The 72,089-nt window shown below is 32.9% G+C and overlaps 3 protein-coding genes across 4 annotated transcripts; 1 reads left to right on the top strand and 2 right to left on the bottom strand.

The window, feature by feature from the left end:
* Positions 1 to 32,666: 32,666 nt before the first annotated feature.
* On the bottom strand, positions 32,667 to 37,020 carry LOC126883343 (uncharacterized). 2 transcript variants are annotated; one of them, XM_050648788.1, is made up of 2 exons: positions 36,914 to 37,020; positions 32,667 to 32,941 (listed from the first exon to the last, which is right to left on the bottom strand). In XM_050648788.1, the coding sequence occupies exons 1-2, from the start codon at positions 36,968 to 36,970 to the stop codon at positions 32,684 to 32,686; spliced, it is 315 nt and encodes a 104-aa protein (XP_050504745.1). In that variant the 5' UTR covers positions 36,971 to 37,020; the 3' UTR covers positions 32,667 to 32,683. The 2 variants fall into 2 exon arrangements, with proteins under 2 accessions (XP_050504745.1, XP_050504746.1); XM_050648789.1 differs by lacking the exon at positions 36,914 to 37,020 and adding an exon at positions 32,997 to 33,842.
* Positions 37,021 to 37,088: 68 nt separating this feature from the next.
* LOC126883342 (uncharacterized) lies at positions 37,089 to 38,207 on the top strand. Its single transcript, XM_050648787.1, has 2 exons — positions 37,089 to 37,467; positions 37,669 to 38,207. The coding sequence occupies exons 1-2, from the start codon at positions 37,373 to 37,375 to the stop codon at positions 38,153 to 38,155; spliced, it is 582 nt and encodes a 193-aa protein (XP_050504744.1). The 5' UTR covers positions 37,089 to 37,372; the 3' UTR covers positions 38,156 to 38,207.
* A 4,564-nt stretch (positions 38,208 to 42,771) lies between these two features.
* Positions 42,772 to 43,380, bottom strand: LOC126883823 (uncharacterized). Its single transcript, XM_050649494.1, has one exon. The coding sequence runs from the start codon at positions 43,378 to 43,380 to the stop codon at positions 42,772 to 42,774; it is 609 nt and encodes a 202-aa protein (XP_050505451.1).
* Positions 43,381 to 72,089: the final 28,709 nt, after the last annotated feature.

Genomic DNA, 72,089 nt, shown 5'->3' with positions numbered 1-72,089 from the left:
CGACACTATTTTCCACCGACAATATGGTGCAAATGAAAGGAATAAATTCGGTATTTCGTAAACCGGCGACTTTAAGGAAAAATCCCGAAACAAATCGATTTTTATTTTTAAGTTATGATATTGTGGCATATATGGTATACTAGTGACGTCATCCATCTGGAAGTGATGACGTAATCGATGATTTTTTTAAATGAGAATAGGGGTCGTGTGCTAGCTCATTTGAAGGATTCTTCAATTCTCTATTCAGTACTATAAACACTTACATAACTATTTATACAGGGTGTCCAAAAATTTTTTGTTAAATTAAATTATTTGACAAAAAAAGAAGTAGAAGGACACCCTGTATAAATAATTATATAAATGTTTACATTACTGAATAGAGAATTAAAAAAACCTTTCAAATGAGCTACCACACGACCCCTATTCTCATTTCAAAAAATCATCGATTACGTCATCACGCCCAGACGGATGACGTCACTAGTATACCATATATGCCACAATATCATAACTTAAAAATAAAAATCGACCTGTTTCAGGATTTTTCCTTAAAGTTGCCGGTTTACGAAATAACGAATGTATTCCTTTCATTTGTACCATACTGTCGTTGGAAAATAGTGTCGCGCACGCTTGATTAACAATTAAAAAACAAAGGAGTTTTGAATATTGTATTGCAAAAAACTCTTCGGGATTTCCTCAATCGATGTTTAAAGAATATGTATCTACCTTGGTAACATTCAAATTTTCAGTTTTTCACATAGTTTTTGAGGGTTAAAAATGGCCTATTTCGCAATTTTTCAATTTATAATCGCTTATATGTCAAAAAATATCATTTTTAGAGAAAAATCACTAAAGACCTTTTCTGTTTGGAATGATCCAAAAAAACCTAAAAAAACTTTTTTCCATGCAAAAAAAAACAATTTTAGGAAAAAAACAAAAAAAACGTTTAAAAAATTTTTGACCAACTTTTGGTCCTGGCAACATGCAAATTTGTTAAAAGGAGTCCTTTTTGAGTAATATTGTGCAAAAAATCCGAATCAGAATATTTTTCCCAGCGGATGCGCAGTGGCTTTCTGGACTATTAGACTGTTGTTATCAAGAGAAATAATGCGTACACATGTACAAAAGTGAAAACATGTTTATGTTAGGCGCATCTGGTTGTTAAGACTACAGAAGCCTTTCCGAACATATTTATGTAGAGCGCTTGGTTTAAACAGGATGCCAGTCATGAACTGAGCTCTACATGTTCATGCACCCCGTTCGATTTTTATCGGTAAAAACGAAATTTCAAAGCAAAAAACCCAAAAAAAAAAACGCGAAGGCTACACCAACTAACTCTTTTGGGAGTAAGCATCAAATGATGCATACTGTAATTATTAATTAGTTGAGATACCTTTTTGTCGGCTACTATTGGGTGTACCAGTAAGTACCAGTTGGTGCATACCGTAAGGTGCTTAAATGGTATATCTTTCAAGTAAACAGTACATAAAAAATATGTTAGTAATATAAAACCCCTGACTCATTCCCTACTTACCGGCTACATTGTACCATTTGTACTGCAAAAGAAACAAAATAACATTAATTTTACTCTATGGGCATTTACTATGTTTTAATATAAAAAATTAAATGTAGAAATGCAGACTTGATGAAAAGACCAAGCAAATTAAATACAAACATGCTTTTGGTCTTCTCCTTCTTCAGTCTTCATTAATCCAACGTTGGACATAGGCCTCCCCCAATTCAATCCACTGTTGTCTATTTTGCGCCATCTGTTTCCAGTTGTGTCCTCCAAACGTCTTTATGTGATCGGTCCATCTCATTTGTGGCCTTCCTCTACTTCTTCTTCCTAACCACGGTCTCCATTGTTGTATTTCGTGATTCCATCTTTTATCCTTCAGTCGGGCATTGTGTCCTGCGAAGCTCCATTTTAATTTGACAGCATGTTCTCCTGCGTCTTTTTTTTGCTTTGGTTTTGCTTCTAATCCATGTGTTTGTTTTTTGTCTATGAGCCTCACCCCAAACATTGATCTTTCCATCGCTCTCTGTGCCTTTACTATTTTATCCATATTGGCCTTGGTGAGTGTCCACGTCTGTGAACCATACGTAAGTATAGGGAGGATACACTGATCGTAAACTCTGGTTCTCAAATATTGTTCTATTTTAGTGTTTTTCAAGATCCAACGCAGTTTTCCAATTCCTGCCCACGCTAACCTTATTCTTCTAGTAATTTCGGCAGTTTGATTTTCTTTGTTAACTTTCATTATCTATCCTAGATAGATGTATTCGCTTACTCTTTCTAAATCTATGCCATTCAACGTTATTTTTGTAATGTTCGGTGTATTCGTCATTACATTTGTTTTTTCCAAGTTCATCTTAAGACCTACTTTTTCCTAAGCTTGAAATAGTTGCGTCATCATGGTCTGTAATCCTTCGAAACTTGTAGCGAATATTACAATGTCGTCAGCATATCTCAAATTACTCAGTTTTCTTCCATTAACATTTATTCCTTTATCTACCCAGTAAATGTCTTTGAACACGTCTTCAAGTCCCAGTGTGAACAGCTTTGGTGAAATAACGTCTCCCTGGCGAACTTCTCTGTTGACTGGTATATCTTTGGTTTTCTCATCTATTTGTATTTTCATTGTAGCTTTCTTATAAATATTATGTATGAGCATCCTTTATGAGCTGTGAACAGCTTTGGTGAAATAACGTCTCCCTGGCGAACTCCTCTGTTGATTGGTATCGCTTTGATTTTCTCATCTATTTGTATTTTTATTGTATCTTTCTTATAAGTATTATGTATGAGCATTCTGTATCGAGAATCTATCCTGCAGTTGTTCATAGCTCTCTCTCTATTGCCCGAAGTTCTATGGAGTCGAATGCCTTTTCATAATCAACGAAGCCAATGTATAAATTCAAGTGATATTCATTGGCTTTCTCTATTAGCTCTGACTGTAAGAAGATGATCCGCTGTACTGTAACCCTTTCGGAATCCTGCCAGCTCTACCGGTTGATAGCTATTAAGCTTCGACGATAGCCTATTAGTTATTATTCTCATAAACAAATCGTACATTTGGGAAAACAGGGAAATTGGCCTATAGTTCTTCAGATCTCCCCTGTCTCCTTTTTTGAAGAGAATTATTGTCAAGCTTTCTTTCCAATCATCTGGGACTTCTCCTTTGTGAAGGCATTCGTTGAAATGATTTTCCAATTCTTCGAGAATAATTTCACTCCCCTCCTTTAACATTTCGACAAGTATTCCATCTGGGCCCGGAGCCTTATTGTTCTTTAGTTGTGCCATAGCTTGTTTTATTTCGAAGGATTATATATTAGGGAGTAATTCTGAGTTGACATTTATTATATTTTTCTTAGGATTTTTCCTTTGCAGTGTTATCTGGGTCTTTGTTTGAGGAATATTAATCACGGTAAAATGTTTTTGTAACTTTTAGGATTCATGTTATAATTGACAGAAGGCATTTTACAAACCTAATAGACGTCAGAAGTTACAGAGGCGCAAATATTGACTCAGACCATTTCATGGTAGGGGCCAAGTTACGACAAAGAATTTCCAATGCCAAGAGAGAAAGGGGCACTAGACAAGTAAAATATAATGTACATATGCTAAAAAATGAAAACATAGAGAAACAGTTCCAGTCACATATAAAAGAAACCCTAGAACACACCTGGGCAGTCGACCAGTCAAGCACGGAAATGTAGAACAACTGCAAGGAGGCTCTGAAATTAGCAGCCGAAAGCACATTAGGGATATCCCGAACCCAAGAAAGAAACGACTGGTTCGACCAAGACTGCAAAAAAATAACAGATGAGAAGAACGAGGCATTTAGGACCATGCAACAACGGAAAACTATGACAACAATAGACAGATACAAAAACTTAAGGAGAGAGGAAAAACGCATACACCGAAAAAAGAAACGAGACTCGGAAAATGACATATTAGAACGGCTCGAAAGCCATATGAGTCACGGAGAAACAAGAAAGTTCTATCATCAAATAAATATTATTAGAAAAGAATTCAAATCGAGAATCAACTATTGTAATGATAAGGAAGGTAACTTACTTACCAACAAAGAGGATATCCTGTTACGATGGGTAGAGCACTTTCAAGAGTTACTGGAAGGGGAACCTACTAACAATATAGAGCTGGAATACCGAAATGAGGAACTCGTGGAACCCCCCTCGGTAGAAGAAGTGAAAATATCTATAGAAAAACTAAGAAACCACAAATCCCCAGGCAGCGATGGCATCCCAGCAGAGTTATTTAAGCACGGTGGAGAGCAGCTCACCAAGGTGATGCGAGAAATTGTTTGTAAAATTTGGTCTGAGGAGCAAATGCCTGAAGAATGGAGCTTAGGCTTAATATGCCCGTTACACAAAAAGGGAAACCAACTGGAATGCAATAATTACCGCGGAATAACTCTCCTAAATACAGCATACAAGATATTGTCAAACATTTTGCACGAGAGATTGAAGCCTTATACCGAAACGTTTCTAGGAGAATATCAGGCAGGATTCAGGCGTGGACGTTCAACCATTAACCAGATCTTTACACTACGACAGATCCTGGAAAAAGCGCAAGAGTTTAACATAGATATGTACCATATTTTTGTCGATTTTAAAGCTGCTTATGACAGTGTATTAAGACCAAGTCTCTACAACGCTATGAATGAGTTAGGAATTCCAAAAAACTCATATGTATGATAAAAGTGACAATGGCGAAGATGATATCAGCAGTAAAAATTCAAAACGACTCGTCAACCCTATTTGAAATACATAGGGGGTTAAGGCAGGGAGATGCGCTGGCGTGTCAACTTTTTAATGTAGCATTAGAAAAAGTCGTACGAGACGCTAATATAGATAGCAGGGGAATAATATTCAATAGATCTGTCCAAATTCTAGCATATGCAGACGACGTGGACATTATAACAAGAACCAGAGCGAGAACTGCGGAAATCCTAACCGAGCTAGTAGCAGCAGCAGAACAAATGGGGTTACATATAAATCGAAATAAAACAAAATTCATGGCGACTAACACAAACACAAGAGCTGGAAATATTGACGCAGATCTAATCATCAATGACCAAAACTTCGAAGCGGTCAAAGAGTTCATATATCTAGGGACATCGGTTAACCCCAATAATAACACATCAGAGGAAATAAAAAGACGAATAATAGTTGCAAACAGGTGTTATCATAGTCTATCAAAGTACTTAGCTAACAAACGTCTGTCTCAAAAAACTCGTATAAGGCTGTATAGAACATTGATAGTCCCCGTTCTCACATATGGATCAGAGGCATGGACGCTAACTAAAACAGATGAATCCGCTCTGTCGATTTTTGAAAGAAAGGTGCTACGTAAGATATTCGGAGCGGTCTGTGAGAACGGAATATGGAGGCGTAGATATAACTTTGAACTGCAGAATATCTACAAGCATACGTTTGGTGGAAAAGATATTATCACTATAATTAAGCGAAACCGCCTGCAGTGGGCAGGACATGTAGCCCGGGCCCCTGAATCGAACATGATAAAAAAGATTTTAACAGCGCAACCCGTGGGAATGAGAAGACGGGGTAGACCAAAGCTGAGGTGGATGGACGGGGTAACACAGGATGCCGAGAAGATCGGAGTCGGCAACTGGAAAATGCAAGCAAGGGACAGAGCAGAATGGCGTAGGAAGCTTGAGAAGGTCGAGGCCCTCTAAGGGCTGTAGCACCAAGATGATGATGATGATGAACTTTTAGGATTTTGTTCTTTTCTCTTGTTTCTTTTCTATCTTTATCTTTTAATGAGATTATTAGAGGCTTTGCTCAGGACGAAAGCCTCATGCTTTTGGTAGTATGTATGTATTATTAGAAATCCATAAATAAAATTGCTAAAAACATAATTAGTAATCAGACGAGAAGAACATGCCATAGTCAGAAAAGTTCTTGGCCAAAAAGGGCCGATAGGACAACCAGCAAGAGGAAGGCCGAGACTTAGGTATCAAGACAACCTAGAAAATGATTTGAAATCTATTGGAATTAGAGCATGGAGAAGAGTTTCCAGAGACAGGGGCGAATGGAGGATTGTTCTGAAGAAGGCTTTGGCTCATAAAGAGCTGTAACGCCACTGATGATGAAACACATAATTTTGCTAATATTATAAACTAATTAACTTTTGCCGTAAAGTTACTTACATAAATGCAGATCGTAGGCGCAACATTTCGGACCAATGCTTTTTAAATGGATTCATTTTTTCGAATTCTGAGAAAACTAATAAATATTTTTGAAAAATTTAAATGCACAATGAAATATTAATCATTACCGAGGTTAGAAAGTCCCTTAGAATAAACAGAAGGTTTCTTTTGAATAAAATATAAGTATCTGAAATCCAAAATCATATGTACTAAATTTCCTCTTCATTTTCACCCCTGTAACTTATTAAAATATTAATAGAAATATAAAAAATGAATACAAAGAATGGTTTGATGAAGAATGTAAAATAGAACTGGATAAACGAAATAAGTTAAGATTTAAAATGATCCAAGTGAAAACACCAGAGATAGAGATAAAATACAACGAACAAAGAAAACTAGCCAAAGGAATCATAACATCAAAGAAAATAAAGTACAACGAAGATAAATTGAAATGCATAGAAGAGAACTATAAAAATGGAGAAATCAGAATTTTATATCAAGGAGTAAAAAGGATACCAAAGAAAACCTGTACACTACAAAAGCAAAAATGGAAGATATTTAGTAAGCGACGAGGAAATACTGGACAGATGGAAAGAATATTCAAAGAGTTTCTAAATGAAATACCCACAACAGAATATGAAGGAGAAGAAGAAGAAGAAAAACCGAATGAAAATACTGATCAAAAAGAAACAGAGAAAAGACTCTAATGAAAAAGAAATAATAGAGAAACTAAAGAAAAACAAGAGCCCAGGAAAGGACGAAATAACAGCTGAAATGTTTAAATGGACCACCAGTACTTATTAAGCATTTGGAAAAGTCGATAAAAGAAATTTGTGAACAAGAACACATACCAAAAGAATGGACTGAAGCCAGAATTACAGGGGAATAGGGTAATAAACGTTGCATATAAATTACTTGCAGTACATATAAAAGACAAGATAAAACACAAAAGATAGGATAATGCCATAGAAGAATATCAATGTGGATTCAGAAGAGTCAAATTATTCTGCTGCATGAAATACAGACGGAAAGCTACGAATACGAGAAACCTACAGTGGCCTTATTCATCGATTTTAAACAAGCTTTTGACATAGTAAAACGAAAAGAAATATACAAGACACTATGCGAAATTAGAATTAGTGAAAAATTAATAAAGATGATAAAAGTTATACTCAGAGAAACAGAGATTAGGGTTAAAATAAATGGAAAGGAGACAGATAAGTTTAAGATCGGTGAATAAGTACGACAAGGAGACCAACTGTCATCATTGTTGTTCAGTATCCTTTTTGAAATAATTGTCATCAGAGAAGCTGAAATTAACAGGACAGGATTTGTATACCAACGATAACACCAATGCTTGGCATTCGCCGATCACATAGTACTGAATAGTACTGATAGCCAGAAGTAAACAAGAATTAAAAGAAATACTAAAAAGGCTAGAGGCGATAGGGAGAAAGAAAGGGACATACATAAACAAAGAAAAGACTAATTATATGGAATGGACAGAACGCGAATACATACAAGGACAATACCTGACAATAAACACAGAAGAAAAAATATATGAATTTGAAGAAGTAGAAAGATTTCAATATCTAGCAGCGATATTCATTAGGAGACCAAATATAAAAGAATAAATCCAAGCAAGAATTATGACAGGTTATCGACAGGTTATTGACAGTGATAAGAACTACGTTATTATATGCCAGTGAAACATGGACGATGAACAAATCTGAGCAAGTCATGCCTAAAGTGTGAGAAAAATATTTGGCGTAAAGATGTAAAATGAAATGTGGATAAGAAGACCAAATATAGAACTGGGGAAGATGTATGAAAAACCGAATATAGTAGGGATTATAAAATCACAAAGGCTGAGATGGTTTGGACATATTCAAAGAAGCATGCCAAGCATGAGACTTCCCAAAACGATACTAATGGGAGAAATAGGAGCAAAGAAGAAGAAAGGTAGATCAAAAACCAAATAGAAGAAAGATGTTGAAAGAGACAGAAGAACTTGAAATCACAAATTAAAAAAATAAAGCAGCAAATAGGAGAAATTGGAAAGAAATAGAAAGTCAAGCTATGGGTCTTCTAGGCCTGACAGCTAAACTAGATAACTTATTGAAATAAACATTAGAAGCTTTCACGAACTTTCGACCTCGGTAATAATGTAATCTCTCATTCTGCATATAAAATGTTAAAAAATACGAAGACACATTGTCGCGAAATTTTGCGCCTACGCCCTTAACCTAGGTAATATAGAAAAGTAAATGTATAAAAATGCAGATATAGATGAAGGTAACAAAACTTGATTGCTAAATACTTACCAATGCGCCTGACAATTATTGTCCAAACTGTAACATAACAACTGTCCAGTTTCCATGGACCTTCGTACACAGGGAAGTCTATGTTTAGCTATCCGATAGTTCACTAACTTTTCTTCGACAAATACCACACGCATATGCACTAATATGTATATTATTACATGTTTAAGCAATAAAAGAAATAATTTATAATTATTTTACGATAAAAAAATTTACTAACTGACTACAAAACATTCGTACATTGTTAGATATTTTCTAAATTAGATAATTTCTTTGAATTGATTAAACTGTTAATACTAGTAGAGAACTGTTTCTAAATATATAATTCATAATATGAATATAAAAACTACAAAAAAACTCCCAACAAAAAACTGTTGTTAAAATACGCACTACCCAAATGACGAAACACCGATACCGACAACGTTCAAAAATGTACTGAAGAAGAATTGAAATCAGATGATACATAAACAGGTACTGTTTATTAAGTTTGACAAATATGTTAAATTACTCATCTGCTTATATTATACACACACTAAAATAATGCAGGAGACACCTATATTTTAACAGCTTTAAATCAATGTTAGCTGCAAATACAAGTGTTTTCTTGTTTTTTCGATTATTGTACCAACTTGGACGGTAATGCTGATAAGAATGGCTATAAAAAATAAAACAAAACTTCAGTATGCGTTTTTGTCTATAAGATAAGAAGTAATCCTCATACAGAAGTAAATCTTATTTTTTTTTTAAAGAAGTAATATTTTTTATTGGTGCTTTATTTTCGATATCTATGTGGATTTTTATTTATTTTTGCAATTGCCAATAATGAAGAGACATCATTTAAATCGCGAAATGCAGTGGCGTTCTATCGGTATGCTTAGACCTTCCAGAAGCCAAAGAGATGTTGACAGTCAAAAAGACGAGAGATGTAAATTAATGTTATTAATTTTTATCCCTTTTTGAATGCATCGATGCACAGATATTATTATCAACTGTTTATTTTGAATTGTTATTCTCTTTGTTTTTATTCATTTATTGCTTTGTGTTTTCCAAACCTAGTTTTTTTTTCTGGCGGAACATGGCCCTGCAAGCTGAGTGAAATAGAAAAATGTAACAGAAAAAGATAACAACTGAAGACGGGATTCAATAAAACGTGAAACATATTCAGCGCAACGTAAAATAGCGCAATGTCTCTCAAAATTTGTGATTACTGTAACAAAGTACTGTAACATTAATAAATACTTACTTTTATGTTAAAATCAGTTGGACCATCATGACCAAAATAACCCTCTTCTTCTTCTTTAAGTGCCGTCTCCAAATAGGATGTTGGATATCATCATCACTATCTTTATCCCATCTATGGTTGCTCTGAAGAGTTCTATAGAACTTCATTTAAACCGGTCTTAAATTCTTTAACCATGACACTCTCCTTCTTCCTATACTTCTTCCTCCTCTTATCTTTCCCTGTATGATCAGTCTTAGCAGTTCATATCGCTGTCCCCTCATTACGTGTCCCCGATATTCTAACTTCCTTATTTTTATTGTGTTTATAATTTCGTATTCTTTGTCCATTTCTCGCAATAATTCCGTGTTAGTTTTTTCTCTGTCCATGCTATTCTAAGCATCCTCCTATAACACCACATTTCAAAGGACTGTAGCGTATTTTTAAGTGTTCTTGCTTCAATGTCCAGCTTTCAAGTCCATATTGCAGCATTGAAAACACGTAGCATATCAAATCTCTTACTCTCAGTTCTAATCTAAGGTCTTTGTTGCAGAGAATTGTTTTCATTTTTACAAATGCATTTCTTGATATTTATTTTTTTCTGTTAAGGCACGTATATAATATACAATACGTATATTGTATACGTATGGCACGTCTTGGCACGTATACGTTATACAATAATGCAACCATGACCGTCCGACTACACAAAGATACCAAATCAATAAAAACCAAAAGAGGAATTAGACAGGGAGACACGTTATCTCCCAAACTCTTTACGGCAGTACTTGAACATGCTTTCAAACAATTGGAGTGGGACGCCAAAGAAATAAATGTCGACGGTGAAAGGCTCTCCCACCTACGATTCGCAGACGCCACAGTTCTTATAACAGACAACTTAAAAGAGATTAGAACTATGCTTACTGAGTTAGATGCCGCCTGTAAAAAAGTAGGTTTAAGGATCCCCCAAACCTACGCGAAAGTTTTGCGACGCGAATTTTCCGTAGCGGAACATTCGCAGGCGGAGCGGTAGCGGACAAGGGTTCCCCATATTGACGCGAAAGCCGACGCGACTATTCGCCATACAAATGTGAACAAATTATATTTTTAAATCGGCCAACAGGTTTAGGAAATACAAGACATCAAAAATGACCAAATTTTTAAGTGGGCGTAATCTCTATGCACGCAAATTAATAATAATATTATAATATATGTACAGGGTGTAACGAAAATACAGGTCATAAGTTAAATCACATATTCTGAGACCAAAAAAAGTTCGAATGAGCCTAATTTACCTTAGTACAAATATGCACATGAAAAAAGTTACAGCCCTTTGAAGTTATAAAATGAAAATCGATTTTTTCCAATATATGGAGAACTATTAGAGATTTTTTATTGAAAATGCACATGTGACATTCTTATGGCAGGAACATCTTAAAAAAGAATTATAGTGAAATTTGTGCACCCCATAAAAATTTTATGGGGGTTTTGTTCCCTTAAACCCACCCAAACTTTTGTGTACGTTATAATTAAATTATTATTGTGGTACCATTAGTTAAACTCAATATTTCTAAAACTTTTTTGCCTCTTATTATTTTTTCGATAAGGCAGTTTTTATCGAGTTGCGGCTTCTTTTTTAATATGTTTACATAAAAATTTTATGGGGGTTTTGTTCCTTTAAACCCCCCAAATGTTTGTGTATGTTCCAATTAAACTTTTACTGCGGTATCATTAGTTAAACACAGTGTTTTTAAAACTTTTTTGCGTCTTTGTATTTTTTCGAGAAGGCACTTTTTATCGAGATATTACTCCTTTTTTAATATGGTTCAAAATATACCTAAAAATGTAAATCATAAATAAATTTTCATATTATTACCAAGTCTCCATAATCGTACTTAGCCATATACAAATATGTGGTGGATTTGACAAATATTCAAAATATCTCGATAAAAACTGACTTTTCGAAAAAGTACTAAGAGGCAAAAAAGTTTTTAAAATATTGTGTTTAAGTAATGGTTTTACAATAATAATTAAATTGGAACGTACACAAAAGTTTGGGGGGTTTACAGGAACAAAACCCCCATAAATTTTTTATGGGGTGTCCAAATTTCACTATAATTTTTTCTTAAGATACTACTACCATAAGAATGCCACATGTCTATTTTCAATAAAAGATCTGTAATAGTTTTCGATATATTGGAAGAAATCGATTTTCATTTTGTATCTTCAAAGGGCTGTAACTTCTTTTATGTGCACATTTGTACTAAGGTAATTTAGGTTCAATCGAACTATTTTTGGTCCCGGAATATGTGATTAAATTTATGACCTGTATTTTTGTTACACCCTGTATAATGAAAACATCATTTTCTCCTAATTCTGACCCTATACTATTCCAGACTTTATCCTTTTTTCTTATATTTTTATAATCTTCGTCCGTTAAATCATATATTATAGGATATTTAACAATTTCAATGAGTTTTTCTGTAACAACCATTTTAAAACACGCGAAACTACAACGGTAGCGGAAAAAACCGTGCATGCAGCGTTTCATGAGAGGAACACTGTTCTGCCGCGACCGTTGCGGATTCCGCGCAAAGTGGTCTGAACACGTTCATAATCCGCCGTGCCTATCGATTCGCCGCGATTCCGCGTAGGTTGCGGTTGCGAAAGTTTCGCGTTGGTTTGGGGGATCCTTTAAACGTAAATTTTGGAAAGACACAATACATGACAAACCTGGTACCAAGCAAAATTCCAAAAGTCGACATCAACGAAATAGCATTAGTCCATAAATATAAATACTTAGGGCATGAATTCCAAAGGACAATCAAACTGCTGAATGACAGAAAAGGATCAGCTTAGCATGGGCCGCATGTGGAGCTCTATCAGAAATCTTCAGGAGCAACTTGCCAAATTATTTGAAAAGGAAGACGTTCAACCAATGTGTGCTTCTAGTCATGACTTACAGCGCCAAAACATTATCGTTAATCCAGGCCACAACAACGAAACTTGAGTGGCCCAAAGAAGAATGGAACGGTCACTACTTGGACTGACTCTCAAAGACAGGGTCAGAAAGGAAGAAATCGGAAAAAGGACAGGCGTTCACAGATGTCATAGAGCGAGTAGCATGGCTGAAGTGGAATTGGGCGGGCCATGTAGCCAGAATGAAGGACGGGAGGTGGACCCAAAATATTACAGTGTGGAGACCAAGAGAAGACAGAAGAAGTAGAGGTAGACCACCTACACGATGGACAGACGACGTCAAAAGTATTGCTGGGAATTGGTTGCAGAAAGCCCAAGATCGACAAAACTGGAAGAAATTAGGGGAGGCCTATGTTTAACTTTGGATACAGCAGGCTGGATGATGATGATGATGATGATAAAGGCACGTACACATTACGTTGGTGTTCCGTGCTACGTGTAACTGCTCCCTGATACGGCATGCGCTCCTCTACATATAAACTGCCCCCAATTGGATCGCCGAGGGTGAGCGCCGAGCGGGAGCACCAACGTATCCACTGTGTGGAGCAGTTACACGGAGCATCATCGTGATAAATACGTGCCTTTACATTTTTCTATTTCGCAAAGCGCGCGTTTGCACGCTCCGTGGGAATTCTTTTATACAAAGCAATATTTTAGGCGTAATTTTTTGGATAGGTGTAATACACACCCCAGACAAAAAAAAATTAATCAAACATTTATTATTGAAGCGAATTGAATTCTTGATGAGACACGTAATTTTTGTTTCGACGCCTCGTGTAATTGGCTGAATTTGTCAGGATGAAAGGAAGCGATCGACTTTTATTAAGATAAAGGATAAACTATTGTAATTGGTTTTTGTCGAAGAGTGAAATACTTCGCACTTTAATATTTTAAATAATATACAGATTTAAATATAGAAATATCCAAAACTTGTACAAAGTATCGCATAAATACCACTTTCCTTCTTCTTCTTTTTATGTAGACATGAGTCTGTCTGTTTTTCAATGTGCCTCTAATACCTAAGTTGTCATTGTACCGTTTTCGTTGTCTTCCCACTGATCGTCTTCCTATTGGGGAATCGTCTCTCGCTGTCCTTACTACTCTATTTGTTGTCATTCGGCTTATGTGGTCGTTCCATTCTATTCTTCTGTTTTTCACCCAGTTATTAGTGTTGTCCACTTTGCATCTGCGTCGTATATCCGCACTTCTAGCTATATCCCATAGTGTCTTACCATTGATTTTTCGAAGTGTTTTCATCTCTGCTGTGTCTACCCTTCTTTTTGTCCTCATCATCAGAGCTTCGTCTTTTTATCATCAGAGCTTCGTCTTATAGATATAAACACCATATTATAGAAGATCAACTGTTGAAAGCCCTTAAAAATGTATAATATCACATCGATGTATTTAAAGACAATATGGCTACCACATTTTAACTTAAACAAGTCAGATTGCATTGAGATTTATCCAACTGCAAAAATTTGGTATTTGAATTAGTTTAGGTATAGTTTGGACTTTGACACTTTTGAACAAACTGCGGAAAAATCCTATTTCTCTTTTACTAATGATTAAGAAAGTCTGTGATTGACTTCTTATTTAGAAAAACAAAGTACAAGATAAATAGATACATTATAAGGTAATACAATAACCCCCTCTGTGACTCAGTGGTAAGAGCGCCTACCTTTTGATCGTAAGGTCTGAATGGTCGTGAGTTCGAATCTCACCATGGCCAGGAATTTTTCGTTTATTATAAATTAATAAATGACGATAGTTTCTGTCCTTGTGGGATCGGTACTCACCGGAGGGACCGCAGACGTTCGGATACAATTAGCGTCTCTTTGCAAAGACAATGACGTCGACTTTGCAAAATAACAAGACACTTACTCAACACACACATTACACATGACACTAAGTACCTCATGTTGTGACTGGCTGAATGACATAAAATCCATGCCATTAAAAAAAGTTACTACCTATTAAGATCTTGTTGTTTAGAGATATAAACGAGAAGTACAGAGAAATAAAAATAAATATCTAGGTACCAAAAAATATTGGTGGGGACCAAGTTTTAAATGTTTTTACATCAGTTTACAAACAATCTGTTCACTTAATAATAATAGTGTAGACAAAACATGGTATATTAATTCAGTACACGTGTTAATTACTTAAAGTTTAATCGAGGTGCTCTTGAAGTCTAGTTAATGTATTAAATCCCAGAACATAGGTAGGGAGAATAGATATCAAACTGTTGTGTTTGCATAAGTTATCCAAGATAATTGTGATAATTTAGTTACTTAAGAGGTAGTTTACTTAATTATAAATTTAAGTTATTAATACGGCGAGTCGGAGAGTGTATTACACATTGATCTACATATTTACATCAAAATGGTCTATAGAGCATTTCACGTTAAGAGAATGTAGCTTAGATAGTCCAATGCACTTTTTATGGACTATAGAAGCGCGCCGATGCCATGCCGTACAGATTAGAATGAATCGTGTATCGGCTGTCGAGTAGCCACCCGCGCTCGAGAGATTTGGCAACACTGATCTCCATAAGCGTAATGTTCCTTCTTTCCCCTTTTTCTTTCCAGGCTTTTCTGTCCTGGGCTATAGTCATCCATTTGGAATCAGCGTGTTTTTTGATGTCGTTAATCTATCTCATTCGAGGTCTTCCTCTTTCTCTTCGGTTTTCCCATGGTCTCCAGTGTAGTATTTGGTTATTCTATCTGCCGTCTTTTGCCTTGCATTGTGCCCAGCGAACTTCCATTTCAGTTCTGCTATTTTTTTAAATTTTTTGAAGATTATCTATTCAACAATACAATTTTTGCTGCAAGTGTAATTAGAATTGGTTGTTATTGTGGTTTTAACTAAGTTCATTTTCAAAGAAATCCCCTTGGTTGTGAAAAACAGTAGGGCGGTTATGACAGCATTTTCAAGAAACTGGTGATGTAAGGGAAAGACACACTGGTCCAACAAAAGCAACACAACCGGTACATAATAGGTTTGTGCAAGTTCAGGCAATAAGTAATCCCAATGTTACGGCTAGCCACGTAAAAATTGAGCTTCAATGGATTCATGGCATTAAAGTCTCTGCTCAAACTGTCAAGAATAGGTTGTATGAGGCTAATATTCACGCTAGACATCAAATTAGAGTTCTAACCCATGGAAATCGCACAAGGAGAATAAAATCGGCTGGAAACCATCAAATTTGGCAAGAACGACAATGGGCAAACATTATTTTCGCCGATAAATCTAGGTGTGGTCTACCCGATTTACAAAGATCCAGGGTGTGGTGGACACCTGGCAACGCATCTCGCTATTGGGACTGGCGCATATTATGATGATTGATATATCATGCCGGATTTATACTCAGCCTTTGCCACTACTGCTGCCGCTGCCGGGAATATTGCCCGAAATACAATATCGACGCGAGTGACGTGTTCACACAGTCCTCCATAATGTCCTCATAACTCATTTACCGAACGACTCTCAAAGATGAAATGTGACGACAGCATCGTCTTGCTCACTTACTCACTTGCCGCTTTGCCGGCGGCAAGTGAGAGGGAGTGGTTGAATGTGAACAAGCACTCGTGCTCGCTCTGCCAGTCCTTTGACTTCCGTTCCGAAAACCGACTTTTTGGGTAGCGCCGTGCAATGGCAGTAGCATGAGAAGCGGCAGCGCGAGTGAGCTATTTACACATTCACGCTGTAACTGTCCCTGTCCAACTGGACTGAGTGTAAATCCGGTATAAGGTACATGCTGAAGACTAGTGATTCGATCGAAAAAGTAGACTCCTATGGAAAATGTCCATTTTGGTCTGCTTTGCGATAGATTCTGCCTGGACTATATATGTTAAAATATTAAGTATATTGAAAAATAAAATATTTATGTAAATGCTAAATATGTACTTTGGCAAACATTTAATTAAATGAAAGAGATGAAAGTTTTGTTATATATTAAGTTTTAAGTATTTCTTTAAACTAATAAAAAGGGCTTATAAATATTTTGAAAATAAGTTCTTTTCTTCTAATACGTTTAAACTGGAAAGAGTACATTATAAAATTGGAAGCTTTTTGAAGTTTATTCAATAAAAATCTATTTTTCTGTTTTGTGTATTCGCTTTTAAAGATATAAACTTATACTCAAAGACTGTGAAACATCAAAAAGTAAAAGTTTTTGTTCAACCAGGCGTGTTATGTGTTGAAATGTCGGCTAAATGACAACTTGCTATGAGAGGCATCACTCTAATGGTTCTGTTTTGTTACTCATACACCGACACAACTTTTTGCCGCATTTCTTGTTAGCATTCTCCTCGGCTCTCGTCATTTATTTTCTTGGCTTTCAGATAAGAACGCGAAAAAACTTTTCGGCTTTTGTTTAGGGAGAAGGAGTTTGCTGCTTACTGTATTTAACTGACGGCGCGGCGTGATAAAAAGGGACACGGGATGTTAAGATATTAAGTAATCATCTTGGTGATGATTTTTAGGGTCATATCCATTACATTAAAAAGAAAAGTTTAAGAAACGCTTTATTAAAAAAAGCCTTTTGACTTTTCACTGTCATAAACTTCAAGAAATATTCCGAATTTATAAAAAAAATTATTTTAAGTACAACAAAAAAGAAGAATCTACTAAAATATTGTATTGAAACAGATTTCTAACAGTAACATTTCAGCTGCACAATTTTAATGTCAGAATGGAGCAATTTAACACTAATCGGTTAAGTGCATTACATTATTACCACAGGACAGACCTTAAAGTCATGTGTCTTCGATAGTCTTAACTAGGTTCTTCCACTTTTTCCGGTCTTTCACTTTTTCTCTCCATTCCCTTAAACATATTTCTTCTATGTTAGTCGGTACGGTAACAAACCACTTCCTTCGTAGTCTTCCTGTTTTTTCCCTTGCCCTCCTACTTTCAAAACGCTTAAAACATTTCTTTCTTGTGGCATTCGTGAAACATGTCTCAACCATCCACCTCTCTGCGCCCTAATTTTCTGCATTCTGCATCTCTGTCTCTTATCCATCTCCATTAGCTCCTGGTTTATTCTTCTGCGCCATTCCCCGTTAGCCTTCTTTATACCACCAAAAACTTTTCTCAAGATTTTGCTTTCTCAAATTTCTAGCTTTTTTTCTTTTCTGATTCATTGTCTAAGTTTCATATGCATACAACACTATTTGAGTTAAGTTAAGTTTAACTTAACTTATTAAATTTCTTAAGGTAGATTATGCAATTTGCAATTTTTTTTTAATTTTGCAATAGATTGTTTCTGTTTTTTTGTTTCTCTTCATTATTTTTATTTATATAGACGATTTATATCATTTTAGTAAATTGTATTTGTTATTTGTTATTGTTCTTATTTATGATTCTTGTAAGCTTTGTCCATAAAATTGTTAAATTTTTCATGACAATAAAGCATATTTCTATTTCTATTTCTATTGGTCTCACTATTAGTTCTAACACTGTGGTTCCTCTATAATTTTCACAGATAGTTTGATCAACTTTCTTGGGAATTGGGCAGATGAATACTGTGTTTCATTGCTCTGGCATTTTTTCGTTTTCCCATATTTTTTTATAAGTCGTGCTATGTATCTTTTGCTGCAGTATATTTCCTCCTACCGTCAATATTTCTGTTGCCAATCTGCTTCCATCTCTACTTTTATTATTGATTAACTCTTTTATTATTGCTATTTTTCCATTTTTGTCTGTTCTTGTGTTTGTTATTGTATTTCTGATTTCTTTTGGCTTTATCGGTTAGTAATTCTTCGAAATACTCTACCCATCTGTTTAATTTTTCTGTCTTATCTAATAGTTTTGGGAATCTTTATTTCTGCAAAACATTGTGCCTTTATTTTGTGTCACTCGTGTCTTTTTTATTTCTTGATTAAAATTTCTAACTTATTTTCCTTTTTGGACTTTCTTTTTGGACATAGTTTTTTTCTATTTCTTCTAGTTGCTTTTCCAGCAATTTTATCTTCTATTGTCTGCATAATCGTTTATCTTCTCTTCTTTCGATTTTATACTCTTTACTTTTTTCTGTGTTGCTTTTAATATTTTACATGTTTGCGTTGTTCCTATGCTCGAGGATTAATTTGCAGTCCTCACCAAACCAGCTTTCTCTCTTTTGTTTTTATGCGTTCCCAATTCTACTTTAGTAGCTTTAGGAGTATTTAGTATTATCAGTCGTTTCATTTTTTTTTGTAGTTTGAGAATTTATTGTTAAGGTTGACGATTGATAATAACGCGAAAAAACTTTTCGGCTTGTGTTTAGGGATGAGTTTAATGCTGCTTATTCTATTTAACTGACGGCGCGGCGTGATAAAAAGGGACACGGGATGTTAAGATATTAAGTAATCATCTTGGCGATGATTTTTAGGGTCATATCCATTACATTAAAAAGTAAAGTTTAAGAAACACTTTATTAAAAAAGCCTTTTGACTTTTCTCTCTCATAAACTTCAAGAAATATTCCGAATTTATAAAAAATATTCTTTAAGTTAAAAAAAGAAGAACTTCAGTGTCAAGATTTTTATATAGGTATGGCATTCGGGGAACTAATCCAATAATTTTCATAAGCAACCAGAACAACCGAAAGGTCCAAACATTCCGCCAGACTCAGACAAATGATCGCTATTAGACCTGGATCTCGCTCACCAAAAAAACGTTGATAAATAGCAAGCTGAAAATTTGTTAATCGCTTAACGGTGTCTAGACGGACAAACTTTGATATATGGGAACACTGGAAAAAGGGGAAGTTTTAATTGTGGAACAGGTTAAAAATTTGAAATGTCAGACTACTAAAACGTTCCATGTATTTTGTCGGACAGAACTTCCAATTGATTTGTTACTATATCGTTAAACTCTCATGCAAAAACCAGGCTTGTATTTATCACCAACTGGGCATTTTAATGAGTCAAACACGAAGAACTTGTCAAATGACGGGAATTATATTGGTGATAAATAGCAGTCTGATTTTTGCATCAGAGCTTAATGAAACGGTAGCAAATAAATTAAAAGTTCTGTCCGACAAAATATATGGGGCGTTTTCGTAATCTGACGTTTCAAATTTTTAAACTGTTCCACAGTTAAAACTTCCCCTGTTTCAGTGTTCCCGTACATCAAAGTTTGTCCGACTAGATACCGTTAAGCTATTAACAAATTTTCAGCTTGCTATTAATCACCTTTTTTTGTTACGTATGATCCAGGCCTATATAATACGTATGTACACATCACTACTTACTTTTCATCTTAGTCTCTTACAGTGCTTATTTTTACGTATGTTTTTAAAAATTAAAACTGCTTAATTAAAACTACTAAAAATTAATAATTAGTAATCCCAGACTCATTTCGTTAATATTGTTATTCGATGTTCTGATACCAACATTGCAGCAATCATTCTGGGCAATATATATAAATTAAAAAATAATGATCCTGACCTGTGTAATTTCATCTCAGAAGACTGTAGCAAAGCTGCAGGTATAGATAGATTAGATGCCGAGTTACTGAAATATCTGGGAGAATTGGGCAAATAGGAACTTTATAAACTGTTAAACCTAACATGGAAAATTAAAAAATACCTAGTGACTGGAACACGCCTATAATACTACCTATACATAAAAAAAGGAGATTCGAGAGGATGTGGAAATTACAGAGGCATATCACTGCTCTGTTTAACAATAAAAGTCTACGAAATTATACTATTAGAACAGAAACTCCGGAATTTAGTCGAGCCTAGATTAGCAGATATTCAAAGTGGTTTTAGGCCAGCATATAGATCACTGAATCGCCGTTCACTCTACAGCAGATCATCGAAAAAGCAATACTAAAAGATGAACCGATATATTTGGGATACCTAGATATAAAAAAATCTTTTGGCATGGTGAGCAGAGAGGCAATATGGCAAAACTTGACAAACAAGGGAGTAGATATGGAAATGATATCCACAATCCAGAGTTTATATTCCAACACCATAAAACAGGTAAGAACAGGCAATTTTATTTCCAGCAATAACGACAGAGTTAGACAAGGAGGGGTATTGACACCACTACTCTTAGTTGATCTGTGTAATTGACAAAGTAATTAAAAAGTGCTGGTCAAAAACATAGAAATATACCATGGGATATAGAATCCTACAAAAAAATATTGAAATCCAAGGCAACAAAATAGAACAGGTAGAGACATTTAGATACCTTGGAATAATTTTAAATAAGAAGGGAACACAACAGAAAACGATAGTAATCAGTAAAGAACCGATCAGATGTAAAATAAATATTGATATGTCCGGTATTGAACAAGTAATATAAATAAAATACCTCTCCAGCTACGGAGACCTGGACAAAGAAGTTAGAAATAAAGTACAAAAAGCAAATAGATTGGCAGGATGCCTTAATTACACTATATGGCGAAGCCGACATATTAACACTGAGATGATGTCAAGAATTTATAAAGACATGTATCAGAATCAAGACCCGATACAGCAACAACATAAAGACTACTGGAAACGACAGAGATGAAAGTACTGAGAAGAATTATTGAAAACAGGCTAAGATCGAAAGAGGAGTGAAGACATTGGAAGAAAATGTAAAGTACAGTGTACGAACGAATGGACACTAAATAAAAAAAATAATGGAATTACCACATAATCAGAATGGGGGAAATACGTTTGGTCAAAATGGCCAAGAGAAATATAATTTATTAATAATACAAGGCAAGATAGATGACCGACGAGATATTCGGCATGATGGACCAACGAAGACAAGCCAAGATCAAAGAAAATCACAGTTACAAAATAATTAACAATGAAGTCAGAAAAAAGATAAGAGAGGCAAAACAAACTTATTATGAGGAAAACTGTAAAGAGATAGAAAATCTTCAGAACAAATATGATCTATTCAACCTGCATAAAAAGGTTAAAGAAATGGCAGGCCTGCAAAAAAGAAACCACAGCACAACTCTTTTAGACAAAAATGAAAACACTATTATAACGACTGACGAAAAGCTAAAACGATGGAAAGAATATATATGAAAGAGCTTTTCGACGACGAAAGAGGAAACCTACAAGACATATCTTTCGAAAACAGAGAAACAAGTGTAGAAATTACAAAGGAAGAAATATTGTATGAATTAAAAAACACCAGTAACGGAAAAAGCCCGGGGCCAGATCAACTGCCTATTGATATCCTTAAAATAATAGAAAATGAGTGTATAGATGTCCTCTTAAAGTTTTTTAATGAAATTTATCAGTCGGGTGACATACCCAATGAATGGTTGACCTCAACATTTATTTGTCTCCTAAAAAAGAAAAATGCTAGAGAATGCACCGACCACCGCACCATAAGGCTGATGTCTCGCATACTTAAAATGTTTTTAAAGATCATTCATAAACGCATTTACCAAACACGATATGGATATTGAAGAAACCCAATTTGGATTCCGTAGAGGCGTAGGTACCCGTGAAGCTCTCTTTACATTCAACGTACTAATCCAGAGATGCCTGGACGTGAACCAGGATATGTACGTCTGTTTCATAGATTATAACAAGGCTTTCGATAAAGTCCGCCACAAACAGCTGATGGACGTCCTCAAAGCTAAACAATTACAATACAATGGCCTTCGAATTATAACAAATCTATATTATAAACAGCAAGCACACATACGCATTTACGAACACACATCAGAAGAGTTCGAAATTAAAAGAGGAGTGCGACAGGGCTGTGTATTATCACCACTACTATTCAATGCATACTCTGAAGAAATTATGAAAAGAGCTCTTGAGGGAGGAACAGCAGGAATAAAGGTAAATGGAACGCCAATTAACATTAGATATACAGACGATACTATGATAATAGCAGACAACCTTAAAGACCTCCAAAAGCTAATGAACAAGATTGTTGTTGTTGAATATGGATTATCAATAAACATCAAGAAAACTAAATTTATGGGGATGTCAAAAACCCAAAATAATGTTGAAAGAATGACAATTAAAGGTAAAACTTTACAACAAGTAGAAAACTGCTTGGCAGAAAACTATCTTGGCACAATAATTAATCACACAAACGATTACTCCAAAGAAATCAAAGTTCGAATAGAGAAAGCAAGAACAAACAATAAAATGAGAAAGGTACTTTGTGCAAGAGAACTGAAATTAGACTTGAGAGGTAGGCTGGCAAGGTGTTATATTCTCTTGACTCTGCTTTACGGGATAGAAGCATGAACACTTAGCGCATCGACTACTAAAAAGTTGGAACCATTTGAACTGTGGGTGTATAGAAGAATCCTGAAGATATCATGGACCTAGCATATAACAAACAACGAAGTCATGAGAAGAGTCAACAAAAGACTGAAAATATTGGAAACCATCAAGACACGAAAGCTGCAGAACCTGGGGCATGTTATACGTAATGAGAAAGACAGCATACATCAGTTGATTATACAGGGGAAATCCAGGGCAAGAGAAGTGTAGGAAGGAGACGAATCTCGTAGTTGCATAACTTGAGGGAATGGTACGGATGCACATCAACCGAACTATTCAGAGCAGCAGCATCTAAGATCAGAATAGCCATGATGATTGCCAACCTCCATCGCGGAGATGACACGTGAAGAAGAAGAAGATAGACGGGGAAGTGGGCCAGGTCGAAGAAAAACGTCAAGGATTACGCACGATAATCTAGCATGACACAGAAAGTAGAAAAAGAACCCCAGAAATAAAAGAATTATATATATATATGACAAAAGCGGAATAAAAATGGATACATCCTTTAAATAAGCCCTTAGCCCGAATACTACTTAAAAAAGCAATAATTATCGCACCGAATATTTTTAAAGATTATCTTTTTAGAATAGAAGAGTTTTAAAATATGTTTATCCCATATGTTCGTTTTTAATAAGATAAGTAATAAGTATCTAAGTAGACCCTGCAACAAGGCTAAAATACTTTGAGCGTTCATTAGCTCGAATGGAGTAACGGGCATTTTTAAACCCCGATCACGTACTTTTATGGAAATTACTATTGTCAGTCTTCTGGAAGAGAAAACTATTCCCTTGTGCATTATCCACGATTCTAATGTAACGTTTGTGAGAATTATGGAAATGTTAGTATAATGACCATATGTTTGAGAGTGTGACGATAGTAATTTGTCATTTAAAGTTTTCATTTGGATTATACGAATCCCCATGCGGAATGCAAACGACATCACTTTGCAATTTATGAATGCGAATGTTTAAACTCTAATTTATAAATATAAATGCTGAAACTTTATGTAAATTATAGAAAATAATAAATGCATGATGCTGCGCTACAACGAGTGGAAAAATATGGTTCTAGTTTTAAACAATGGGACATGGCAAAAAGAATGTAAGTGACAAAATTATTTTTAATGGCCATGTGCTGGAAAGAGTAAAAATTAAATATGGTATTTGTTATGGGTAAATGGTTTTTAGATATAAGTAAAAATTGCGTCCAGTGAAGAAAAAGGCAGAAAAGCCATTGGTTCTGATTATTGACCGTCGTTGTATCGTCAATGGTTAGCTGGAGAATATTTATCAAATGTGATATTCTTCTAGTAGTCTGGGCTGATTATCGGAGAATAGGCCATTTTTGGGAAAAGTTATTTACTAGCAATTTTATTGCTGGAATCGAAGCTTATGATTATACATATTAATAATATACTTATGCAAAGTCCGCAGATAGTGTGCTACTTTTTTTAAAAACAATATGGCGCTCGAAAATCTTGTTTTTTTTTCAATTATTGCTCTATAACTCCGAAGATGTTAGCTTTACAACAAAAACACTTAAATAAAAATTCACCGTAATTAAATTCTGCATAGAAATATTTTTTCCCGATCTGCTCCGATGAAAATTTTCCTCGGAAAATGCGGGTTTTTCCAACAAAATCTTTAATTTTCAAAAAAAGTTTTAGATAAGTAATTATCTACCAATAATTAAATAATTTGGTGACTTAAAAGCCTTCTTGGTTTAGATTATAGTTCAGAAGCTGGTGAAAATTGAACGAGTATTTTAGCAACAATTTAATTGTAAATTAATAATTTACGGTCGCACTAATAACCAAAATAATTATGATACACTGATCAAACTTTGAAATCTTATAAAGATGAGATGCCTATTTAATATTTTGTCGACAAAATATTATTTTTTTATTTTTTTGCATAATCTTTAAATGTTTAAAAAATAGTTAAAAACAAATTAACGTTTCTCAGAAAGTTTTTATTATATTCTAATTTTAAAAAATAGTTAAAATGCGTACTTCACAGATCTTGAAAATGAATGCTTTAAAACTTTTTTGCAACCATTTGCAAAGAAGGTTTTGAAACAGCAAAGTAAACATACGATTACTACGTTGTTTATAATTTGTTTAATTCTTTCAAAGCGTAAAAGTGAGTTTAAAGTACAAGCTAATTATTTACAAAAAATATTGATTATTAGTTTAATGGTTATATTTTAATTAAAGATTATAAATATATTTTTTTGTAATTTTCACGCGCAAAAGTAAATAGACTAATACAGTACTGTAGCTAAAATTTTCACTCGAAGCGACGACCGCCGCGCGACGCGACGTACAGTTAACCCTTAAACGCCCAAGGGTGGGTAAAAAATCTCCACCTAATGCGTATTCCCTTATAACATATTTATTACGTGTTTCAAAATTTTTGAAAAATTATTTATTGTTAAAAAGACAGCCCTTTATCGAATTTTAATTTGGTTCTGCCGATATTTTTGAAAATAAAAGTAGCATCTTGGGTTAAATATGGGTGGGCGTAAAAAGTACTTTGGTAAAACTTGTTCCTAAAGGTTTCTATATAATGTCTCGTTGGTAGGAAGATAATCCATATAATTATCGACGTATAATTACATAATCTACATAATTATCCGCCAATGAGGAGGCTGAAAGGAAGAGTGTGGAGAAAATCGACAAATATGAATTACTGGCTTTTACTGGTATTGTGATGTACAATGTAATTTTGTTGTAAGGTTTGTAAATTGTTTATATTAATATTTTATAAGATGCCGTGTTTATTAAGCATAAGATTCTTAAGGTTAATCCATTTCCAATAACTCTCAATAAATATATTATCTATTTTCGAGGTGGACATTTTTTACCCACCCTTGGTCGTACATGGAACCTAAAAAAGGTTGGGCGTTTAAGGGTTAATAAATAAAATTAAATATTATTATGTATGCTGCGTGTCAGTCGCTTACTTCGCGTACTAGGCGAAAGCCTACTTTCGCGTTAAAAATTACAAAGAAAATATTTTTAATCTTTGATTAAAATATAACCATTGAACTAATATTTGATATTATTTGTGAGTAATTAGATTGTACCACAGACTCACTTTTAAGCTTTAAAACAATTAAAACAAATTATAAACAACGGAGCAATCATATATTTATTTTGCTGTTTCATAACTTTTTTGCAAATGGTTGTAAAAAAGTTTTAAAGCATTCATTTTCAAGACCTTTGAAATACGCATTTTAAGTATTTTGTAAAATTAGAACATAATAAAGAATTTTTGAAAAATGTTAATAACGTGATAAATGTGTAACTATTTTTACATTTAAAGATTATACAAAAAAAGAAAAATTTATATTTGGTCGACAAAATATTAAATAGGCATCTCATCTTTATATTCTTTCTAACTTTGATTAATGTCTCATGATTATTTTGGTTGTTATTGCGACTGTAAATTGTTAATTAACAGACGAAGCAAGTTTTCAATCCTAATAGTAAATTAATAATATTGAAAAATATTAAAAATCACTAAAAGATTTTTAAATTGAAAACTTATTGGTACATTTTCATGGTAACACCTCCAAGACTTCTATAATTTGCAAGTCATATGGATGCTGCAGTGAAGACGAGAGGAAAGGAATTCTAGAATTGTAGAATTCCTTCCCTCTCGTCTTCACTGCAGCATCCATATGACTTGCAAATTATAGAAGTCTTGGAGGTGTTACCATGAAAATGTACCAATAAGTTTTCAATTTAAAAATCTTTTAGTGATTTTTAATATTTTTCAATATTATTAATTTACTATTAGGATTGAAAACTTGCTTCGTCTTTCAATTGCCAGATGGCGCTAGCCACCTATTATCATCCATTTGGTTGCGATGTGTGGGAAAACCTTTCGATGCAATTTAGTTGGAGTATGGAGAACAGTGCCTACGTTTCTTCTGATGAAGCTCCAATAAGAGCAGAAAATCGCGGTTAAAAAAACTGGACTGCACTCCGTATTCTAATTAAAGAGTAAGATTGGTTTGCCTTCGCATCGCAACCGAATAAAAATGGTACACATTTTTATTTTGTTAATTAACAATTGAATTGTTGCTAAAATATTTGTTTAATTTTCATCGGCTTATTCAATTATAATCTATACCAAGAAAGCTTTTATTTCACCAATTTATTTAATTATTGATAAATAATTACTTCACCAAAAAATTAATTTGGAAATTCGAGATTTTTTTGGGAAAACCCACATTTTCCCAGAAAAATTTTCGTCTGAGAAAATGGGGAAAAACTTTCCTCTATGTAGAATTAAATTTCGGTGAATTTTTATTTGGGTGTTTTTGGTGTAAAGTTAAAATCTTCGGAGTTATAGAGCAATAATTAAAAAAAAGAACACGATCTGGGGACGCCATTTTGTTAATAAAAAAAGTAGCACACCATCTGCGGACTTGGCATACCTATATTATTAATATATAGGATCATAATATTCGATTCCAGGAATAAAATTGCTGGTAAATAACCTTTCTTTGTATTTTACTATTTAGACCAACGTATTATAACTATTTTTTTTTTCAAAATTTAAAGATTATGCAAAAAAACGAAAAATTTATATTTTGCGAATAAAATATTAAATAAGCATCTCATCTTTATAATCTTAATAAGTTTGATCAATGTATCATGATTATTTTGGTTATTATTGAGATCGTAATTTGTTAATTAACAATTAAATTGTTGCTAAAATATTCGTTTAATTTTCACCAACTTCTGGAATTACCATCTATACCAGGAAAGCTTTGATGTCACTAAGTTATTTAATTATTAATTAATAATTACTTACCTAAAACTTTATTTGAAAATTAGAGATTTTGTTGGGAAAACCCGCATTTTCCGAGGAAAATTTTCGTCGGAGCAAATCGGGAAAAACATATCTCTATGCAGAATTTAATTGCGGTGAATTTTTATTTGAGTATTTTTGTTATAAAGTTAAAATCTTCGGCGTTATAGAGCAATAACTGAAAAAACACGATTTTAGGGCGCCATTTTGTTTATAAAAAAGTAGCACACTATCTGCGGACTTTGCATATCTATATTATTAGTATATAGGATCTTATAATTCGATTCCAGGAATAAAATTGCTGGTAAATAACTGTTCCATGTATTTTGCTAATCAGCCCAGAGTATAGGTAATTTTAACAGAATATACAAGATGTTGGGGGGAGTTTTTTTAAGTTGTTTGGCCAATTGGTTCTCGTGTTTTAACTAGTTCTAGATTATTGTTGCTTATTAGCTATTATGTATAGCTCTCTTCCTCGGGTCATATCTAGTCTAGAACCCCAACTCAGATGCTTGTCAATATATTCACCGCCACAAATGAATCGGTTGCCTAGTTCATCGAAGAACTTTTTAAAGTCTTCTTTTGTTATTTTACGCTTTCATCATCACGTAGCGTTGCAACCCTGGATGGGTCTTGGCTGATTGTACAACTGTTTTCTAATTTGTTGAGACTTCCATCAACCTAGGCTCAAATGGAATCTTCATTTTCCGTAGATCTGCTTGGATGTTATCTCCCCATCTCATTCTAGGACGTCCGAATGGACTTTTGCCTGTAGGGATCTCCTTCCATACCAGTCTTACACGTTTCTATTTTACGCTTTGGAGGGCAATAAATCGCAGAGAAAGAAATGGGGCCTGTTCAGTCTTCTACAACTATATTTGTGGTTTGTATGTATTCTTTTGCAAGACAAGTTGTGAGATGATGTTAGGGTGTGTTTTTGATAATTACTGCAGTACCACCTTGGGCAGTTCCATCAGGATGCGTGGTATGGTAAACTGTATATTATGGAATTTTTAAGACGTTATTTTTTGTGAAGTGCGTTTCTGATATTAGAATTAGATCAATTTTATAACTTACCAAGTATATAGGGTGAGGCAGATAAAGGGCCTGTTAGAAATATCTCGAGAACTAAAGGTAACTGAATTATGAAAATTGGAAGAGAGGGGTTTTGAAGACTGATCTATTTAATGAAAATATTTTCATCTACTTGATACTTCCGGTTATACCGGAAGTTGCTTATAACTTCGTTTTTTTAAATGGGACACCCTGTAAATTTTGACATTTTTGGATTCTCCTCAATGTCTTCTTTCTTAAAATATAATGTTTTGTAATATTATACAGGGTTGGTTAAGAGATAATTACGTTTTCTTATTAATTTCGTAGCAATATTCACACCCTATAGGATTGTAGTGGTTTGACATAATAAACTCTATTTATGTTCAATTATTAGTATGGCTAAATTTTTAATTTTAGTACACAGGGTGGATCTAAACTCGGAATGAATATTTTCTGAGTTTTCTTAAATGGAACACCCTATATTTTAGTATTGTAATGAAATGATATTTCATGGTACTTTTTTATTTCTTAGCATTCCCTATACCTAACTGCTTTAATTTGTGCTTAATTGTTAATCGCACCAACAACCTTAACTTCGATGGTATTTTGACAGTTCAACCATTATTGGCAATTTTAAGTATCAGTCTAGATTAATATGTATTTATTTCCAAAAAATTATTTGTGATTGAATATTTTCACGGCCAACCTAATACAATTTCACTTATTTTGTGTTGCAATTAATGTTTTGCTTGAATCACCAATAACTCACAAATTAAAGCATTTGGGTATAGGGAGTGCTTAAGTAATTAAAATGTACCATAAAACAACATTTCATTACAATACTAAAATACAGGGTGTTCCATTTAAGAAAACTCAGAAACTACTCATTTCGAGTTTCGACCAACCCTGTATACTAAAACGAAAAATTTAACTATACCAATAATTCCTAACAATAGTAGACTATATTAAAAATCATTTGAACGTAAATAGAGTTTATTATGTTAAACTACTACAAGCATACAGGGTGTGAATATTGCTACGAAATTAATAAGAAAACGTAATTATCTTTTAACCTACCCTGTATAATATTACAACACCTTATATTTAAAGAAAGAAGAAATCGAGGAGAATCCAAAAATGTAAAAATATACAGGGTGTCCCATTTAAAAAAACTAAGTTACAATCAACTTCCGGTATAACCGGAAGTAGCAAAGAGACCAAAATATTTTCATTAAATAGTTCACACCTCAAAACCTCTGTATAACAATTTTCATGATTGTCTTGCCTTTAGTTCTCGAGATATTTCTAATAGGCCCTTTATCTGCCTCACCCTGTATAGTGGGGGAGGAGCAGAGTGGTTTCAGAGCAGGCAGATCGTGTATTGATAACCTGTTTTGTATAAAACAATTAATTGAAAATCATTAGCATATGGGAGTCAGCTACATCTAGTATTTATAGATTTGAGGAAATCCTATGACACTGTGCCGGTAAATATACTTCGGGAAGCTATAACAGAGAACAATGTACACCCACAGTACAATAATGCGGTGAAAAAATTTTTCCAAGGAAACAGCAGTTGTATAAAAACGAGAGATGGACACTCAGAATCCTTTCAGGTTATCAAGGGTCTAAGACAGGGATGCTGCCTGTCCCCTACCCTCTTCAAAATTTATATAAACACGGCTCTGAAGAAATCAGGGTAATCTGACTGCTTTGTTATTTGCTGATGATCAGGTGGTTCTAGCGGAGGATGCAGAGGACGCTGCTTATATGGTTCGAAAACTGGTAGAGGAGTATGAAGATTGGGGTCTGCAAATAAATACAGACAAAACAGAATACATGCCAATAGAATTGCACGGGCGGAGACCTAGACTTATAAGGAAAAATAATAAAGAACACTAAAGAATAAAACTACCTGGGAGTTACATTGACGGAAGATAGAAACGACGAAACAGACATACAACAAAAATTAGGTAGAGGAAGAGCCATCACAAGTCAGATATACTCATTACTATGGAGTAAAGATATACGAGAAAGTACAAAAAACAACTATATAAAATATTTATTGAAAGTACAGTTACACATGGCTCAGAAATCTGGACAATAAATAAGAAAATGCAGAACCGAATAAACGTAGTAGAGAACAATTTTTGGCGAAGATGCTGTAGATTAACATTACACGATAATGTAAGAACAGATAGAATAAAAGCAATGATGAAGGTAGAGATAACATTAACGGATACGATCAACAGGAAACAACTTTCCTAGTACGGACACATAAGAAGAATAAATGATGAGAGATTACCGATTAAAACCTGGAAATGAATCTCAAAAAGAAGAAGGAAAAAAGGAAGACCAAAAAAGTCTTGGGAAAATGGGATCAATATAGCCATGAACAGAAGAAATATAGAAATAGATTCATGGCAAAACAGAAAACAATGGCGTTCGAATTGCGATAAGCGGCCTATGGTGCTGTAAAACAGTCGCTATATATACCAAGTATATACTAAGTTTATATTTATGTTGGGCTAAGCTATTCGCATTCCAGATTACAAATTTTAGTTTGCCGACCATCACTTCATCTTTTATACGACCGTGGTAAGAAGGTTGAGCATGGTGCTCATCTGCTCCGTAAGACCCTTTATCATTTATTTTAACTCTTGTATGGCGGTTGGTTATGTAGTAATTTGATTCGTTTATTTTTATGAGGTGCATAAATTTCACTGTATTTTTTAAAGATGTTTCTACCATAATAAAGCCACATGTCCATTTTCAATATAAAATCTCTAACAGTTTTCGATATGTTGGAAAAAATCGATTTTCATTTTATAATTTCAAAGGGCTGTAACTTTTTTATGTGCACATTTATACTAAGGTAAGTTAAGTTCAATCGAACTATTTTTGGTCCTAGAATATGTGATTTGATGTATTACCTACCTTTTCGGTACACCCTGTATATATAGACTGTTTCATTTATTTTTATATCATTCTAGGCATTGTAAATTGATGTAGACATTCATAAAAAATTGATATATTTGATGCTTATATCCATCACATCGATATTTAAATAATCATATATATTCAAATTTATGAGTGGCATTGGCATAACATGTTTGGATATCGTTTTATTGTAAAAACGTCAAACACATTGGCCGCCTTTTTGGTGTTTTTCTTTTAAATTATTTCTGCTCTTTACGCGTATTTGAATTGCTTTTTTATCCAAAAATGAACAGCATGAGTAGTATAGCAGACGGGGTTCTAACTCACTTTGGTAACCTGTCCATCAGGGTCTCCGAAGCTGATGGACAGAAGAGCCTCCTTTGACCTTGGGGGTGTACAAGAATTACAAGAAGTGATCGTCAATGACCAGAGGGTTGTAAGAAGTGGTCGCTTATCTCTACATCTCTTCTTCTTTCCCGAAGAATTGTCACCTTGTCACCTGTCTCACCTGTATTTTCTTTGTCTTAAATGTTATGAAGAAGTAAAAGAAGCGGTCGGCAATGACCAGAGGGCTGTGTATTTGACCACCTTGTATATCGAGTGCAAAACTCATCGCTTATCGCTTCATCTCCTCTTCTTTTAGTTAAATTTGTACAGGGTGATCGAAATTTGAGACTTTAAAATTGTTTTTGTAGGTGTTGGTGAGTAAAAAAAAGAACTTGTGTGACTTGCTTAGTCGTATCCAACCCAGCCTAGCCTAGCCTAGCCAGATAGAAATGTTTTAAATTTGGAACTTAAAGAAAAAGCAACGTACCAAATCTAAAAGTTTATTATACAAGATCGATCAATTTACATTTTTTTTTTTTGAGGAACTGAAAGAAAAAACAACGTACCAAATCTAAAAGTTTATTATACAAGATAGTTTAATTCATAATAGTGATACACAGCTATGTCGTTCCATAAGGTTGTTTTAATATCCATCCAATACGACCACGTCACCTGATCAATGTACCGGGCCCAAATTAAGTCGTCTCTGTGTAGTGGATGGTCATCTGGTATTTGGGCATTGTAATTTTTTCTATAATTAAAATCTTCATCGGACAAAATCTCTTCTTTAATTTTAAGTACACCCACACCAGAAGCTGGTAATGGTCGATGGATTAAGGGCTGAAATAATAAAAAAAATTAATCACTAATAGATGAATATTTCGTACTAGTGTACCTTTTTATGAATCAGGCATAGTTTCATAACAATACATATTAGTGTCCTTGTGAATTTCTAAGGATCTGTCACAAAAACAAAAAAATCTCTTACAATCAAAACATGGTATTGTTCCATATGTTTTTGTATCCCAGAAGATTGTAGGTAGAGTTTGAGGTATTATGGTTTTTTCAGTCTTAAATTTTAATTTTACAAATCGTTTTTGGTCTATGAAAACTGCCTCCCATTTATTTAATTGAGACTAAAATAAAAAGGAGCTTTATTTAAAAACATATTTTATTCAATGTATAAATACCGTACCAGCTGAGCTTCGTGTTGAGTGGCTGTAGATTAATTAAAAAACGATTTACAAAATTTTATAAAATAATAATAATAAATTATTTATCATTGAAACCCCATGGAAGAGTGTCAGGGGATAAATAATTTATTATTCTCTTATCATCGTATGGACTGAGTGCTACCTTTATTTGAGACATTGTATAAACATCATGCTTTTTCGAAATGATTGAATTTTGGTAAATTTCCACTATTACTTTATTAAATAAACTTGCATAATAATCATCATATGACAGTTCTTTTAATGCAGATTTTTTGATTCCTTTAGCCTTTTTTATTTCCGCTTGCTGATTTAAAATTTTCATAGTGTACATTTTCGAACGTAATCCTATGAAGTGTGTCATCAATTCCCCTTGGTTCTCATCTTTCATGAGACCTAATACTTTTTTATTCCGTAATGGAATACTATATACATTATCCTCTTTGTAGTCTGATGTGTCAAATTTGTCAATATCTTCTTTAATATGTTTATATAAATCATCAACAAAAAACTGATATATTAAACTATCTGTATCGGTATATAACAATTTTGCTTGATCTTTAAATTTTTTTATGACATAATTATAATGAAAGTCATATAAAATGGTTTTGGAAATATCCAAAATACACATCCCTATATATATTGGTTTATTAAAATTGACTTTTTGTTTTGTCATTTCAATTATTACAGTCTGTTCATCGAAAATAGTACAACTATGAAAATTAGGTTGTGAGATATAGAAATTTGCTCCATATCTTCCATTATATTTGTTAACAATTTTTATTTCTCTATGTTTTCTTACATTTTCAATACTTTTTCCGTAAGGGGCATTGATAAAAAGTTTAAATAAGTTTTTTTCAAATTCATTTTTGCTTTTCTTTCGCAAGTCAATGTTTAGATCAATATATTTTTTTAACCAAGGGGATTGTTTAAATTTCAAACATCGATGAATTTTTATTATTTTCAAACCTAAGCTAACAATCTGTTTCAAATATATATAATGAATAACATATTTTTTTTTATCGTACAATGTGGTTAATAATTTAGGAATTGTTGAATTAGAAGATGGTGGGATTATGTGTTCAGGACAAAGAGGCAAATCTTTATGTAAATTAAAAAGTTCTTTTGGATATTCGATGTCTATCTCAAGTATGTATCCATATTCTCCATCATTGGGACAATCTAATATGTTTTCCTTATAAATATCAGTCAAATTAATCCATTCAAAGCCTGCATATGGCAACGCGTAACTCATCGCTGTACCATAAAGATTATTAAAATCCCAATATATTAGATAAGAGACTTCTTTATCAGGATTGTATTTATCTTTCATATATTTATTATTAGCTTCTCCATATCTATTACTACATTGTGAAACTCCTCCTCGTTTTGCTTTTTCAAAAAACAAAACCATCTCACTCTCTCTTAATAATTCCAATTCGATATTGGTTACTTTTAACATAGCATCAAAGGCTAATCCTGGTAAAGTATAATAATGAAGACTATCCAATCCATAAGTTTTTAAACACATAGATCGAAAATTCTCAAAAATATCAGTCAAAAGTAGTACGTCTGTTTTTAAATACAATTCTGCATATTCCTGCAGGTTTTTTATCTGAAATCTAGTCCAAACGTTGCAGGCATGTTGATAGTCCTCTTTAGTAATTCCCTCGTTATTGACTTTACTATAAAAATCGTCAATAGATGGAAGACAAGTGACCTGTAACTTCTCCCAACTGTCTAAATACTCATAAGGGAAAATACCCTTTCTTTTAACCAAATTAAACTTCGAATCATCATTAAAATATCTGCGTGTAATATTTTTTTGGTTATCATCTAGATATGAGGAAAGTTGATCTAATGAACAAGACATAAATCTAAAGGAATCAATAAATCTAAAACTAATATTAGTGCCATGGATAAATTTGGTAAATGATATATACCTCTCTTTGTTTATCGGTAATAGTGATAGATGTCCTTTTATATCAGAGTTAAGACTTTTAATTAAAAAATGGGCGTCGTAGCCAGAGAGATTATGAAATGTGACAGGAATTGTGTACGAAGTCCTATAATTACTGGAATTAAAATCTTTCTGTTCTTTATCAGTTAATGTTATAACTTTTTGAAATTTTTGAAATAAATTTTCTCTATATATTTTCCAAGCAATCTCTTCCAGTTCTTTTACAAACCATGTTTGACAATCACGACCCGTATATATTTTAAAATAGGATAAAGAATCATCATAAGAACATTTAAAATAATAAGCTATACTGAAAGCTTCATGCTTTTCAGTGAAACAAGTTTTCAAATTAATATTATTATTACATTTGGTAAGAATACTTTCAAGATCTGCATATATAACGAACGGAACACGTTCTTTGTGATTAAAATTTTTAAATTTCATTATATAATTTTTTTCGGTAGGTAAAACCATTTTAACAGAATTTAGCTTAAAACAATCGTCTAAATGATTTTGTAAATATGTCTCACTACTAAAATGATTAAAACATCGCTCACAAAACCATTTTTTATTTCGAATGTTCCCAATGTTTTTACCACATAATCTTGAAAAATGTTTAATATAAGCAAAATGAAATACCCTCTGTTTTATGTCCTCCTCCTCATCATTATCATCACTTACACTATTCTCCATGGCATTTAATACAAGTAGATTTATACGAGGAGAAAAATTTGTCTGGCTAAATATCAAAGGTAGAATTTCGTTTCTTGTTCCTAATGTAAAGACATTTATAGCAAGTTTATTTAATTTTTCAAATTTTGGAATATCTTTAAGATCAATGGGAAAACTGATGTTATTAAAGTTTAATATTTTACTAAAGTGAGGATAGGATGATGTTCGGTCAACATTTTTTGTGGCAGGATGTAAGGCAGCAACAACGGACCAAAGAAAACAATAAGGATCAGAATTCCTAACATTAATTACACTTCTAGTATTTTTTATAGACTTAGGTAGCTCAACGTATGTTGAAATACCACCAAGTAATGGATCATATTTGTTTATATTAACTTTTAAGTTTAAAATGTGAGATAGTGCCCATCCACTGTCTTTTTCTTGAAAATCTTCAAACTTTCTTAAAACTCGATCTATACAATTGATTTTATACCAATCCTTTATGTTTGTATTTTGATCAATTATTTCATTTTTCGTGGAAAAATGTTTAACAGACGTTTCCCCATCTTGAGGTTTGATGAAAAGTCCATAAAAAATTACATTAACTTTTAACATACATGAAACTAAATTTTTCTTAATTTGAACTGAAAAACTTTTAAAAGCCTTTTCCATAAATAGTTTGGGGTCTTTATATTTTAAATTTATAATAACGCCTGTCTTAACTCTGCTATTAAAACAAGATTCCAAATCCTGCCACAATAACCCTCTATTACTATTTTTTCTAACATGTAATCTGTTTTTAAAATTTTCTACATAGGTTTTAAGGATGGACATGTTCGCCTCTACACAATGAAAATTTCTAATACAGGTAGCCCTATTTTTTATACATTTTTTTAAAAGTAAAATTTGTTTTTTCAAATATTTTATATATTTTTGTAAATCAGTTTTAGTTTTAATTAATCTACTTACTGTTTCAATCTTCTTCACCATTTCAGTGGAAATTTCATCGATCACTTTAGCACTCATGTTGACCAAAACGTTATACAGACCAAACCGTTATACCAATAAAATCCTGTATTTATGCATTTCAGAAAAAAAAATACAGTGACGCATTTCTACAACACGCTATTCAACGTGATTATATTATCGAAAACACATTGAAGGTTAACGCTGACGTTAATACATTTTTAAGTCAAATAGTTCACGAAAATACATTATATGCAGATAAGCACATTTTATTCAAAATAAGCAAAGTTTGTAATAATAAACGTTTTAATGATAAACATGTTTTCTGCATTTCAATAAAGATCAAATAGGTCAATGATATCACTGACGTTAATTTATTTTTTTATTCTTACTACTTAAACTCGTGTAATTTTAAATGAATCCATCAGTTAGTCAGTAAACGAATAACTAAACACTAGCAAAATGACCGGAGTACCTTGTCAATTAGTGATTATTTCCGAGGATCCAGATAACTTACCAATAAAGGACGCCTTTGTTATTGTAAAGCAGTTATTTATGTAAGTATTTTACTTATTTAATTTTTTATTTGTTCTACATGATTTTATTTCGTCTGACTGTTTAATTTTTTTTATTATGAATATTTTATTGGAGCATTATAAGTTATTCCAGATCATTACATTTGTAAATTTTATGTTCTGATTTGATTTCTGATTTTCTTTGAAAGACTGTTGGTTGATTCTGTTTTTTTTTTATTTCAGATATGGTGTAGAGGATGTGTCACTTAAGGGAGATAAAATATTTGTCAAACTATCGTACTCACCTAATAATAAGACATTAAAAAAGAAGTTTGGATACCTTCCAATAAGGTATATGAGAATTAAAATAGACAACGAGGAGGAGTTCCATGTACTGGAAGATATCTGCAAAAGATACCGCTTCAACCTTCTGGACGATGAGGTGGAGGAATTTGAAAGGTACCAAGAAAAAAAACAGCTGGTGGGTATAAAGCGACCATTTCTTTCTCCTCCTCCTCCTCGTCCTCCTTCTCATTTTGGTCACTCTTCTCTTCTACCAATGACTCCAACGAATTCAACTGCTCCACCAACGAATTGGGCAACAACATCAGCAGAATCACCAGCAAAAAAACAAAAACGAAAAATGACGAGGACGACGACATCACAAAACCCAGAGGAGGTACTAGATCTTGACGAACTTAATATAGATCATTTCCTGAGTCAGAAATAGAAAAATTGGGAAAAAGTATGTAGATTTATTAAATAAAATGCGTTTTTAATTATTATCTCTTTTATTTCTCATTTACACCTTTTACTTGATTAAAAAATAGTGATCAATCTTTTTGCGATATCGACCATCATTTATGTCGCTATCTTTGAAAATGGATAAGAATCCGTAATTTTCATTCCAACATATTGAACATATTTTTTTTTAAATCTTCAAAAGTCATATCTGTTCCAACGTGATCGTTGTAAATGTGTTTTAGATTTAAATCGTCTTGTTTAAATACAATTAAAATATTTGCATTGTCTCTTATAAGATGCTTAGGTATTTTTGCATAACTCTGACTCAAATAAAATGGATCCACCTGAGAATGTCGAGACATGCTAAAATATTCCCGAATAACATCTTGGTTGTCACACGCAACATCATCAAAGATAAAAATGGAATTGGGCTTCGCTTCAGATGGGTGCATTATATCAGTACTTCCACTGTAAGTATAATATCCTATTCCTTTAATTGGTTCTAATAAAGTTTCTAAATATTTGTACTTTGGTTGCATTAATGATTTTGAGTAAATATACACATTTTCAAATTTTACTCCATTAGCATGTTCCAATAAACTTATCATCACATTGGTCTTACCACAATTTGAAGGACCAACTATAAGACATCTAATAGTTGAAGGAAACAAAACTCCATGCTTTTTAAATTTATTCTCAATTGGCTCCAATAAATTATTCTCCACATCAAGCGTAGTCTTTTGTTTTACAAGCTTCATGTCTGGTATCAATTTGAAAATAAATGTGTTGTGCATCTATTAATAAAAGACCATTTTTAATTTTTATTATTTATTATCAACATTTTCTACAATATTTATACCAATAATGAATATTAAATACATTGTTTAGAGCACATTGCAAATTTTCATTGGTATGTTGAAAACACGTATGAGCTTTAAAAATATGTTTCATAGTTTCATCTGAAAGTATATTAGGTTCATCTTCTACACAATCAATGCGGTTTTCCATGAATTGTTCCAAATATTTCTTTGTTTCATGATTTCTCACCAATATTGTTTCATCCAGTATGTTGTCGTGTAAAAATTTTGAGATGTCTTCATATTTTAGATGAGTATCACAATGCCACGATTGCCAACTTAAACCATGGTTTTGAACAAATTGTTGTTCGATACATTTCATATACGATTTATTTACCATAGCTTCTGTTACTGGTAACACAACCATTCTGTGTATCATCTTTTCTGTAGTAGGATCTAAAATAGCAATTTCCCTGCAAAGAAAGACATCTTCCGCAGGAAAAGAGAAACCTTGGATATCTACAATGAACATGTTTTCACTCTCGATATTCTTTAACAACCAACAAAATCTTGCAAGTGGAATGTCTTTTAAATATTTTTCTATCCCCACTTCTTATATTACATCACTTTTATTTATCCAAGAGTTGTGAGAATCGTCAAAACCTAGCCACTTGACAAAAACTTTGTTTCCTTTTTTCTTCAATATTTTTTCTACTAAATAACTATCTTTGTGTTTAACTTTCTGCAATTGCTCTTTATAAAATCCTCCTAGAATTTCTTCACCTCTATAATCTTTTAACAAGTATGTAATAGGGTTCCCAAGTTTTATTTTATAAACAATGAAAATTTCATTAGACCAATTTGGATTGTATTTCTTGTCAAAAACTCCTCGATATTTTGAAATGCGTACATGATCACCGATATGAAATTTTTGACTTTCCAAATCAACCATTTTAATGTGATTGTATACAGTATTCAACAATAATTTTTCATGTTTCTTTTTAACATCAACCGGTTTCATGCCTATTGTTGTGTGAACTTTGTTATTGTATTCATTAACAACTTGATGTAAATTATTAATCCATTTGTAGTTACCATTGAAACTAAACTGTTTCCAAATCTTTGATTTAATCGTGCGAATAACTCGCTCAGCAATCGCAGCCTTTTTCTCACTGTATACATTGTAATGATTAATGTTATATTTTTTCAACAATGTTTTCATATATGGATTAAAAAATTCCGTTCCCATATCTGTTTGAAGATTATTTGGTGTTTGTTCTTTAAACACATGCTCCATACATTTAGCTACTTCGACACCTGATTTATTTTTCAGAGGTAAAGCCCATAAAAATTTTGAGAAACAATTTATTACAACCAAGATATATTTGAAATCTCTGTTTGTATTTGAATACTTTTGCATATCAATCAAGTCAGCTTGGAATAAATCATTAAGAGATTTTATAATAATTCTTCGTCTTTTAAAGTTAATTCTTGCAGGTTTGTGTAACTCATTAACAATATCTCTTTTAACAGACATGATATTTATTCTATAATGTTTGCCTCTTTTAGTTCTTCAATAATTGAATTTATTTCATTTGTATGTCCTGTATGCCCAGCTAACTGTGATGATAGTAATAACCTCAATCTAGCTACAAGTTCGTTTGGATCATCCCAGTGGACGTAATCTATTTTATTGTTGTTTACTTCCATAAGTAGTCCTTTACCTTCTGTTATTGGTGCAATTATTTTTTTATATTTTTTTAATTTACTACCATCTATCTGTTTACTTGATAAATAATGTCTTCTGTGAGCATTCGTAGCTACAACTATTTTTGCATAGTTATTTACATCTTGATCTGTAAAATTAGCTGGGTGTTTCTTAAACAAAAGCTCATATAATCCAGACGTACCTTTATATCTTTTGTTTTTTAAAAGAACATCAGCACCATCTATGTTGATTTCGGAATTCCCAATCAGCAGCTTTTCAGATGTTTCATCAAATCTAACTCCATATTTATGATCAAATTCTTTATTTAAAAAATCAGCCTGCATCTCTGTAATATATTTCCTAGGTAATGGATCATACTGATCCAAAAAAAGTGTACGTTCCTGGTTAGCTTCAAATCGAGTTTCAGAGTTTTTATCATTTTTAATCTGTTCTTTTATATCATCCACTTCAATGTTTTCTAATATAGAGTTTTTAATATCACTTGTTTCATAAATTTCATCATCATCCACTTCAATGTTGTCTCCTTCTGCTTCATCAATTTCATCATCCACTTCAATGTTGTCTTCTTTGATTTCATCATCCACTTCAATGTTGTCTTCTTTGATTTCATCATCCACTTCAATGTTGTCTTCTTTGATGTCATCATCATTTTTAATGTACCTTAAAGGTTCATATTTGGTTGTTTCATTTTCAGAACCTGAATTCTTATTCAACTTGGTCTCAATATTTTTTAAGTGTTTTGTAATTGGATTAAATAAATCTTCTTGGATTATTTGTCCTTGCTTTAGTTGTCTCAATTTACTTTGAATGTTTTTTCGTTTAGTTATAAGTTGTCTCTTTATATCCTTATTCATTGTAGGGCTCGCAACCTCTGAACAGCTTTGAATCAGGTCTCGAACAGGTCTCGATCAGGTCTCGAACAGGTCTCGATCAGGTCTCGATCAGGTCTCGAACAGGTCTCGATCAGGTCTCGATCAGGTCTTGAACAGCTTTGATCAGGTTTTGATCAGGTCTTGATCAGGTCTTGAACAGGTTTGATCAGGTTTTGATCAGGTCTTGAACAGGTTTGAACAGGTTTGAACAGGTTTCAAACTGGTCTAAATATATTTGTTCGATATCAGAACAGTTATGAAATTATTTATTGTGTACATGGTGTTAAATAAGTATTACACAAAAAAAAAAAGTAAATATTTTTATTGAGAAACAATTATTTATACAAATGAATACATTTTTAATGCCCTATAACGGATCCTTGAGATTCCATAAGAACGATGATGATGATTAGGAACGTAGGTAAAGTTTAGTTTATGTTGGGGTTTAACCGTTCCATTTTTATAAAGATATTCTATAGCACTTATATCATCGTTGCTCAGTTCTTGAGGACGGCGTTCTAGATATAATTTATTCATTATCGAATTGTAGTTTCGGTTATCGGTTAGCCCTAAATAGTGACCAATTTGGTGCGTTAAAACCAATTGCAAATTAAAACCTGGTGTCTCAAAGTCGTTTAGTTTTAAGTTCCATAAAACATTTTTTAATATATGTATTTCCCCACATGGAATTTGATTATTCAACGTAGGAACTATTGTATGGGCTATTTCATTTCTAACATTTTGAATGTCAAAAAATAACTTACATTCCTCGGCTGGTAAACATAAACCTGTTATTCTATGGGTATGCGTATCAAATAAAATTGATAGCTTTGGTGCTTCTTCTGCTGTACAATTAACTTGCTTAAACTTAATTCCACTTGCATTGCTCCATGTATTGATAGCTTTATGGACTACTCTAGTAATTGAAGAGTCTGCATTTAAAGTACACCATGTTATTCGTTGCCTATTAATAATAAATGGTTCTCTAAAAACGTTAAACGCAAAACACACATTTAACAATGCGACGAACCAAAATATTTTGTGTAGTAACATCTTTGATGGATTTTATTCATTTAACTGTTTATGAGATTGTTACCGGCTTTTATATCATAAAATTGTAGTGTCAGCAAAAAAAAACAATATTTTTTTTTTAAACTTTTTATTTAAAAAATTACATATTTATTTCACAATAGATAAAATACAGTTAAAACATTTGAACTACATTAGTTAGCGGATTATAATTAACAATACGGTCATGTATAATTATACAATAAGCTGCTGTATTAACTGGTATATTCTTATTGGTTTCAATTTCTATTCTCATATCAACACTTCCCGACTTAACTGATTCATTTTGTCTGCTGCAGTCAATAACAAATATGGGGGCAAAAGAACCAAATTGCTCCAAACTAAGACATGGATCTCCAACTTTATAATAGTACGACTGTTGAAATTGTGCATACATTTCATATGCAATGGCATACTGTTTCTTATCAAAGTTCAAGTTCAAATTGTCATACGGGTACATTTCAGAATTTAGAAATAGTTTTAAGTTTGTAATATTACAATGATCGAAATGGCTCGCATCTTCTTTTATGGCATTCTTTTTGGCAGTCTGTAAAGCAAACAAAACAAATCGTGGTCTTTCTAGTAGACTAGTAGTTTTTACGTTCCAGTTAAATTTCATTGTTTGTGGTAGTAGCGGAATTTCATGATATTCCCAACTTCTGTATGCAAGTTCTAAATTAGATCCATTTTCAATAAATTTGTATAAACGTAACTTTTCCGAATCTGACACTTGAATATGCGGCATTTTCCATATAAATTTAAATATTTCAATTTTTGGTTTTGCATTTTCCATTGTAGACGTCACTGCATTTAAATCTGTTGAACTTCTTATCAATACAAGTTCCTGGCGGATGTTAACCAGGATTCGAGTATAATCTTCTGAAAAACCAAGTAACAGTTTGAGTGGAATACACGCACTAAAATTTCCTTTTGCGTCAGTTGTTATTGATGATGGTTTTTCATAGTTCCAGCCTATACTTTTGTATCGGTTAGATTCACTTTGCGTAAACGAAACATAGTTTTTTATTGTCGTTGTTATACCTAAATTTCTCACTCTATCTATTACACAGCCTCCAATTTCATATCGTATCTCATCAAATAAATACATCAAACCATTATTAACAAAACGCAAAGTAGTGCTTTCTTTCCCATCATCCGTTAGACGCCCTTCAATATACAGATAACTCTCAGAAGGTAAGGTGTATATATCTTGAGTCTGAATAGGTATCCTTATTTCATCACAATGGTTAAAAGTTGCGTTGGCATAGGGTAAATGACTATGCATTTCTCGACTCACAACTGAGTTATCAACCAATACATGACCTCCAATATTCAAAATGTTAAAACTCATATTCGCTCTTTTTACAAGTACACCTCAAGAAAATCCTAAGTATTCTAGTATTTATAAAAAATCTAATTCTGCACCAAGTATTTCTTATGCTTTTCTTTTTTCCTGACGTTGTTGTTGTTGTTTTTTATTCTAAATCCCAGTGAGGTTAAAAATACTTTGTTTTCAGTTGTCAACTGTTTGAGCGTCTGCTTATCACTAATATTATTGTCAAAACTTTTAGTATTATATACACTGTTCACACCTGGATTAGAGTTATAAATTACAACCATTATTATATTTTTTTTAAATGTAGTCTTAACGTAATAACTTCTCGTGTGAAATTAACAAGATTACCATCCTGGTCAACTATTTTAATGAAAATTTCATCAATATATCTATTTGTGACAGGTAGATAAATTACTTTTTTTGGAATTTCAACAATTTTGTATCCCGGTAAGACATTTGGATAAAACATGTGAATGATATGACCTTGATTTTCATTTACGTATGAATTAGTGATTAGATTACATTCCACACAAATAGAATTAACCTTTGTGATATGCACAGGATTCTCGGCTACGTGAGTCTTTGAAGGTGAAAGCCGTTTTGATGTAAATCCCAATAAGGAGGCAATTGTATGTGGTTTTTCAAAATGAATTACTTTGTTGCTTTTTATTTCACATTTGAGTGTATTGTTATTAATTCTCATTTCCAGACTTGTAGGTTGTTCACTATGATGATGTTTTTTAGCCACACTTTTTACTACGTTTCCTTGCAGTGGTTTCTGTATTATATTTTTATCAATTTCTGTATCATCTTTACCTGGTGTTTGATCTAATTTTAATTCTAATTCAGTTATTTTTTCAGTTAAATATTTTGAAAGATCATCAACTTCATAAGCACCATGTGGAATCGTTATATCGTGACCATTTATATAAAACTTGTTGTTTGTTTGGTCTATATTTGGAATTGTATTGTATGTCATAAAATCAATTAAACCCAGTACATACTGTTCATTTTCGTTTAAAATAATTGGTGGATAAATTTTTGTTGATAACACCGATTCTCTTCCAGATAACACAAAAGTGAACGACATGTTCAAACGGAGATCATACAGTAAATAAAAATTATTCTTTTAAAACAGGTATTTATTTAAAAAATCTAAACACAATTGTCCACAATTTACAGTGTTATAAGATTGATAAATTTTATGATTATATACAATGTGACAATAGCCATTTGAATTAAAGTATGATATAGCTTCCATAGGCGGTCTCAAGTTTCCAAAACTATCAAAATACACAACTTTAGATTTGTTCTTCTTGTACGCTGTCCAATGAGTTCCAGGACCGTCTTTATTATCTAAATTAATAATTCCACTCTCATGTTGCCAAATTTTTTTCGGAAACGCGTTTCTCATAAATACACCTCTGAAATATGGAATTTTCATTAATTTTGCGTATTTTTGTAACTCTACATTTGTCAAAGCATGTTTTGGAATATTTATTTGATCCGCCTTCTTCATAAAAAAATACCCATTCCACTTTTATATGGTTTCAAGTATAAACCTTTTCCAATTGCTAATGCTTCCATTTTACGATTATGACGTTGTTTTTCAAGTAAATCTTCTTTAGCTGCTTTTGCATCGTTTATCGTCTTCACGATGGCGGAGGTGCCACCGGCAATAGTGCCCAAAGCGCTTAATCCTGCAAATATGGGTATTAAAGGTAATATACCTCCAGTTTTCGGAACCTGAATTACTCGACCACGTGGTTTTTTTATGTTCTTGTAAGATTTCACAATTCGCAATGCTTGTTGAATAGCTTCCCTTAACGTTCTTGGTTTGCTTTCCAATAGTTTCTTTCTAATGTCTCGAATTACTTTAACTAAACTGAAATACTTTTGTTTTGGAATTTTAGAACCTTTTTTCTTAGAGACCTTCCTTTTAGAGGTCTTTCTTGTCTTTTTCTTACTAGCATTCATGTTAACAGTTTCTAATGAACTAACTGTATTGTGCATTTGATCTGATTTTATATTCAAATTTCATGTTACTGTCCTACGGGTATATAATAAGCGTATTCAGCGACATTTTGTCAGTCAGTAATTAATATGTGTCTCGAGGTGTACACGCTTAACCCGGAAGATTTCTATTCAAGACTTTCAACTTTTAACAATTGGAAGGGGAAGAAATCAGAAGTAGAGTTAGCTGCTTGTGGATTTTACTTTCTTCAAGTAGAAGATATAGTTAAGTGTTTCAAATGTGGTGTAGAAATATACAAATGGGAATCAAATGACAATATAATCGGAGATCACAAAAAATTCAGTCCTGATTGTACTTTTGTAAAAAGAGTGTATCCTATTTTTCTTAAAATCAACAACAATAAAGAAAATTTTGAGTGAGGCCTGTACCTGTAAAACATAAAATTATGCCTGTACCTGTGAAGTATAAATGTCCAAAGTGTGGAGGAGAGACTGATATACCTAATTTAAATTGTATAAATTGTGAGTACATAAAATTATTGAAATCGAAATCTGGTGCTAAGAATATACCAAGTAGTATGTTTGGGGAAATGTGAGGTTATTTGTTTAAAGAATAGAAAAAATATATATATAAACACTTATCTTAGACTATTTATTTACTAATTTGTAAGTCGTTGATGAAGATGTTAAACGCTGCCATTAATAAACTACCTTTTGAGCTGCACATCCCTGGTGGATATAGGTTTTGTGGACCAGGAACCAAATTGCATAAACGATTAGCAAGAGGAGATAGGGGAATAAATGGGTTAGATGAAGCGTGTCGTGAACATGATATTGCATACTCTCAAAATAAAGAGTTATCAAAACGACATGAAGCTGATAAGATTCTAGCTGAAAAAGCTCTTGAACAGTTTCGATCAAAAAATACAGCATTTTCTGAAAAGTTGGCAGCACTTGGTGTAGCTGGAGCAATGAAAGCAAAAGTGAAATTAGGTATGGGTCTTAGTTCTGTTAATTATAAAGCTGTAACAAAAAGTTGTACTAAAGAATTAAATAAATCTAAAGATATGTTAGAAAAACTAGCTGCAAGTATAAACCACTGTACCTTATTACTACAGGGATTAACTATTTCAAAATCAAGAAAACGCACACAAAATGTCAAGCATAGAAATAAGCAGAAAATACAACAAAAGCTATTAAATCACAAAAGAGCAAAACAACAAATTTTAGATGATATGAATGTAGACATTTCAAATGAGTTCGCTAATGACTCTATAAACAGAGGAGACACAAGAGAAAAACGAAAAATAAATGATGAAAATATCGTTATTGATGCTAAAAAACAAAAAACTGATGTAAACGAAATATTGAACAATACCCCTAAACGAAAACGTGATGATAATGATACTACGTATAACCAACCAAATAAAAAAATAAAATACAATGTATAGTTTGATACCAACTCATTTATTAGTAGCATCATGTCTTTGAGTGAGTATAGACATAAAGTTGCACAGTTTCAAGAGAAAGTCATTGAGTTACAAAAAGATATTAAAGTATATCAGGATTTAAGAAAAATTATTAAACAATTAGAGAACCTACATATTAGTGATAGAACATATCCACTAGGACATATTCAACCATGGACGATAACAAAACCACCAGCGGAAACATAGTTCACCTTTTTGACCTGTAAAAATGTAAATTTTATAAACAATGAAAACTTATTTACATCAAAGTTCACCTTTTTGACCTGGAAAAATGCATACTTATTTACATCAGTTGTTCACCTTTTTGACCCGTAAAAATGCAGTTATCATTTATATTGACGTCAATCAGTAAAACAAGATGATTTTGAAAATTATAATTAGCTACATTTTGCAGAATAAAAATCTATTTACGTACGACTTAACCTTTTTGATATAAAAATGCAGTTACACTATATAAATTGAATCCGATGTGTGAATTGCATTATATCTACCACAACTGAACATAATGGGTCTTGAAAACGTTGTAGTACAGTTCCACCATCAGCAGCAGGTTAATGCCGCTGACCGATTAAACGAGGAGGAACGGAGCAGGTATGCAGGTGTCGTTCCTACAGTTCAACCACCACAGGGGCGTCGCCGGATAATAGAGTTGCACAACGACAGAGACTTTCCAATTGGGACAAGAGAGCGGCAGTTACCTTTTCCGTTGGTGGAGCTGCATAGGGTTAATTTTAGTTAAGTATATTGTATAGTTTGTATTGTTTCTAATTAATAAATATTTATAGTTATTTTTTGTTTTTCTTTTCTACCATTAACTTCCCTCAAACTTTTAGATTTGGTACGTTGCTTTTTCTTTAAGTTCCAAATTTAAAACATTTCTATCTGGCTAGGCTAGGCTAGGCTGGGTTGGATACGACTAAGCAAGTCACACAAGTTCTTTTTTTTACTCACCAACACCTACAAAAACAATTTTAAAGTCTCAAATTTCGATCACCCTGTACAAATTTAACTAAAAGAAGAGGAGATGAAGCGATAAGCGATGAGTTTTGCACTCGATATACAAGGTGGTCAAATACACAGCCCTCTGGTCATTGCCGACCGCTTCTTTTACTTCTTCATAACATTTAAGACAAAGAAAATACAGGTGAGACAGGTGACAAGGTGACAATTCTTCGGGAAAGAAGAAGAGATGTAGAGATAAGCGACCACTTCTTACAACCCTCTGGTCATTGACGATCACTTCTTGTAATTCTTGTACACCCCCAAGGTCAAAGGAGGCTCTTCTGTCCATCAGCTTCGGAGACCCTGATGGACAGGTTACCAAAGTGAGTTAGAACCCCGTCTGCTATACTACTAGCATGCCAGCAATTTGTTTGATTTTGACTTAATTTCCGAGATAGATACATCGAAAAGTTAATCGGCAAACGGAAATTAAGAGAGGCGGGTGGCTTTTGTTGGAAAAGGTTTATTTTCTACCCACAAACTGAAACTTGTTTTAATCGATAATTATTTATAATGATAATCTGCCCTGTGATGGATGACCGACGTTATCGTTAACGTAAAGTTATCCTGTAGTTATGTTATAACCATCGAATTGGTGTGATGTATCATACTTAACTTAACTATTTGCGTTATTTCTTGACAGTTCTTGAGTTATCTGGTCACTTTATAACGCGACGTTAAACCTCAAGTTATGAGATAACTCTGTAGTTATGCAAGGTTAGGTTCATCTTTTGACTTGTTTTTAGACAGAGATCAAGTGAATTTAGAAGCTAGTAATTTAATAATTAAGAATAGAAGGGTAATACAATTTTAAAAATTATACAAAATCAAATCGAGCGATATAAGTTGAAATTTTATTTTAAGTACCTACTGAGCTTTCTATCCAGAGTTGCCAGATGATATTTTATAAATCCCCCACTTAGAAACTAAAATTCCCTGAAATTGAAGCTCAAATACCCCAAAGTCCCCAAATTTAAATTGTTGCCGCATTTTAATAAATTATTAGTCAAATGAAGAGAACAGTAAAGCAAAATTCATACTACAATATCAACGAGGGCCATGGAAATAATTCATAGTTCCTATCGTCTTCGATTATATGGGAGTATAATATACAGTTCTATGTACATTCGCAAATTTAATTTACCATGACCCCTTAAAATCATCCATAATTTTCCGCCCCCAAAAAAGCCCACTACAATTTCTGCTTAGAAAAATTTCAATAGACGCTTTCAAATTAACCCAAAATTTTGGGAAAATACACCAATCTGGCAACCCTGTTTCTATCTACCGTTTGAAAGCAACTTAGAAACACCAAGGAACCCAAACAGCTGTTTGCTGTTCGGTCATCGGCAGTAGCCGACGACGGGTATGTTCGGAACAATCTCTCGCGCTCACTCCAACTTGTACTATTTGTACTTAAGGTTCTCTTTGTTACTTCAAAATTTGTTCCTCAAAACTTCTTTCTAATATAACGTTGATGATATAACTATTTCATAACTGGGAGCGATACATCACACCAAATTTTACCTATACAGTTATGAACACGTTATTCCTGAGAGTTATCTTAACTTTAACTCAAACGTTAAACTTAACTTCGGTCATCCATCACACGACTGAATAATGCTATGTTTAAAAGTCTACCGAAAGTTTTCTACGGGAATCTATGTATTGTTTTCACCTATTTAAAAAAAATGTGAAAACCTTGAATTATCCATGTTTGTCTATCTCGGAGACTTTGTAAATACAACCCCTCCGTCATTAGAATAGAATGACAAATGAGCCATCGAATGAAATCTTATACCCCAATGATCGTATTGAAGGTGAGAAATTTGACCTAGGACTTCTGGTTTTAAAATTGCAACCGCAATTTCTGTATTGTTTAAAAGTCGCCGATATGGTACAAGCGATGCATTATTCGATGCGCCTTAGCAAAACGAAAACAAATAATATATAAATGTATAAACATTTCCAATTTGTAGTAAAGAAAAAAGAGACGTTCTCACAAAAAATTTATTTTACAACTGACGACCGGTTTCGCGTCTACAATATTCACAGCATCTTCAGGTCACGGTAAAAGTAAAATTAAATGGCCTGCCTTGATCTTTTTTATCTAAAATTAAATGCTACAAATAACAAAAAACCAGAGTTAGTTAAGTGGTCTGGTTGAAATCAAAGGGAAAAGATCAAGCCAATATTAAAGTATATATATTTATGCATACATATAAATACTAAAATGTACGTAAATATGGTTTAACAACCCTCACACTCACATACATGCAAGCATTCAAATGTAGTGGCAACTAAAGTATGTCAAGTATAAGTATAAAATGTATACTTACTTTCCGGTATAAGGGAAGGATATAGTAGTATTCAATATCATACTTTTTCTCCAAATTATGCTAAAGGGAGAGATGGTAGAGGGACAGATTTGATTGTAATGTACAAACAAAACAAAATAATTGGCAGGATCTTGAGGGAATTAGTAAGGGAACACGACATTAAACCGTGACACTAAAAATTGTTAGTTATATATAAAGTGATGTTATTTTTAAATTTTTTAAAGTGTATATTTTTAATTTAATTGGGATTATTAGATGTTGTTCTGGATGTTCAAGAACTGATGGATGTAAGATTGGTTGTGCAATTTTCTTAAACCAGAATTTCAAAACTTTTTTTAACTTTTCAAAGAAACCATATAATTCAGCTCAACCAGGTAACTTTTTCAAAGATTTTTTGAGATTAATTTTTCAATCTGCTCAACTATTTATTACATTCAACAGATATTAACATAAATGAATCAATTTTTTTCATCCATTTTTTCATATTTGCCTTTTTTCTAACTTTTTAGTAATATCTCATAAAATCTCATTCATTGCTGCACAAATCATCATAACTTTATATTACTATAAATTTAATTTCATGTAGTTAGTTACCTTCACATTTGAATTTAATTCTGAATTATTTATTAATGGTTTTATTGTTTGACACTTTTAAATTTTAGCAAATTTTGCCTATTTACTATTGTTCAGTTTAATTTCAATGTCTCCAACAAATCAAAATTAAAACATTTTCACAATCACACCCCAACTAATACACAACTGACCATTTCTGGTTTAAGAAAATTGCACAACCAATCTTACATCCATCAGTTCTTGAACATCCAGAACAACATCTAATAATCCCAATTAAATTAAAAATATACACTTTAAAAAATTTAAAAATAACATCACTTTATATATAACTAACAATTTTTAGTGTCACGGTTTAATGTCGTGTTCCCTTACTAATCCCCTCAAGATCCTGCCAATTATTTTGTTTTGTTTGTACATTACAATCAAATCTGTCCCTCTACCATCTCTCCCTTTAGCATAATTTGGAGAAAAAGTATGATATTGAATACTACTATATTCTTCCCTTATAGGTACCGGAAAGTAAGTGTACATTTTATACTTATACTTGACATACTTTAGTTGCCACTACATTTGAATGCTTGCATGTATGTGAGTGTGAGGGTTGTTAAACCATATTTACGTACATTTTAGTATTTATATGTATGCATAAATATATATACTTTAATATTGGCTTGATCTTTACCCTTTTATTTCAACCAGACCACTTAACTAACTCTGGTTTTTTGTTATTTGTAGCATTTAATTTTACTTTTACCGTGACCTGAAGATGCTGTGAATATTGTAGACAGCGAAACCGGTCGTCAGTTGTAAAATAAATTGTTTGTGAGAACGTCTCTTTTTTCGTTACTACAATAGTACGGACTCACACATGCAACCCATTCATCATTTCCAATTTCTTTGCAACACGAAAATGCAGCAGCCGCATAATGCTCTGGTTAAATCGGAGAATGCAGGAAGAGGCTATACCTGTTTCGGAGGTCTTTTCCCCCTCATCAGTAGTCCCATATCCTCTTCTCTCCGATTTCCCCAGGCATCACACTTTAGGCCTTTCCGTATTGCAAAGAAAGAAATGTCACGGATGATCTAGAGCCATCTACCGAAAAACAAAGTAAGTTATCAATCGAAGTAGCACAGAAAACGACAATACATATCGTTCCCATACCACCAGATTGACAACAGGTGGAATACTTTCTTTGGTTACACCTCCTGAGATTTTCAAAATTTATAAATAATACAGGATGCCGAGGAAATTAAGATGAGAGAATTTTAAATAATTCACAACTCATCTGCTCAGCGTGGTAAAAGTTCCAACAAGAAAGATTCCTTAATACTCCTACAAAAGAGTAAATGAATTAAAAATGTATAAACATTTTGCAACACGAAAATGCAGCAGCCGCGTAATGCTCTGGTTAAATCGAAGAATGCAGGAAGAGTATGTACCGGTTTCGGAGGTCTTTTCCCCCTCATTATGCGTCTGATGCATTTCGTGTTGCAAAGAAATTGAAAATGTTTATACATTTTTAATTAATTTACTCTTTTGCAGGAGTATTAAGGAATCTTTCTTGTTGGAACTTTTACCACGCTGAGCAGATGAGTTGTGAATTATTTAAAATTCTCTCATCTTAATTTCCTCGGCATCATTTAAAAATTTTGAAAATCTCAGGAGGTGTAACCAAAGTAAGTATTCCACCTGTTGTCAATCTGGTGGTATGAGAACGATATTTATCGTCTTTTTCTGTGCTACTTCGATTGATAACTTACTTTGTTTTTGGGTAGATTGCTCTAGTTCATCCGTGACACTTCTTTCTTTGCAATACGGAAAGGCCCAAAGTGTGATGCCTGGGCAAATCGGAGAGAAGACGATATGGGACTACTGATGAAGGGAAAAAGACCTCCAAAATCGGTATAAACTCTTCCTGCACTCTCCGATTTAACCAGAGCATTATGCGGCTGCTGCATTTTCGTGTTACAAAGAAATTGAAAATGATATTCATTTACTCTTTTGAGGAGTATTAAGGAATCTTTCTTGTTGGAACTTTTACCACGCTTAGCAGATGAGTTGTGAATTACTTAAAATTCTCTCATCTTAATTTCCTCATCCTGTCATCATCATCATCATCATTTCTTTGCCTTATTCCTATGCGGGGTCGGCTTCCCTAATTGCATTTCTCCACACAATTCTATCTTGGGTCATATCAATGTTCCTCGGCATCCTGTATGATTTATAAATTTTGAAAATCTCAGGAGGTGTAACCAAAGAAAGTATTTCACCTGTTGTCAATCTGATGGTATGGGAACGATATTTGTTGTCGTTTCCTGTGCTACTTCGATTGATAACTTACTTTGCAAATTCCGTTTTCATACCTATCTATCCGTCCGTCTGTCTGTCTGTCTGTTCGCGAATATAATTCATACGTTATTGAAATTGATAGAATGACAAATGAGGCATAGAGTGAGTGCTTGTAACTCAGGGATTGTATTAAATGTGAGAAATTTTACCTCGGACGTCCAGTTGCAAAGTTGCAACTGGAGGTACTGTTTTAAAGTTGCAGAAATATTACAAGCGATATATTACTCGATGTCCCTTAGCAAGACCAGAATAAATACACTAATCGCAAGAAGTATCGCATAATTTTTGAAACAGAAAAAAAGTTTAAAATAGTTATTTATGAAACAATTCGTGAAGTATGCTTTTTGCGCAAGCACGCGGTATTTAGAGCACGGCACGCACGCGATGTTTAGAGCACGGGGGGCGAGTGCTATACATCGCGTAAATGCGCTAAAAGTACTTCACGCACAGTTTCATACAATATTTTTTCTACGATAAACAAATAAAAAATCAGCTCTTCGTCACTGGAATACATTATTTATATTCCACAATTTTTAGAACTTTGACATTTAAAAATTTCTTTCAAACCACAAAATTGCCAAAATTTTGTTGTAATTTATTGCTCACACGTCATCACCATGACGACGCGAAAGTTAAGGATATTTGATTATATGAAAGTGTGCCAATAACAGTGTGAAAAAGTAAATCCCATTTAAAATAATTTGTTACTTCACGCACGCTTTAAACCCTTCACGCACTGCTATCTATAATGACAGTTTTCACAAACTAAAAACCTATACAAAATATAATAGTACATTCTTTCACGGTTTTTGCTGTAAATTTTAAAGAACCACTTGGATTGACATGCACACGCATAGCTAACACGTCAAAGAAAAAAAGTGATATTGTGCCGATGTGTGCTTTTGCCCTGGGGGTGGCTTTCACCCCTTCTCGGGGGGTGAAAAAACATACGGCCAAAATAAGTCTGTAAATGGATAAACTGACTAATTTTAAGCAACTTTTGTTCTATAGAGTTTTTTCATTACGTCAATATTTTTCTAGATATTTGTGAGTGAATATGATCATTTTTTAACAAAATAACCACGTTTTTAGACGGTTTTTCGCAAATAACTAAAGTATTTTGTCGAAAAAACATTCTCATAAAAAATATAGCCTATAAAAAAGTGAAAAAAATGGTGTATGCATGAGGTCTTTAGACCTGGTTGAAGCAGAGTTATAGTTAATGAAAGATAGGTTCATATTCGCCAAATTTCAGATAGAATATTTCAACGTGAAATATCCAAAGAATGAAGCTATTTTTGGAGAAAACTGATTATAACTTTTTTAAAGTGTTTAAAAAAATCTTTATTTCTGTTTTTATAAAAAAAGTTTCTAGCATCAAATATAAGCACATTAGTCTCAAACTAAAGTTGATCCTTTTTGCTTTGGCAAAAAAAAATCGGGAGAATCACCCCCTAATTAGCAACTAAAATGAAATTAATCGTTTTCGCTCCAAAAGTTGATTTAGTTATATTGTGTTTATATGATCTGTAAGTTTCATCCATTCAAAGTGCTTACTTTAAAAAAAAAATTGGTATTAAAGAAAAATTTAAAAAATTTTAATTTTGAAAAAATGCTTTTTCTTCAAAATATCTTAAAAACTATTCGAAATACCAAAAATCTTAAGTAGTAAAAAAAAGTTGCCGTTTCTTTTCTAAATATTTTGTATTTTTTTTTTTTGTTTTTCTGTATGACGAAAATTGGTTAAGATATGGCTGTTAAAAATGTTGAGTACACTCGTGTTTAGTGACTCCTTCAAGCCCTTGCATCTACAGCCCTGTCAAAAATAACTACTTTAAACCGAAGAAACTTACAGATTATATAAACAATACATACGCGAGTAAATCAACTTAAGTGGTAACGATTGAGTTCATTTAAGATGATAATAGGGGGTGATTTTTCAGATTTTTTACCAAAACCAAGGGAACAACTTTATTTTGAGCGTAATTTGTTTACTTTTGACGCTAGAATTTTTTTTTTGTAAAGCAAAAATTAAGTTATTTTTTTAAGTTTAAAAAAGTTGTAATGAGTTTTTCCCAAAAAGTGCTTCGTGTTTTGATTATTTCACGTTAAAATAATCGATTTGGAATTTGACGAATATAAACCATTTTTTTTTCATTAGCTATATCTCTGCTACTACTAGGTCTAAAATATGCAACATTTTTATCACTTTCTTACAGGCTGTGTTTTTGTTAAGATTATTTTTTTCGGCAGGATACTTACTTTTTGAGGTTTTCGTGAAAAACCGTCTAAAAACGTGGTTATTTTGTTGAAAAATAAACATAGTCACTCGCAAATAACTCGAAAAGTATTGACCTAATGAAAAAACTCTATAGAACAAAAGTTGATAAAATTAGTCAGTTTATCCTTTTCCGGACTTATTTTGGAAGTATATTTTTTCACCCCCGAGAAGGGGTGAAACACACCCCCAGGGCAAAAGCACACATCGGCACAATATCACTTATTTTCTTTGACTTGTTAGCTATATGTATGCCAAATTTCATGTCAATCCAAGTGGTTCTTTTAAATTTAGATGTTTTGCAATATTTTACTGTTACATAACGTACTATAAGATATATAGAGTAGATAAATAATTTTTCATTTTTAGCAGAGTGTTATAATACTCGTCTATTGTCTGTTTCAAGTTGACGCGTGTTTTTTTTTTAGAAAAGAAAGGCAGTAAACAAAACGTTGTCAAAGGAGGATATCTATTTTGGACGTTTGTGTTCGAGAATTTGATTTTTGCATTATGTCTGCTTGAGGTTTGAATGAGGAGGTGCAATCTTACAAGAAATGAATAATAGAAGGTCAGAACAAGTAGCCCAAGTTGTAGCTTTTGGAATTGTAGCTTAGGAATCCTCCAATCCAGCGTTTTAAATGATTTAAGAAGGTATAGAGCACGTGGAGGATACACAAGAAGACCAGTTCCAGGACTTCCCAGGTGCACGAACCTTGCAGATGAACGTTATTTACAACTGCAGACTTTGCGTACACATCATGTTACAGCCAGACAATTGCAAAATGATCTTTTAATAGCCCGTGGCTCGTAATGTTCGGTTTGTGAAGTGCCAATTCGGTTAGAAACAGACTAAGGGAATTTGGAATCAGAGCCAGAATGCCTGCTACTGTTAACGAGTGCACACCGTATAGCACATTTAAATTTTGCACCAGAACATGTCGATTGGGATATCAACGACTGGAGTAATATTATTTTTACTGATGAGTCAAGATTTGCACTTTGTGGATCCGACAGTGCAAAGTGTATGAGGTCAATAACTGGGAAAAAACAAAGCATAGTACGGTGAGGAAGACAGAGAAGCCGAGAGTAGAATCAGCATGTGACGAGAATAGGGCTTTTCATTCACAGTCATTTGTTTCGAGCTTCTGTCATGTGTCACAAAATAATAATATATCTACGTCATACGTTATTGATATAACCAATGGTACAAACCAAAGACGTATGACGTAGATATATTAATATTATGTGACACATGACAGAAGCTCGAAACAAATGACAATCGATGAAAAGCCCTATAGACAGCCAGAGAATAGCCCGTATAGCCAGAGCTTCAAAGCCAACAGACAATTTACAGAGACCAATAGGAAGGCATTTTAAAAGGTGGCGAGATATGGTTCATTCCACGAACATACGACTATTTTGGATTATCGCGACAACGAATATTTCAGTGTGCAACATAAGAAGTACGAAAGTAAATGGCTCTAATAATTATTCCAAATAACAGCAATGTAATTTGCAATTTATTTTTGTTCTTTATATTTTGCACAATAAAATATTCGTTGTCGAAATAATCCAACACAGACGTATATTTGTGGAATAGGGATAGATGGCACTCAACAACATCACAGCTACGAATACAAGCTCGAAATCGGTTAAGAACAGGTTAAGGGGCCTAATATAAGAAGAAGGCTCTTTTGTCATGTTTAATAGTTTATTTGTATTTTACACTTAAATCAAGCATCGTAGAAAAAATCACAAGGATAACTTTCGTCTTAAAATGTCCTAACGTGGAGGAACGTGTAAATACATATAAAAAAAGAACAATTTTGATTTTATAATTTTAACTAAATTTTATATTTTATTGAACTCACGATGTTTCAGTTTCATGTTAACTCTTAATTTTGAGGAGAAACAAAATGGTGATTTTGTTAAAATTGTATGACAGTTGTAGAATATTTTTTTGCTAAAAATTGTGTTACAATTCTGAATCTTTCTTTCTGGTTAAGCAAAAGGTGTAAAAAAACTCTCAGAGTTACATAGCACTAAAAACTGGAGAGGATTGGGCTTTTCAGAATTAATCAGAACAGATGAAGGCAGATACGAGTTTGGTATTGTAATCCCGGATCATCTATTGATGGAAACGTTACCCGCCGAAGAAGAAGGAACTTGTGTATCCTATGCTAATAAGAAGGTTAGATCAACGATGTGTCATCAGCATTTCGTAGATTTTAATTTTTTTGTTGCAATTGTTGCAATCTGTCGGTGAATTTTTTTAACTGGGAATAAAAGTGAACTCACCCCAGTCATTTGGCTATTTTCTTCTCTACCAGATAGTACCTATTGCAGATTCTAAGCATTACTTCAGTACCTACTTCTCCCATTTTCTTAGAGTCTCTTAGCTGATATTTCATCTTCCTCTTCTGCTTTTCTAAATTTTAACTTTTCTATTGCTGCGTTTCCTGTATCTGCTACCTAGCAGATACAGAATACTGCAGTTAATGGAAAGATCGACGGAAAAAGCGGAATTGGTAGCAAGAAATATTCATGGCTCTGAAACCTTCGTAAATGGACTGGCTTATCAGTAGATCAATTATTACATGCCGCGCAAGATCGGGAACGATACAGACAAATTGTCATGCAAGCTACCCACGCCTAAAATTTGGACACGGTACATACCTAAAGAAGATTGCTGCCTTAATCCCAGTCTTTGTGGTTTTTTTTTTCATAACCTCTTTCCTCTGGATTAGTTTCCGAATCTATGTTCGAAAATAGTAGTTTGTAATTTTTTTTTCCATATCGCTAAAATACCTTCTTGGTTTGTCACTGTATTTATCTACACGATTATCATTGATGATATACGTCTACTGTTTGAATTTCCTCGCTAGGTATTTGACTTTTGAGAACAGTTTTCTGGATTCTTGGCGGTCAGCATATTCTTTATTTGTGTACGTTACGTATGCTTTCTTCTACAAAGTTGAGAGTCGGCTTTTCTTGAATTTTTCAATAATTTTATATTATTAATTTTTTTTTGCTTCTTTTGCCGATCAAATCTACGAATAAAGTTTGTATTTAACTTATTTAAGTTTTATTTATTTATAATTTTAACACACGTAACATAAATACTTTCCAAAATATCCACTAATTATTGAGCAGTGTATATGTTACCGTAAAAACCCGATTTCAATTAAAACCCGAATTTACTAGGAAAAACTAGTTTTAAGCTTTAGACAACTCTAGTTTTAACTAGTGAAAACTAAAAAATTATTAAATATTTTCATTTAATTCTAGTTGAGACTAAACATATTTCAGTCAAAACTAGTTTTTACTAAACTTTTCAGTAATTTCTAGATTCAACTAAAACTCTGTAAATAATTTGCTGCTCTGGTTATTTGTAAATAATTCCTCTAAAACGTAAAGTACTGGACAAGATCGTTAACGTAAAAAACGCAAGTCTTTTGACCACTTGTTGTTATTGTCTTGCATCCAGACTGCTAATACTTTCTCGATGTCTTGGTTAGCTCGCTCTACTGAACCTTGACTCTGGTTGTGCCTTGGTTTTCCATGAACTAATTTCGCCTTAGGCCAGTATGACATTAACGCATTTACAACTGCATTACCGAACTCTCGGCCATTATCGGAAAGTAAAATGCATGAATGTAAAATGTCAAGAATATATCCGTTAATTGTTGATAAGCAACTTCGTCCGCTCTCTTACTTTGTAATCGTCTTAACAAAACAAATTTTGTTAAATTATCTTGATAAACCATAATAAACTTGTAGCCGTGATCCTCTTGTGATTGCATATCGATCAAATCTACCTAACAGCGACTATTCATTTCTGAATGCAATATAGGTTTCGGCACAAGACCCCTCTTCGCTTTACTCTTCTTCCGTTGGCAGGTCTCACAAATTAATATAAAATTATTAAACATACCAATTGTTACATTTGCGTATTTTCTGGCAGTTTAAGTCTTTAACCTGTCCCAACTTCCATGACCAATAGCAACGTGGGCTGCTTCAAATATGTCAAAAATGTCTTCAGCAGGTGCATAATATTTGATGGGTTCAAGTCTAGAAACTTTTTTATTTCGCCAACTTCAACAAATCTAAATCGTTTAAGTGTTTTCTGGGCAGACAGTTCCGTATCTTGTACTTCGGGCATTAATTTATTATACATGCTTTGCTCACAACATTCAACATTGTAGTAATTTCTTTCTTCTCGGTCTGTTCCTTTTGTAAGATCTTTTCCAAAAAAACGTTCTTTCAAAGTTCTTATATCTCTGCTCTCAACCTGATCTTCAACATTATCACTCATGGTGAATGATACACAGTAGTGTAATAATGGTATAATACCCAATAAAAACGAAGCAGAAAAATCAACAGTTGCACACACTAGTTTGTTACCGTTTGTAACCCTATCCCGAAAACGACAAATCGTATTTGTCTCTTCTCGCAACGATTTTAATTGGTATTCGCTAGTAATTCCAGTAAAAACTAGTTTAAACTAGTATAATATACTCTCGGGATTTCTAGTTTTAAGTGAATTTAGCAGTCAAATCTAGTTTTGACTAGAAAATCTAGTTAAAGCTAAAATTGTCTAAAGCGCTTATAGTCGAGGAAATGAAGCTGAAAAAATGGCAAAACCTCGCAATTTTTTCGTCCAGCATCGATTTGTACAAAAATTTGAGATTAGGCTCATTTCACCCTCTAGTTCATTTTCTATATTGAGCCGTTGTACGCTTGTGGTTTTTTAAGGGTGAAAACTACCCCTAATTGTAAAAAAATATAAAATAACATTTTAAACTTTAATATTGTCAACATTTGATTCTTATTAATTACATAATGATTGTTTTATGCTTTAAGATATACTATCATAGTATTTCAACCCTTAAAACCACCCTTCTTGGAGCTATATATAAAAAATTTACTTATCCTAAAAGAATAATTTCGGCTTGCACCGATTTACATAAAAATTTGGGATTAGGATCATCTCACCCTGTACTTCATATTATATCATGCTTAACGGCGTTGATTATTTTTAGGGGTGTAAACTACCCCTTTTTGTCAAAAATTATATAAAATCATTGTAAACTTTTATATGGGTAAAATTTGGTTTTGATTGTTTAAATAATGATTGTTTTGTACTTTAGGATATATCATAATATTTCAACCCCTAAAAACCTCCCTTAATGACATTACAGTTTTTATAAGTAGATATTTTAATAGATCTATACAGAAAAAAAGTAGAATTAAAGAATTACAAAAACATTTATTTACACAAAAATACGAATTAACAAATATGTACAAGTACAAATACGAATAGTTTTTTAGTCATCTTCAAGTATACGAACCGGTTCTGTGGTACTATACATACATTGAAAATTATCCATAAGCGGACTATTCGAATTTTTCGAAAAAAAAAAATTGTTTTATAAACAAAGCTCCTTCATTTTTGGCGATAAAAGTTTTTTCAAAAATAACATCATAGGATTTTTAAAGAGTTATAAGACGGTGTAAACTAAATTCCATAAGGTCCCTTAATTTTTAATTAGAGTGCTGTTTAAAAGGCTTGAATAAGGGGGTGTTTGCTCGTAAATAGAGGTTTTAAACAGCTATATCTCGCTAACTGTTCACTGTAATGAAAATCTATGCACAAGGGAATTTTAGTTATTAAAAAAGCTACAATTAGTAATCCATCAATTTTTTCGTATCTCCAGTATTTTCGGATATATTTTTAAGTAAAAGGTGAAAAATGGGAAATTGCAAAAAATTAATTTTTCTTTAAACTCCAACTTTTCTGAAATTAGGCCTTTTATTAAATAGGTCAAACTTCTTGGGTGTATTGATAATACAAATATAAAAGGAATTACAGAAAGGTGAAGACCAATTTTTAATTAGGAGGGTAGTTAGACGGTTGTTTTCACTGATTTTTTCATAGAGAAAAGCAGGTACCGACCTTTTTTTGATCAAAAGTCGCTTAATTTTTAGGCTACAAACTTTTTATTATTATTTTTTGAAAGGACTAACTGTATCATTGAAAAAGTAGTATTTAAGTTTTCCTCGAAAATGCAAAGTTTTTCCGTTATTTGGCTTTGAATATTTCAAATTATGCATTTGACGAAAAAAGCTAACTTTTAACATGCTGTATCTCGGTTTGTATTGGTCTTGAAGATATTACAGAAAAATAATTTGGTTTGTGTTACTAAAAGATACAATTAACATATTTACAGTTTTTTTGATTAAATGCATATTGTTCGAGGTATTCTCAAAAAACCCTCTGAAAAAGTCGATTTTTTCGTCCAAAAACTGTTACTTTCAAGCGCGAATAACTCGAAAAATATTAGTCTTTCGAAGAAAATGTAAAAAACATGTTTTTCTTAGAATTACTTTTTACATCGATTTACATGGTTAAAATGTAATAAATAATTCCCGCCCCCGAGATGGGGTGGCAACCACCCCCAAGGTTTTAGCGTACAGCGGCATGATATAGAAAATGATCCTTGGACTATTACCTACCTCCTGTGAAAATTTCAAGTAAATCCATGCTGGACGAAAAAATTGCGAGCCAAAATGCTTCATTTCCTCGACTATTAGTTAAAACTAGTTTTTCCTAGTAAATTCGGGATTTAACTGAAATCGGGTTTTAACGGTAACATGCATGATAATTGTAATTTAAATACAGTGGAACCTCGATATGTCGGATTAATCGGGACCGCGGCAGATCCGGGTTAGCCGGAGAATATGGTAAAAATTGATCAAATACGGTATACTAACAGATAAACTTCATTATCCTTGCAAGAACATAAAGTACATATGCACATTTCATCTAAATTACGTACAGTTCCATACAGTATTGTTCATTTCTGGTTAAAAAACTCAGTAAAACCGAAAAAATGTTTGTTTTTTCTGATGAAAATCGGTCCGGGTTAGCCGGACTTCCGGGTTATCGGAGGCCGACTTATCGGGGTTCCACTGTATGTATAAACACTACAACTTACTGTATATTGTATATAAAAGTATGAAGTAACATAGTCGTTTCCTTTTATTGCACCTAAAAGCATTTGAATTAATGAAACTGAACTTAACTAATCTATGCGAGCCATGCTCATTTCAATAATGCCTGTAGGTGGGTATATTAAAGATGCCCCTTATATTCATAACGTGCAAGTATGTACGTACCTACCGGGAAGGCGAAATAATCGTTTGTTTTTATTACAATAAGCCCACGGCGTTCATGAAGATGTAAAGGCACTACACCGCCCTCTAGCGGCAGGTTTACTGCGGACATATGTGCACAACTAGGGTGTTTCTCTTTATTGCTAAAATCTGCCGCCGCTCTTTAAGAGAAAAATATCGGATGGGACGATCCTTACCTTGAAAACTTTTGTAAAATTGTTATTTTTATGTGAGTAAAACTAAGAATGCTAATAACTACCATTTGAGTTTATTTGATTAGCTAAGAATTTCTTTGCGTGTTGCATCTTTTTCAGAAAATTCTTCGCAAATAATTTAAACGAAGGTTTAAATGTTTAATTATTAAAAAAATGCAGAGTGTGTGGACTGTATTATAGAGGGTGGTTCAAATGAATTATATCTCTATCTAATCAGTCCTAAACATCCATCCTTGGATATAGGCCTCCTATTCCTTCTTCCATGCCTCTCTATCTTGGGCAACTTGCATCCATTTTGACCCAGTGTGTTTCTTCAGGTCATCTGACCATCGCATCTGTGAACTTCCCCTTTTTCGTTTGTGGTTCCACGGTCTCCAATGTATAATCATCTTAGTCCATATTTCATGGACACACCGTAGGGTGTGTCCGGCGAACTTCCATTTAAGCTTTGCTACTTGGGTAGAGACATCTTTCACTTTTGTTTTGTTACGGATCCATTCGTTTCTTTTCCTGTCTGATAGTTTAATGTTCAGCATTTTTCTTTCCATGGATCTTTCTGTCTTTGCTATTTTTTCCATATTTTTTTTTTTTGTAAACGTCCATGTCTGGGAGCCATATATTAGAACAGGGAGTATACATTGATTGAAGACTCTTGTTTTTAGGTATTGCGAGTATTTTCTGTTCTTTAGAATATAAGACAGTTTTCCGAATGATGTCCAGGCCAATCTTATTCTTCTCTTGATCCCTTCGGTCTGATTTTCTTTATTTAATCTAGTCATTTGTCCTAGATATATATACTCTTTTACTTGTTCTATTCTTGTTTGTGCCACCGTAATTATTAGTTCTTCTTGTTGATTGGTCATGGTTTTTGTTTTACTGTAATTCATCTTCAGTCCTATCTTTGTCGATTCTCTATCTAGTTCCTCCATCATTCTTTGTAATTCTTCACTTCTTTCTGTTATTAATACAATATCATCAGCATATCGTAAGTGATTCAGATATTGCCCGTTTATGTTTATACCCAAGCCATCCCAGTGTAGTTGTTTGAACACATCTTCTAGCGTTTGGTTTAATAGCTTAGCTTGGTTGGGCGAGATGGTATCTCCTTGTCTTACTCTTCGGTTTTTTTTAATAGGCTCCGTTTGTTTCATTAGCTTAATTCTCGTTATTACCTTATTATATATATTTGTAATTAAGTCGGTATATCTGTAGCCTACTCTGCTGTTTTGTAGGGAATTCTTTACTGCCCAGTGTTCCACACTATCAAATGCTTTTTCGAAGTCAATAAATGCCATGTACAGCGGGATATGATATTCGTTAGCTTTTTCGGTTAATATCTTCATCGTTAAAAGATCTTCAAATGAATTAGGAGAGGTAATTAAATGTTGTAATGACAATAAAATTCATAAAAAAGAAAAAAGGCTGACCCATATACATAACTGTTATTTCACTCGCGGTTTCGATAATCGCCACAGATGCAGATTTCACTAGCGGCGGTTGATTGCGGATAAATTCGGGACATCTGTTATTTGCTGGTACACGTGTACACGTCACTGTTTACATTTTAAACTATTACACAAGAAGAAAAAAAGTTTTCTTATTACGAGAAGCGAAATCAAATTATATTTTAGCACGTGGTACTATATGGAAGGCTGTATCCCAGAGATATGTATTAGCAGGTCTAATGCCTTCAAGAGAAGAAAATAGATATATAATTATTTGTACTTCTGTTGCTTCTGGGAGTCAACACAAGAGAGAGATTCGCGGTACTTTTCACCACGCGGTAACTGGTGGTTATCACTATAAGACGATCAAACAGAGCCTCTGTTCTATTCGAGGTTCAAAGTCAGAGAGAGAGAGAGAGAGAGAGACAGAGAGAGAGAGAGTTTTCAATGTCTTAAAATGCCTGTACCTGGGTAGGGATAAAACTATGTACTAGGAATTAATATTCAAGATTGGACTAAATAATTATTTAAATTAAGGGTGGAATTATCGAATGATGCAGCAAAAAATAGATTATTTTTCATAGGTTCAAATTGAACACCACGTGACCAAAGAACTATATAATTACTTTAATGTCAAGTTGTTTAAGAATAGAAACGTTTGTCCGATGAGCTATCAAATGTATGCCAATATTCTTCTCAAACAGAACATCTCAAAGGAATAAATGTTTTAACGTTTTTGTGCACCAATAATCCAAGTTTCTGTCTCGTAGAGAAATGTTGAGCATACAAATGCATTCTACAACCTCATTTTGAATTTTTTAAAGAGATACATAGATCTATCTCTCCAAACTTTAGTTTGGCGACTCATCGCATTTTATCCATGCCAACGTGTCTTCTACATTCTGCTTCGCAGTTACTATCGTTGGTTATACTAATGGTATTTCTGCTAAGTAGTAACTCAGCTGAATTGTGTTGAATCTGTCTATGGACATTATTTTCGTCTTGTCTTTATTAATTTTAAAACTACCTTTAAAGCTTTTCATTACAACTCCTCTCAAGATATCTAGCATTTCTGGTTCATGTGCTGCCAGAACTGTAGTGTCATCAACAAATCTTAAATTTAAGATTTTTCTATCAGCCACCGACACATTCTTCTAAAACCATCCTCATGACATGGTTACCATCAATACTGAATAAGTCAGTTGTCAAACGCATCCTTGGCTAACCCCTCTCTCTGCTTTGAATTGTATTAAGAACCTCTGATGTAGTCGTTGACATATTGGACTGGTGCATGTTTTTAATAAGTGTCACCAGATGTATCGGTGTACCAATTTCAATGGATTAAAAATGTATCTATCTTACACAGTCGAATAACTTTTGGTAGTCAACGAAGCACTTTTTATTACAATAAGCCCGAGGCGTTCATGAAGATGTGAAGGCACTACATCGCCTTCTAGCGGCAGGTTTACTGCGGACATATAATGTGCACAACTAGGGTGTTTCTCTTTATTGCTAAAATCTGCAGTGGCTCTTTAAGAGAAAAATATAGGATGGGCGGATCCTTAAAAACTTTTGTAAAATTGATATCTTTATGTGAGTAAAACTAAGAATGCTAACAACTACATTTGAGTTTATTTGATTAGCAAAAATTTCTGTCGCATTTTTTACAGAAAATTTTTCGCTACGAAATTAAATGAAGTCACATTAAAACATTTTATAGACATTTATTATTTCAGTCGCGATACACTATCTCTTGTATTTTCCTAATTATTGAGGATCGTGATTTCCTATAATACTCCTAACAAATTTTTTCGATTGGTCTCTATCATCAGCTGATCTAAGAGTTCCGCAGAATGAGTTGTCCACCGAATTCTGAATTTGGTCGGACCATCTGGTTGATGACCGTTCTCTTAGTCTTCTCCCCTGAATGTTTCCAGAGACAAATAGTCTCTCTAAATTATCAACACCTCTGCGGACCACGTGTAGTCATTGAGACCATTGAGACACTTACATATGGGAAATTATAAAAATAATTTCAGAGTGTGTGGACTGTAGCATAGGATGTGATTCAAATGTATTAGGAGAGGTAGTTAAATGTTATAGAGAAAATATAGTTCATAAAAAAGGCTTACCCATATACATAACTGTTATGTCACTTACGGTATCGATAATCGTCACGTGCAGATTTCACTGACGGTGGTGTTGATTGTGGATAAAACCTGAATATCTTGTTTGTCTGTTCTTCGCGGATGCACATGTACACATCACTGTTTGCGTTTTAAATTATTGCACACGGAGAAAAACGTTTATTTATTACGAGAGACGGAATCAGAGCAATTTACGGAATTCTAGCAAGTGGTATTATACCGGTATCCAAGAGAGATTTATTAGCACCTTTATTGCTTGGACTGGATCAGATAGTCAATAATAATTGCAGTTTCTTCATTGGTTATATCCATGTAGATTTATCCATTTCTTTGTGATGGAAAATCCATTCATGATATTTAATTCTAAGCTTTGACTAATATCTTAGAATATCAATGGGAAAATCCCAATAGTTGGCTGTATACCATAGTTTAAAAAACCAATACAGAAGTAAAAACTTCGAGATGTATTCTGGTATAAAATCGTTTATTTAAAACTATAAAATGTCATGGATTGCAGAACGTTTTCGTTCTAAACAGAACATCTTCAGTGCCTAGAATGAAGTATTTCCACGTTAGTTTAAAGCAAAAGGTTAAAAATGTGACTGTTAAAATGAAAAATGTGGGAATACTTACATCCTGCCGAGTATTTTGAAACTAGCACACTGTAAATAGTGTTAACATCATCGTATATGGTTTACATAATGTAATATCTTAAAATGTTATGACTACAAGTCGATGTTAATAGATAAAGTGGAACACATGCTAAAAGGGTGCCATGGTTCCCTGCTCGAAGATGCTAGGTACTTGCCAATTCAATGGGCACAGACCAACTGAGAAATTAGGAAGTGGATATACAATTTGACAAGGGTGACATGACATGAGAAGATAAAGCCAATTTTTGGTTAAAGTTTCATTTGATTTTGGATTTTTTAATAAAATGCAAAGGTTTGTCTGCAAAAATAATTTAAATTATTTGAATAATAAAATCTACTGTAAAGTTTAAATTAGCAACTCTCTATTCCAGAATAACTTATAGATTCATTAAATTTAATGCAGATATATTACATGGTTTAAGTTGTGACGTCATCGGATGTGAAATGACGAGATGAAAGTTGAGTTTTGTTGAAACAAGGAAATACACTACATAATAAAAGATAATTAGACTTGCGTGGAAAAACAAAGCTAAACAAACCGAAAAAACCAGAATTTAAGAGTATTTTTATGTGATGAAATGTTGGTTGCCTAACAAGGCAAGCAGGCAACAGGTTGAAGGTAAACGGTAGAATATTGCGAGAAAACAGTATATATACAAAAGATGGCTATTTATTGTTTTGAATTTATTATTATACTATTGCAATGAACAATTATGTCTGTTAAAAGTTGGAAAATAATTGTTAACAAAATTAAATAACTAAAGATTACTGTTAGTGAGGTAGATATATGTGTGAAGGATATGATTGTATATAGTATTGTGAAATGAATAAAAGTATGTAATAATATAATAAAATTAAAACAAGATACATTACTTCCAATTCATTCAGTCCTTTCAAAACTACATAAAGATGAATTAGACTTTATGTCACATAGTATAATTTTATTATATTATTACATACTTTTATTCATTTCACAATACTATATACAATCATATCCTTCACACATATATCTACCTCACTAACAGTAATCTTTAGTTATTTAATTTTGTTAACAATTATTTTCCAACTTTTAACAGACATAATTGTTCATTGCAATAGTATAATAATAAATTTAACACAATAAATAGCCACCTTTTGTATATATACTGTTTTCTCGCAATATTCTACCGTTTACCTTCAACCTGTTGCCTGCTTGCCTTGTTAGGCAACCAACATTTCATCACATAAAAATACTCTTAAATTCTGGTTTTTTCGGTTTGTTTAGCTTTGTTTTTCCACGCAAGTCTAATTATCTTTTATTATGTAGTGTATTTCCTTGTTTCAACAAAACTCAACTTTCATCTCGTCATTTCACATCCGATGACGTCACAACTTAAACCATGTAATATATCTGCATTAAATTTAATGAATCTATAAGTTATTCTGGAATAGAGAGTTGCTAATTTAAACTTTACAGTAGATTTTATTATTCAAATAATTTAAATTATTTTTGCAGACAAACCTTTGCATTTTATTAAAAAATCCAAAATCAAATGAAACTTTAACCAAAAGTTGGCTTTATCTTGTCATGTCATGTCACCCTTGTCAAATTGTATATCCACTTCCTAATTTCTCAGTTGGTCTGTGCCCATTGAATTGGCAAGTACCTAGCATCTTCGAGCAGGGAACCATGGCACCCTTTTAGCATGTGTTCCACTTTATCTATTAACATCCACTTGTAGTCATAACATTTTAAGATATTACATTATGTAAACCATATACGATGATGTTAACACTATTTACAGTGTGCTAGTTTCAAAATACTCGGCAGGATGTAAGTATTCCCACATTTTTCATTTTAACAGTCACATTTTTAAACTTTTGCTTTAAACTAACGTGGAAATACTTCATTCTAGTCACTGAAGATGTTTTGTTTAGAACGAAAACGTTCTGCAATCCATGACATTTTATAGTTTTAAATAAACGATTTTATACCAGAATACATCTCGAAGTTTTTACTTCTGTATTGGTTTAATATCTTAGAGTTGTTAACCATGATTGTTTACTTTGTCAGGTCTATTTTTCCCCACTATGGGATTGCTTTCTCTTCTTCCGATTCTGGTGTTAAAGTCTCCTAGTAGGTATACAAATTTCTTTGTCCTGATTTATATTGATAAGAACGTCCCTTAGTTTTTAATAATTATTAGAATAAAGAAATGTCTCATAATATTTTTTGCGTACAAGGTATGTATGATCCTATAAACTTTAATATTTAACTTAATAAAGGGAATAAGTTTTTGGCTTTTGTTAGTTGTCTAATCAAAAATCAGCTCCTGTCCTAATAAACATTATTATTCTTACCCTTTACGGTATCTACCCTTCCATTGCAAAAGGTCAAGGGAGGCCAAACCAACCGTTGAAATAGTTTCATTAACAGAGACCTCTACCCCTAAACCGTTGATTGCGGAGGTGGAGAAGATAATATCCGAATATGTAACGTATACTGACAATATTTTGTCATAATAAACATGCATTCAACTTTAATATAATTTAGTACACTGAATATAGTTCTTCTATTATATCTTTGCATATGCCTGAAATTATTTACGAATTACTTTGTATACTATGTCTCTTTATCTAATCACAGGAACTAGTATCGCAAAATCAAGCAGCTTGTCCATAGAAACCACAATAAGTTAAACAAAGGTAAACAATAGTACACCAGGGAAATAAGGCAAAAATATACCATGTTAGGGACACATAAGCAGCCAGGTTGCAAATGGGTTTTTTGGGTACTATATATCTAATACATTATAAATACAAAAATACCCGTCACAGTTTGGACGACAAATTTAGTTATTAACAAATAAGGGTCAAAAATGAGAGATTTTTCATTTAAATCGCTACAGGTAAAAATAGGGTAATTAAATGTCTTATTTATAATATTTTTTTAGCAGATGAGCCAAGGTTTAAAATACCGTTTTTTGAATTTTGGTCCGATTATTTGTTGCTTCGGATATTGCAAAATAAAACTAAAATTTCGAAAATAAAAAATTTGCTATAACTTTTGCGAAAATGAATTTAGGACTTTCATGTTGCACGAAAAGTTAGTCAATCAGTCCATACAATGCACAACAAATTTTAAGACGATGCGTCAATTAGTTTAAATTTTATTCAATTTGTTTATCCCAAAGAGCTTTTTTTCGCAATGTTATTGTTCAGAAAATAATAATGATACAGCAATTACGTGAAAACAACATGAAAGAAGAATAGTCACATTTTCAAAGCATTTACAAAAAGCGTTAAAAAGTAATTTTTATCACTCAGAAAACATTTTGCTAAAATAGAGTCATTTTTGGCGTATAAACAATTTGAATAACTTTGTTAATATTGACTGTAGGCTAAAACTACAATAGAATTTGAAAAACTATATTTTTATACAAATTTTCAAAGAAAAACTGTTCATCTAGGTTAATTACGGTCAAAGTTAGCCACTTTTTTTACTTAATTGACGACTACTTTGTTTATAACAATTAAGCAACCTAACTAGAGCCATTTTAAAGTTGAAGATATATAGGTTATGTGTAAAAGTTTGAGTAAACTTTGAAAATCAACAGAGTGGTTATTAAAGCTTTAAAAATGGCGTCCGAACGAAATTAATTCGTGGTCGGTGGAGGGGAATTACTGAAATACGTGCACTCAAAAAATAAAACTGATTCTGCAAACATATGCTGCGATTAACATCGCTGGAACTTGTTGATGGATTTTGATCATAATTTTTTAATTTGTGTGTACTCGTAGTTTTATAGAGTACGTTATGTACACACAACCCCACCTAACATTACAAAATGTTAGGGGGAACTCCCCTTATCACTCAGGCATATGAAAAATAGATTACGATCAATTCTAAGACCTGCCGAATATACACATATAATTTCATAAAAATCGGTCAAGCGGTCTCAGAGGAGTATGGAAACTAACACTGTGACAGGAGAATTTTATATATGTAAATATATAGATGGCTATTAACAAATAGGAGTTGGTGATAGAAGAGTGAAAATTAAGGGTTGTATGTATTTTTTATTTCTACATCATATAAAATTAAGGTAGATAATTTTGTGCAAAAAAATAAAAAAGGATGTCAGGGGGCAACCCCCCTTATAACTTATGGGTATAAAAAATAGATTAAAACCTCTTCAATGTCCTACAATATAAACGTGTAAAATTTTTAAAAAATCGGCCAAGCCGTTTCGGAGTAGTATGGTAACTAACATTGTTACAGGAGAATTTGATGTACCTATATAGAAGTAACTGCGAATTAAATAATAAAAGTGGCTAACTTTAAACCTAACAACCTAGACAAAAAGTTTTTTTTTCTGAAAATTTGTATAAAAATACCAGCTTTTGGAATCCTAAAATAGATTTACTCTATAGTCAATATTAATAAGGGTATTCAAATTGTTTAAAAGCCATAAAAGCCAAAAATGGCTCTATATT

The sequence above is a fragment of the Diabrotica virgifera genome, chromosome 4, assembly GCF_917563875.1.
Source record: "Diabrotica virgifera virgifera chromosome 4, PGI_DIABVI_V3a".
NCBI classification, from domain to species: Eukaryota; Metazoa; Arthropoda; class Insecta; order Coleoptera; family Chrysomelidae; genus Diabrotica; species Diabrotica virgifera.
The sequence above is the reverse complement of the archived record's forward strand: the minus strand, read 5'-3'. Positions and strand labels throughout refer to the sequence as shown.

Bases quoted from the DNA above. Each gene is read 5' to 3' on its own strand.
- LOC126883823 (XM_050649494.1), bottom strand. From the start codon at position 43,380: ATGCCGCATATTCAAGTGTCAGATTCGGAAAAGTTACGTTTATACAAA.
- LOC126883342 (XM_050648787.1), top strand. From the start codon at position 37,373: ATGACCGGAGTACCTTGTCAATTAGTGATTATTTCCGAGGATCCAGAT. The intron at 37,468-37,668 runs GTAAGTATTTTA...TTTTTATTTCAG, and splicing joins ATTGTAAAGCAGTTATTTAT to ATATGGTGTAGAGGATGTGT.
- LOC126883343 (XM_050648788.1), bottom strand. From the start codon at position 36,970: ATGAGTGCTAAAGTGATCGATGAAATTTCCACTGAAATGGTGAAGAAG. The intron at 32,942-36,913 runs GTAAGTAGATTA...TTATTATTTCAG, and splicing joins TGGTGAAGAAGATTGAAACA to CCCTTAATCCATCGACCATT.